Here is a 72,089-nt window from a genome sequence, read left to right on the forward strand (position 1 = left end):
GTCTATTTATTACTTCAGTAGTGCTAGAAATTTCCTGACTTGGCTTGGGGTATGAGAGAACGGAATTCCAACCTCTTACATCAATTGTCTATATATATGCAAGTAAAGATTCTAAAGAAAAGTTAATGACACATTATGTTGGTTCGTTCTGAAACCAAATGATACTGGCAGTGCAGCGTGATATATTTTATACAGCTGAAAAACAAGTATACAATTTTTTTCCCAAGGAAACATGTTCAGGCTACAAATGTTTGTGACTACTTACACTTAATTAAAAAATACGAAATTTTGTTGAAATATTGATTTTGAAGTGTAATTGTGAGTCAGTACCGATGTATTTGGCCTTAAAGTCCTTTGTATACCGGTATTGTATTTTTGTTTCATAAGAATGTCGAATGCTTTACTGTAAGTGGGAATTTTTTCCATTATGCAGTTTTATTCTCCTTTGCTAGAGAACTGTTTAACTATGATTAATGTAAAAACAAAGATGGTTGGTTGGTTGTTGGGGTTTAACGTCCGAGCAGCAATATTTCAGCTATATTCAGACAATGAACATGAAATGGATGATAAAATGAACATGAAATGAAGAAAAAAAAGGATGGGTCACAAGGATATAAGGGGCGACAATTTTGATTGCCACTGGAAAAAGGGGGAAGGGTAAGGTCGGGCAATTTAGCCTCCTGTGGCGGAGCGCAAAGGTTCCTACTCCTATCGAATACCACAGCAGGGTTCTTTAACGTGCGAGGAACGTGGCATCTTTCCCAACACGGTGCACCACTATGGTTTGCGGTCAGGTTTTCCGTATTATAGCCTGACAACCCCAGCATGCAGCACGCCAGGGGTACCCCATTCCACCACCTGGGGCACACATCCCAGTTGCTCTGAAAAACATTATCGATGTAAATTCTTAGCAAATCATACACTACTAATTTGGTCCTAAGGAAGAGTAATTGGCGGCATCCGTGTCGTCGACGTCCATATTCACTTGATTTTCTTGCGATGACTTTATGGTTATGGTTGATCAGTTATGAAATTTTGATGTGATTTTACTAACTACTAATTAATGATTGCTCCTATTTAATTTTTAGTTTATGGCCCCTACCATTTTAAAATTGGGGCAATCCATGTAACTGACAGATACCACACTGTTGGTTTCTGTTAATCTAAAAAAAAAAATAACTGACAGCCCAAAATTTTACCAAGCTAACCTACATATAGTGAAATGCCCAATTCTTATTAACATAACAACACATTTATTGATGTTAATATATATTTATAAACGTGTGCATAATTCAATTATTAATTTCAGTAAATGGAGGAGTTTTCTGGACGATGCAAACACGTTCACCCTACCAGCGCACCTGGGCCATGTTCCCAGTTTTAAGTGGAGTCCGAGTTTCTCATTTACTTTTGTTACTTTGTATGTATTATTTTAGTTACTTATTTCATTGTTGTGTTTGTCTGTTTTCCATGTCTGGTCTTTGTCCCTGGATTAGATTCCTTTGATTTCCGCTAGAATATTGGTTCCATTACTTGGTTACTCTTTCAAGACAAAACGTATGTATGTTCAAATTTGCTCTTTTGGCAATACCAGTCTGCGTTCATACTTGCCCCTCGGGCAATACCAGTCTGTGTCTACAATTGTAAATGGAGAAAAAAAACATCATGAGGTCAAGACGTTTAAGAGTACGCATAACACTAGAGAATATCCGCTTTAATAGTAATTTGAATTGCAATCAACTAACTTCATTAAGTCGGAAATTACGTGCCATGCCTTACGATCAAATGGTATCGCAACTTAGATGTAGACCAAATGCGTCTTGTATGTATCTCTTATTAGATTCCTTCAATTCAAGAGCTTAGTACAAACATTGGAACAGATTGCTAAAAAAAATCGTGTTAAATTGGGTTTTGTTTGCCTTAAAACTTTACCATTACACACCGGAAATCAAACATAACTTGCGTTTTGTTTTCGATTGTTTTATTATCTGACGTCTTTTACTTTCCATTAATATGAAACCTTCAGTGTTTTACGACCTTAACAGTTTATCTTCAAAATATAGCTAAGCAGCTTATATAAGTTACATTATGAATATACCTGATACCGATTTGTATCTGCTCACTTCAAGAAAAATATAAACAATGTATAAATATCAAATGTTTATGATCAAGAAATATAACGCGGTTTGTACACTAAAGGACAGTTAATCAAATTTGATTATTTGAGATTACAGAATGACGCAGTCCTTCAAGCAATAAAAAGTAAAGCACAATGGACGGAGATTATAATTTTGATCAAGAATACAATATCCAAATAATCAATTAATATGTTTGCCCCCTTTATAATTAAAAAAATCTATTTAAGGGCTTATTTAATTTCAGCCATATTGTACATATAAAGTGTGTACCATTCAGAAAAGTACCTTTAGTTATACTATGTTATCCTATACATTGCAACGGTAATGATTTTTGTTTTATACTCCCGTTCAGTTCATGATAAACGCTATTTTATCATTTTCTATGACATTTTTGATAATATTATATCAAGTAATTTTCAACTTAAACAAAAGGTAGTAGTGCTAATGACATCTGTACTTTAATTATTTTCACGCGCACATGAAATTTATAGACTTTCCAGTTATAATAACGTATAGATGCCACGTTCCCCGCACGTTAAAGAACCCTACTGTGGTATTCTCCCGGAGTAGGAACCATAGGGCTCTGCCACAGGAGGCTAAATTGCCCGACCCTATCCACCTCTCCCTATTTCCAATGGCAATCAAAATTTGTCGACCCCAATGTCCTTGTTTCCCATCCCTTTTTCATTTCATCAGCATTTCATGTTTATTTTATCATCAATTTCATGTTCATCGTATCGTCTAAATATAGCTGAAATATTTCTGCTCGGACGTTAAACCCCAACAAACAAAAAAAAGTTCTACATATTAAAAAAATCGCAGTGTTAATGTTAACAACAAAATAAGCAATCAATTTTCTGGCAAACCTAGCCGGGGGCTAGGCGCTCTGCCCACAGGGCAACTGGGATGCGTGCCCCAGGTGGTGGAATGGGGTACCCCTGGCGTGTTACATGCTGGGGTTGTCAGGCTATAATACGGACAACCTGACCGCAAACCATAGTGGTGCACCGTGTTGGGAAAGATGCCACGTTCCTCACACGCTAGAGAACCCTGATGTGATATTCGATAGGAGTAGGAACCTTTGCGCTCCGCCACAGCAGGCTAAATTGCCCGACCTTACCGAGCCCCCTTTTTCAAGTGGCAATTTGTCGACTCTATTATCCTTGTGTCCCATTCCTTGTTTCATTTCATCATTCATGTTCATTGTATCATCCATTTCATGTTCATCGTCTGAATATAGCTGGAATATTGCTGCTCGGGCGTTAAAACCCCAACAATCAATCAATCAATCAATCAATTTTCTGGCTATATCTTCCATTCATAAACTATACTTCACCGAGAATTTAGTACCATTAGTCTTCAGGGGATCAAAGGAAGATCACCCTATTCTAAAAGAAATGAGGAAAGTTAATATATTTAAGATGTCAATGATACCTGCTTTTTCTTTCTAGTTAACATTACAGCCAATACCAATACTTGTCTTCAAATTCTGCTTAACCGGAAATCAAGTCAGACAGGCCAATATGAAATCAATTTCTTGCCAAAGACCAAGTGAGCTTATGCAATCACTTGGCGTCCGACGTCGTCGTCGTCGTCATGGACAAATTTTAAAAAATCATTTCCTCTGAAACTACTGGACTGACAGGTTTTAAACTTGGCATGATTGTTCCTTAGGATGTTTTGCACAAAATGACCGTTGGGATTTTTGATCCATGAAAAAAAAAACATGGCCGCCATTACTAAAAATAGAACATAGGGGTTAGATGGCAGTATTTTGCTAATAACTCAAAAACCGTTGTCTTTAGCAAGTTTCTGGCATGGGTAGAATTGTTAAGAATCATGAGAAGAACCTATGCCGAAATTTTCAAAACCATTCGTTGACTAATGTAGGGTTACGACCCCTGAAAATAAGCATAATAGTTCTTTAGTATATTGTGCTGAAAATGACTGTTGTGATTTTTAATCCGTAGATATGGCTGCCTATACTAAAAATGGAACTTAGGGGTCATAAGACACGTTTTTAAAAACAAAAATGTTTACCTTTCGCAAAATTCTGGTTCAGGTCATGAAAATGCTATGAATATCATTTCTTGCATTTGACAATTTAGTTGATTTTAACTTAGCCTGTCTCATCCCTCAAGTTTTTCAAATAAGCAAATGGTTAAGCAGGTGAGCGATTCAGGCTCTCTTGAGCCTCTAGTTCTTTGTTTTTATCATTCAAAGTAGTCTGGAGGTTTGTAATTACTTTGCCCATACTTGAGCACAACTTTTCTCTTGTATCACATTTTCAGCTCTTGAAAAATAGAATTATTACTAGTACTTGCACTGATCAAGTTTTTAAGGGCAAGTTGAATTTTCCTTTTATGACCCGAAGGAAGAGTTATCTACAAACATCAAATCTAAGTGTGAACTTATATCCATGGCCCTCAAAGAACTACTGTCTTTATACTCATTTTTAATAAACACATTTTTATACCTCATGAATTCTGGACCAAGTTGTCCTAAAAATTCAGTGATAGATAAATCCATTTTTAATCCTAAACCAGTGAATTAAAAATTAAAACTGAGAAGCATGGCTAAGACATTCTATGTCCTTGATTTAGGACTAAACTATTCTTTTTCTAGATTTTTAGATATTCATTTTAATATTTTCATATTTTGTTGCCATACTGACTTCAATATATCTATATTAAATTTTTTAATGTCAATTAAAAATGTCATTTTTATGACCAGTTTGGTTCATTTGGAAAACAATTACTCTCACAGAGATGATTTTCCCTTGCTTAAGAAAAATAGAATAATCTTAGAGCTGTTTGAAATTTAAATGCCCTAAAGAGCTACATGAAAAAAATCATGGACCCATGAACTCGTACACCATAACGATCCACGAGTTCATGATAACGACCATAAAACTTCTGTAGTGATGACTTCAATCTTGTAGCAACATAACCCTGTTTCAGAAGCCTATTTGTAAGAGTTCTAGCGCGATACAAAAAGTCAGCGTAGTTTTGGCAAGCTCTGGCATAACGTATGATATGAACACTCCATATGCAGGTACTGAAGGAATGTTGCCACAGATAATGAAAAGTCATCACGTATTTCGTAAAGTTTGGTCAATAGTTTTCCTTCACCATCGATTTCTAAGTGTAGGTCAAGATATGAAGCTGACTTCAAAGTGTCTGTAGTATCCTTTATCTCAAATTCTTTTCGGTCGATGCGATGTATCAAATCCCCGAAATTAGGATTGTTTAAAGATAATACATCATCTATATAGCGGAAACTGAGATTAAAGGGTCTAGCTAAACGATATTCTTTCTTTCGGATCAGATCAGCTATAAAGTCAGCCTCATACGAGTGAAGGAAAAGGTCAGCAAGTAAAGGAGCACAATTTGTTCCCATTGGAATGCCGACCGTTTGTTGACAAACACGTCCACCACACTGGACAAATATGTTCCAGCATTTTGTAAACATCTTCCTCTGTATATTTGGAAGATGATTTGGAATTATTTCTTACAAAGTATGAGGAATCTCTACCAAGAACTATATATTTGTATCTAGGTATACCATCTTTTTTTGGAAGAACAACGATCTATAATGTTTTTAAGTCGGGATTTTAAATGAGTATGGGGAATAGAAGTATACAGTGTTGAAAAATCATAGGTTTTAATGCTATTTTATGCAGATAATAGTTAATAGTCTTGGACTGATTGTATCCAAAAGATATTTCAAATTTTTCAGGATCCACATAATTAATACCACTACGGGAGTAACAAGTATTGTGGTAGGACTGTAGACCTTCTTTGACAGTTGTGAGTATAGAAGTTGAAAGTTTTGAAAAAGGTTTGGTGGTACATTCTGCAGAATCAGCTATGAAACGTTGTTTGTATGGATTGTTGTGGAGTTTAGGAATCCGGTACATAGACGGTAAATCACCATCATCGTCATTTGTAGAGAGACCAAAAAGAGGATAGCACAGATTTATGGTTTTCCACAATCTCTTCTTTGGAAAGTGTGGTAGCAGAATAGGTCTTATCACTGCTATTATTTTCTACGTCTACCTCTGACAATAATCATTGGATGTAAAACGTTTTAGATCAATTCTTTTGTATATTGTTATTACTCTTTAAAAAGTTCTTTTTTAAACGATTGAGAAAATTCATAATTGTAAAATGTTCCAATCAACTTCAGGTCATTTCTTTGAAAATGGGAAAAAAATAACCACAATGAACAATTCAGAATAACGCATTTAAAGGAAAATGGTGCAACAATAACATATATTGTGCAACAAACTGGATTTAGTATGAATTGTATAAAAAAAATACTTTTATGATATAAAACCAAAGCCAAAACTATGTGATAGACCTATCATGACTAATGAACTTATTGAATGCATCTAATTTTTGATAAAAAGACAACCAACAATTCATCTTCATGAGATACAAAAAGACTTATTAATTTAGGAATATGTACTGTTAATAGCTGTCCAAAACAGTTATCAATTTGCAAGGCTTTAAAAAGTGACTTATTCCTTACTCGCAAACGGATTAAAGCTATAGCTAAAGAGTCTCAAACAATTGCAGTTGAAACAAGTTTTGATAACTTTATAAACACCATTTCCACAATCAACTCTTTTAATTTGCATTTCTTTGATGAAAGTTCTTTCATAAAAACTGCAGGAAACAGGAGATATGGTTATTCATTATGTGGAACTCCAGCAATGGAAATGCAACGTTGTGCATCTGATGCAACATTTACACTCAACTTGCTGCATAGTAGAACAGGGCTTAATAGTTAACTCCTTTTGAATTTTTTTACAAATGTTTTTGATGAGTGTTTGCGTGACAACCCAATTCTTAGATGAAGAGATACAGCTATTATGGATAACTGCAGGTTCCATCATTCAAGAATAATAAAAAACTAACCTCCAATATTTATTTACTTTGAATGGTGTTAGTTTGGCTTACCAACCACCATACCACCCTGAATCGAATTCATGTGACTATTGCTTTAAAATAATCAAAGATGGAATTAAGCAAGAGAACAACTATTATGAACACCACATGGAAGTAGCAATATCAGAGTCAGTTTTAAAAAATATAAACTCTACTACTTCCAAAAAAATATTTCATCACTGTGGGTATATTCGTTGACATTGAAAATGCATTCATTGAACAATTCATTGCTGTATATTGTTTTTTTAATAAAGTAACCCTTGAAATGATTAGGCTTTTTTTTAATTCACTGACTGAACTTAAATATAAATATAATTTTCACTTTGATAAATATTTCATTAGTAAAGTTTTATTGAATGAAAGACAAAACCCAGAAAGTTTGAGGAAACTTATAAATGTTCTTTTAAAACTTGATCTAAAACACTCATAAAATTATCCACCTTTTAAGTTTGGATAAATGATGAAATTTTTCATAAAAGTCGAATTAATGCAGTGAAACTTGTAAAAACAACTAGCCTGTGATTTTTCTGTTACATTGCTATGGTAAAGTTTTCACAGGTGAGTAACCACCTATTGATTAGCTGTTACAATACCAACTGGTCAGTTTAAATGTCCTAATAGCTTTGTCAATCCATTGAATTGTTAACCAGAGTATTAACAAAAGACTGTCAGGGTTGTAGGAAAGTCACTAAGTAAATTGTTATAGTTACTTTTTAATTATGTAAACAAAGGTCGTAGATTTTGCATACTAAATCATCTCACACCCAACCACCGACAAACTGGTTATAAGCTTCTAATCTTATATAGGACATTAACTGATCTAGGGTATATGCATTTGTTGTACATGCAACATAAAGTTTACAGTGTCTGGATATGAAATGGCCGCTCACTTCCCCATATGGTGTGACCATTCTTTTTTTTTTGTCAAAGGAGTACGAGTCTTATGTAGAAATGTATTACACTATTGTGCATTCTCGTTACACAAAGCTATATGCAATTCTCTATGATTCAAATATTTTTCTTTGAAAATTTCAAATGGGATTAAACTTCACTATGACAGGACAAAAGATAAGTTTGAGACATTTTATAAAGTTGTATAACTGATAGTATATGGTTAATGGCGTACATTTTTACTTGCAGTAAAAAAACACTGTTTCAAACTTATTACGGCTCCATAACCCACGGCAAAAACACAATGAAAAAATAAATTGATCTTCACCAAAACAAATCTAGAGTTGTTGATGGTAAACTTTTCCACTGCTGACGCTAAGAAGCACGTGAACGAATACTCATATCCGATTGGCTGCTACTAGTAATGAGGGGACTTGTCAAATTTTAGAAATGTTCACAATAAGCCTAACTGTACCACCAAAAATATTTCACTCAGTTGAAAATCAACGTGCAAACTAAACAATATTCATAGCCGACATAAATTAATTTAGGACCCTAAATTTGGGTTATAGGTACACATAAGCAGAACGTTCAAAAACAGAGGGCAGTACTATTTGACACTGTTTTGAAAAGATTTGAGGTTTCCCAGCTGGTTACGCGATTTCGCGACTTACAATTCGGTTGGTCAGTTAACTTCAAAACCGTAAGTAGTGCAGACTTGGGACTTTCATTGTTGATCAAAGATGATATGTTATGTGTTTAAAAATGTCAAGGTCAAAGGTCACTTGGAAATTTGACCTTGGCCTTGTTATGGGATTGATTTGAAAACGGTAACAGATAGCAGAAAATGATGGACACATTAAAAATGTATCCAAATAAGGTCTTCATTTGTAATGTAGAACACTAAGCATTTTGATGTTATAGCCCAAAAACGGGTATTTTTAGTGATTTTTGTAGATTTTCTGCTTATAAGTTACAAACCATTGCAGATAGAGGTGTACTGTAATGACAGATATGTTCAGAATAACAAGCTCTACAAGAAAAGTATAGGTATTCATTCAACATTATCATAATTGTAAGAGATATGAACAAAAAAACTGATTTTTAATGTTATTTCAATGGGATCGGTTTTTTTTCCCTTCAAAGAAAAGTACCAAAGAACCATATATTTTCTTGATCAGGAGCATAAATGCTACCAAGAAATACCAAGGTCAAAGGTCAAGGTTTTCATCATTTCAAGGTCAACATTTCCCGACCCAGTTTTTGGCCATTAAAACAAATTTTTAATGGCCAAAAACTGGGTCGGGAAATGTTTTTTGCCATTTTCAGAAATGGTTCAAAATAGGCAACTCAAACTAATTCCAATCAATTGGTACCAATTCAATGACATGTCATGACATATACTTCCGGTCAAATTTAATGATTTTCTGAAATCGATGAAAATACACCGATTCGCCACATTTTCAAAAAGTGTAGTTTCTTTGTCGTATTGACTCCAGGATACCACAACATAATTCAAATGACCATTATGACCAATTTTATGCAGGTCTTTCCCATTTCAATTGGAAGACCTTCTTGTATTTCTTCTGATTATTATTATTCTTGTTTCTGCCGCCCAATTTCCCTGTTTCCGATTAAATCTTACGCAACAAGATTTTGACAATCTTTTGCAATTTGACTTTGGAATTCACCCTGTGAGACGTGTTCATTTGTCGTTCCAATTATCTGCCACGTAGCGGAAAAAAATAATTTTGTAAAATATAACGGTTTAAGATACACACAAACCGAAAGCTCCATATTGTTCAAAAATAGAGGACAGTACTATTTGACAAGGTTTTGGAATAATTTGAGGTTTCACTGGTTACGCGATTTCGCAACCTAAAATGAAATGATTCGGTTTGTCTCTTAACCTTAAAATCGTAAGGCATATAATAATAATGAAAAGTCACATTTTTTCAACATTATTGTGCCAACTGGCACAATGGAGCAATTCACTCATACGTATACACAGCATTCGTACACGTTTGTAGTGAATGAAATGCAAACTTTACATGTTTACAACCTGAGTTGTTTTATTTTGACCACTTTTGAACAATACACATAAAAGCCATCTACTTATAATGCATAAATTACGACACAGTGTGTTGTTTGGTATGTCATAGAGGGGTGTTCATTTGACCTGGAAGTGGTAATTATAAGACGTATGCTTTGGGATACTTTATAATTACCTCCCTTTGATATTTTTCTATGTTCATGAAAACCAACATTTTTTATTGTTATCAATGACAGTTTTTATGAAATATTTAAATTCTAATGTAACTACTAAAATACTGTTTCTTACTACTTTAATAATCTTTTTGTATGTTTAATAATTGTTAGAAACCTTACCATTTAGAATATATGCATGAAATAAATCATCTTCTCTCCTTGCCCATTAAGGAGTTATCCTTCTACAGCAATCTGGACAAAGTGTTATTTGATATGAGGTCAATAGAATTTTAACAAGTTCGCTTGGGCGGAGTAGATTGGATAAGAAATAGATTGGAAAGACCTTACAATAGTTCTTGAAAAGTTGACCTTTTATTTAAGTTGTTGTGTATTTTATTATGATCACCTGTATAGAATCTTGTGTATTTAAGTTAACCACTAATTACATTTTTGATGAATTAATAAAAACATATGTGAAAACAAGACCTTATATAGATTACCAGACCTGCTAAATGTCGATGCCAACTACGAAGAACTTAGTAGGGTGGTCCTTATGAAAATTTAGAGTATCAATTTTCCAATGGTTGTACTATGATCGTTCTGTCTTATGACATTACGCTTTGCAATGAGCCCTCACAATCTCATTGGAACTGTCATCAATGTTGGTGTAGATTTTGGAAATTATTTTGTAGTAAGACGGTGAACGGAACCGTTTTGAGTCTGTAATTTTATTTTTTTCAAATGTAAATCAACATGGTAGTATTTTATGTCGAATTTTTGAAAAGAGGAATCCGAGTGCAAACGTAAGTTTCAATCGAATAAATTTTCTTGGTAATACTTTCAGGTACTTTTATATTATAGCTTAGTAAATAAATGGTTCATATTAAAGAACACCCGTGCAGGTCCGGGTGTTAAAAGAATAGGCCTGCAGCAGCGCTAAGCTTGTCGTAAAAGGCGACTAAATAGTGCTCAGAACCTTAGCCGGGGGCTAGGGCGCTCTGCCCACAGAGTAACTGGGATGTGTGCCCCAGGTGGTGGAATTGGGTACCCCTGGCTTGTTACATGCTGGGGTTGTCAGGCTATAATACGGAAAACCTGACCGCAAACCATAGTGGTACACCGTGTTGGGAAAGATGCCATGTTCCTCGAACGTTAAAGAACCCTACTGGTGTATTCTCCCGTAGTAGGAACCATAGGGCTCCGCCACAGGAGGCTAAATTGCCCGACCCTACCCACCTCTCCCTATTTCCAGTGGCAATCAAAATTTGTCGACCCCATTGTCCTTGTGTCCCATCCCTTTTTCATTTCATCATATTTTCATGTTCATTTTATCATCAATTTCATGTTCATCGTCTGAATATAGCTGAAATATTGCTGCTCGGACGTTAAACCCCAACAAACAAACAAACATATTAAAGAAATATTACTTCTCTATATACTTATATTTATTTTATAAGTATTAACACCTTTGCTTGACAATTCATCAAGCACAACGCACGACAAACGAAACCACTATCCATTATTATAATACAGCCAAACATTTGCTAGTTTTCGTTAGAAATATCCAACATTTTCATAAATGCAAAAGACTTATGACATTGAATTTGCGTAATTCTGCATGATTCAAATGATAGTCATTACTTTCCTCTTACATAAAAGGCACCTTACTATGTTAAAAATGTAATAATACTATGTGTATGACAGATGAAATTAACCAATTTACACATTGAAGTGTACATAAAACTAAATATAAAGTAAAAACTATGGGTAATTTGTTTTGTGTGTGTTCGTATTGTTTTTTTTATTAGTATTTATTTATTTATTTATTTTGTGTTTGAACTATTCAGTGATTCGTTCTGTTAGGTGTGTTATTTTAGTAATGTATGCATAAAGAAAACCTATGTGACTTTATTCTAAACTGTTTGTTTAATATTTCGTTAATTGTGCGAAAAAAGCTATTCATTCATTTGTATATAGTTTCCAAAAAAAGCAGACTTAATGCTTACCATATTCACCAATACAGTTTCATTTTCTTTTTTCTTTGTGCTGACGTACTGTCATATCAGGTTTTATCCACAGTTCCTACAGAATGGTCCTTGTTATGGTGTCTAGTGAGTCTGTTTGTCCACTAGTGAGTCAAATCATAGTCGGTCTAACGCAATAAAAGAACATAGCCTTCTTTGGCACTTTTTGTAACTTTTTTTTCATCACACCATTCGTCGTAGAAGAAAAGGCCTGTATTGATCAGAAATATAATTTTCGTCCAAGAAATTGGCATACACGGTTTCGTAATATAAATGATCATTATTATGTCAGGGCTAATCAAAATAGTAATTACTGGTTGCATTTAGTCAAATAAGTAGATCTGCTTATAGAATAAGAATTAAAAAAATGTGCTTTTATCTTTTTGGATACGATGTACACGAACTCTTGTTGTTGTTAAACAGCAACGTTCCTCTTAAAACTATGTTGATGTTCTCTTCTGTAATGATCATTACATATTTCACAAGATGCTCCTGTACACCTCCCTATAAGGAATAGCAAAACATCCTCTTTTTCTTCGTTGAATACATAATCATATCTTTTTTTTAAATGTGCTCTCATGCTCCTAGTTCTTAGTGAAGTACGGGTTGTTCATTTGCTTGTATGTAATATTTTAATTGTTATATGTTCGGTGTTGAGTGTTTCTTTTTTCCGTGTCTTGTCTCTGTCCCTGGATTGCTTTTTTCTGTGATTTCCGCTAGAGTCTTGGTTCCCTTGATTACTCTTTAATCACCATTCCCATCATCTCCTTTAGTTTGATGGAGTCGTCCGAATCTTGTTTTGCTGTACATCCCTGAATGCATACTGTTTGAATTATCTTATCTGCCAGAAATGTCATAGCCCAATTCTTCCTTGCGCTTGGTTTATCTTTTGAATGGTGTCTTGGCTTTTGAAATGTTAGCCTACATTGTCCGAACATATACTTTAACCTGTGAAATAGACGCAGGGTAATCTTGCATTTGTTGTATATGATATGTTTTTTTCTTCTTATTAAGAATGTTGAATTGTCAGTCGAAAAGAATAAACAGTAAATAAAATCCGTATACTCATTTAAAAAAATAAACAAATTTCAGCATGCAATATTTACTTAACTAAATGAACATGGAAGCTTTGGTGGTGGTCGACATGACTTTAAAAACCACTGATGTTTTTCTATCACTTTTTTAATGCATTTGGCGAACTGTTTCTCTACAACTTCGTCTACTGCAGCATCAGGATTTATAAATACATATAATTGGACCTCTACTGTACGAAATTATATAAAAAAGAAATGTATATGTTCATTTTTTGCATAGAAAGTTGCATGTCATTCAAAGATCCGAGCATGTATATTTGTCATTTTGTTTGTTTTTTTTTTTTTGTGGTTAGATACACCTAACGAATTGATTTGGTCATACATGTAGTGCTGGCAAATCTATGTATCTTTTCACTTATCATGTGATAGTGGTACGATAGAATCACAGGGCACAACACTGTCATCCTCTCTCAAATCGATATGCTCTTCAATTCCATCCATATATGGAAGGTCTCCACAGATTCATTCATATGTTTTGAAATGTGCCTTTGAAATGAAAAGTTTATTCGTTTAAGTGAACAAACAATGACCTCAGAACATAAGAAAAAGATAAAGTTTTAACTGAAATTATGACAATAAATCTTTCAAATTATAAAATGTTTAGAACAACTAAATATACTGACAGCACCATGTTTTTACGTGTAATTGCATTGTTTTATTTGAACTTTTACGACGTATGTTAAGCCAATTAGATTATAAAAAATAATTGCACAACAAGACGAAACGTTCAAGATATGTATTAACCTCTAGGTCTCTTCCAATGCTTTGTTATGGTATACTTATAGCTCAGACACAAGCCAAGGTATTTCAGCAACTATAAAAATTAAATATGCCTTTAAATGAAGAAATTAAATTGCATCAACAAAAAACTGTAGCAATGTATATGATCAACTATAATGGTCCTTATGTAATCGTATAACTGTAGTAAAGGACTTATTATAATTCTTCAGATGTGCACTCTTTTTTTTTGTGTGACTTGAACAGGAATAGTGATTCCGTTTCATATATCATCAAAATAGATCGATTCAAATATAACCAACAGCTTGGGAAAAAAACAGGCTGTAGAGCATGGTATCATTAGTGTGTTGAATTCACAGTCTCGGGGTTCTACCCTCATCATCAGTCCATACACTGGATAAATATTTCTAAGGAAAACGGGAGTTTATTTGATAATGCATATCCCTTTCATCTAAATATAAACTAGAGGAATGATTAAATTCTGTTTCTGTTTCTGGTTGAAACCAACATAATTTCAAATATTGTGCTTTGTTTACAAAGGGACTTTTCAAGAGTCTATATATACTACTTGGCTTACAAAGAGAAAGTGGCATGTAACAGTCGCTGTCATTGGTTGTGCCCGTTTCATCACGGGACTTCACAACCTCCGTTGCAGTGCCCCCTACAAGTTTTAAAAGCGGCATGATTGATTGATTGATTGTTGCGGTTTAACGCCCGAGAAGCAATATTTTAGCTATATTCAGGCGATGAACATGAAAAGGATAAAATGAACATGAAATGATGATGATGATGATGATGATGATGATGAAATGAAAGGATAATAGGGTCGAAATATTTTGATTGCCACAAGATAAAAGGGAGGGATGGGTAGGGTCGGGCAATTTAGCCTCATGTGGCGGAGCGCAAAGGTTCCTACTCCTATCGAATACCACAGAACGTGGCATCTTTCTCAACAGGTTTTCCGTATTATATATAGCATGACAACCCCAGCATGTAACACGCCAGGGGTACCCTATTCCGTCCCTGGGGCATACATCCTAGTTGCTCTGTGGACAGGTTTCTGAGCACCTTTTAGTCGCCTTTTACGACAAGCTTAGCGCTGCTGTAGGCCTATTCGTTTGACATCCGGACCTGCACGGGGCTTTAGAAGCGGCAAAGTTTGAATGTAAAACTGAACAATTTACTATAAAAGATGTCAGAAAATTTAAGCCAAGCAGGAAAAGTTTTTGATCATGTATTATTATTTTGAGAGGTTTTGACGAAGTCCGGTGACGTTTATAACACATATGTTTGCCGTTTTATCATTTTCAGTCCCGGTGACGGTGACCATTGATAATCAAACATATTTGAACAAGTAGGACTATTGAATAATCTTGGTGACAGTGACAGATCTCGCTCAATTTCACCATAGGATAAGTTTCATTGTTGAGGAAGGCGTAAATTATTTTTAATACCATGGGGATGAGTTAAAGACCACTAGATAAAACACCGATTCCCCAGTGACAGTCCTGGATAAAGCCATTTCCGTGATTAAATTATAAATGAAGTATGCGAACGTTTTATGTTCCGCCCTTTTATTGAGGCAAGGACCAACGATAAAATGTATACATTAAATAATATGACACTTTTCTCCAATATAATGGGTTTAGATAGGCGGTATCAACGTGTCGCCCATTACGACCTTTTATAAACCCATCTTTTGATTTGACATTGATTACTTTGTGCGCCAACTCTACGCACAAAGAGGCAGTGTTACAATATATTGCAAATATAGTATAAATATCTATACTATACATAAGCTGCTGAGCAATATACACGAATTAAAATATGTAGGTAGAAGTATGTCAGAAGATACCAAGTACAAAAATAATGGTAATTTTTGGAAAAAAAGTCATTGTATGAATCTACATAAAACATAAACTTACTGTGGTGTTTTAAGAACATTTTTAGGCAATTGTCACTCAAAACAAGTTGTTAAACGATACATAATCTTAAAATCTCTTGTGTTTCTATTATCAAACCCCCAAAATCTTCTCATAGAATTGACCGTTTAATTGAATAAATATTAACTGTTAAATTCACATAATTTACTACTTGCAAAGGCGTATTATTCTTTCTTACTTAATATGAAGTATTGTCCTTTTTTTCTTGATCTTCCATTACAAAAATTCTTTTGTTAGATGAAATGTATAATCCGAACTAATTAAGGCAAGAAATATTTAAACAACGCACTTCCTCCTCAAGATCATTGAATTAATTTGATCTAACTTCATTTGATGAAATGTTTTTTGTTTATTTTAGATACCTCAAGACATTACTATTTATCTTCTTGAATTCGTACACGTAGTAGCTCTATAAAGGCGAATTTTGCAATACACTTTCATTAATAAAGGCTAATATCCTCTAGTATTTCGTTGTCGTTACTGTAATGAAGTAGAATTCTCGGTAATTTACTAAGGCGATAAATATATGATTCCCGATAAGAGATAGAAATAATATGTCTCTGTCGCAATTCACATCAATAATCCTGTATCTAGAGATAATTTAAAAAAAAAAAACGCCTACACCTGTAAAAAAATTATTCTAGAAAATTAATGTTTTTTGTTCTCGAATAATTTTCAATATTTTTAAAATTTACTCCGATGTACTAAGTATTATTATATTGTTTAATATAATCATGGTTTACTCTAATTGGGTTATTTAAATATGTTTTAATTGGCATGCAACTTTCAACAGTTCAGTATGTATACAGACAAAAGTGGCGCACATGCGAATTATGGTTTTTCTTCACATTATTATCACATGAAGCGAGCTTAATATGATAAACATATGTGTTATTTTACATATGATTTTAGTATGGTTATAATATGATAATCAAATGTTTTTCGCAAACATATGAAAATAACATGAAAATTATCATATAAATCGAGCACCATATGCTTATCATACAGGGCAGCTTTTGGCTGTGTATACCATGTCTAAGATTCTCGGCTCGATTTTGCATCATCTCACTGTTGCTTGCTTTTTGTGTATAATAATTTTGGCAATGTGCATTATATATCTTTTGTAAAATGGTCTTTGACATTGTTCGAATGAAAGGAACATTAATGTCCGATAGACATATTCCCTATCCAGTAAAAATTGAATATTCTAATATTTAAATTCCCCTGAATTCTTATTTTTGTGGCACTTCATTTGTGAAAGGGCACAGTATTCATGCTTTGGTGATTTGTTAGTTCCATTTAGCTGTTTTAAGTGTTCTGCTAGACCACAGATATTGTTCTTTAAAACAAAAAGGAACTATGCCATGGAAAGTGTATTTGTTCTTTGTAAACAAGCAGGAATAATTAAACCCTGTGCAAGAAAGTTATATGTTAAAAGTTACTTTAAAAAAACATGTAACTAAATTGTGTCCAGGTCGTATTTGTACGATGTGACTATGATACATGGACACGCTCTTTTATAATGTAGCTCCATATATTATTGTAAATGTTTCGAAGATAAAAAAAGCCCTGTGCAGGTCCGGGTGTCAAAAGAATAGGCCTGCAGCAGCGCTAAGCTTGTCGTAAAGGGCGACTAAATAGTGCTCAGAAACCTAACCGGGGCTAGGCGCTCTGCCTACAGAGTAACTGGGATGTGTGCCCCACGAGGTGGAATGGGGTACCCTTAGCGTGTTACATGCTGGGGTTGTCAGGCTATAATACGGAAAACCTGACCACAAACCAGAGTGGTGTACCGTGTTGGGAAAGATGCCACGTTCCTCGCAATTTAAAAAACCCTGCTGTGGTATTCGATAAAAGTAGGAACCTTTCTGCTCCACACAGGAGGCTAAATTGGCCGATCCTACACATCCCTCCCTTTTTCTAGTGGCAATCAAAATTTGTCGGCCCTATTATCCTTGTGTCCCATCCTTTTTTCATTTCATGTTCATTTTATCATCCCTTTCGTGTTCATCACCGGAATATAGCTGAAATATGGCTGCTCGGGCATTACACCCCAACAATCAAAATAATTTGAAAACATTGTTATTAAACATATCCCAGGAAGGCTCCATGAAGCCGCTATAAATGACAGAATTGTCTGTCCTACCCGTGTTGTCATTTTACTGATTTCTGGAAATCATTATTACGGATCCGGAATTGAGGTATCGATTCTTTATTTCCAATCCCATCCCCATTCATTTTCTGCTTCAAAATATTTTTTATTTCCATCTTGATTGTGGAATATTTGCGGCTGGACATTAAACACACGAGCTGTAATACCGTGATGATCCACTAATTCGAATTTATTGCTGCCTACTCTTTTAATTTGTGAAGGAAAAAAAATACACATAAGAGGCGTAATTTTTTTTGCATTAATATCACCTTATTTTCGCCCCCTTTGATACTTTTATTGTCGACAATTTTAAGTAATAGGTTTGTGCTTCCTTATTAAGTTCATCTCCTGTCTGTTATAAGTTAGGTTCTCAATATGATTAGAGAGATATTGTCTCCTGCTGTTTGACTCTTCCGTTATCTGTTTACTTAAGCTGTCACCATTGTGCGATTTTGACGTGGGTGTGAGTACAATATAAATGCACTGTAGAATATTTTAGAAGTTGAATTAAATCAAATAGGTCAATGTAAACACTAATATTTTCAACAGATTCTCTAGGTGGATGAAGTGAAGTATTTTAGCATTCCATGCCGTTTTAAGGTAAACCATATCTGAAATCAATAGTATATTGAATTTCTGCATTTTACAATAAAAACGCCCCGTGCAGGTCCGAGTGTCAAAAGAATAGGCCCGCAGCAGCGCTAAGCTTGTCGTAAAAGGCGACTAAATAGTGCTCAGAACCCTAGTCGGGGGATAGGGCGCTTTGCCCATAGAGCAACTAGGATGTGTGCCCCAGGTGGTGGAATGGGGTAACCCTGGCGTGTTACATGCTGGGGTTGTCAGACTATAATACGGAAAACCTGACCGCAAACCATAGTGGTGCACCGTGTTGGGAAATATGCCACGCACGTTAAAGAACCCTACTGTGGTATTATTCGATAGGAGTAGGAACCACTGCGCTCCGCCACAGGAGGCTAAATTGCCCGACCCTACCCACCTCTCCCTATTTCCAGTGGCAATCAAAATTTGTCGACCCCCCCAATGTCCTTGTGTCCCATCCCTTTTTCATTTCATCATCATTTCATGTTCATTTTATCATCAATTTCATGTTCATCGTCTGAATATAGCTGAAATGTTGCTGCTCGGACGTTAAACCCCAACAAACAAACAAACAAAATGTATTCGAATTTAGTATTAGGTATATATATGATTTGATCAGCTACGAACGGTCAACAGTGGCCTTCGTAATTGGGTGTTCCCTTATGTAAACCTGTAAACAAAGAAGCACTTGTAAAAATGGGTGACGTCTTTCTGTCCTCAACTATGGCTGAATTAACTTATCAATAAATCTTTAGTCATTTGTACGTTCCCTCATTTTTGTTGGGTAAATGAAATTTACTTGTGGTTAGTGTTCCTATCTTAAGTATCCCGCTGTGGCCCATTTATGTCTAGTCTTATATGAAATACTTAGGATTTTCCACTTAAGAGTAGTAATCAAGCTGTTATAATGAGCTAATCTTGTAGAAACTTCTTTATTCTGAAGAAATTAATTTTGGCTGTCAAATATAGAGGTTTTAGCTTAAGTAATACTCTATCAGCAGTCAGACTAATATAAACACTTAATGCGCATTTTATGACAATTTTCACAAATTGCGTTTAGAAGACCTTGCACAGTTTTTAAATCTGTAGATGAAAATATGTTTGTCCAGCTTAATAATAGGCCTAGAATTGACAAAGTGCATCGAACCTGTAGCCTATGAGAATGATTAGGTTGCATTATAAACAATGCTTAAAGTGGCAGTCTGTGTAAGAATCAGGCGATGGGTGGCACATCATAATTATCAATTTGGTTTTTTTTTTTTTTTTGGCTCAAAAATTTCAATACATCTAGAAAACAGCTGAAACCTACTTAAATTTGTTCTGAAGCATTTTGACGTAGATATTTATTGACTGCTAATACAATTAAAATGTGCGCGAAAATTGTCCAGAAATTTTTTCTCAATGTGTATTTCAACTAAGTTCGAAATACATGTATCAATATCTTTAAAAAATAAAAAAAGGCAAATTTTACAAACACTTTGATAGTAATTTGTGTTTTTTCCTTCATGTACCACACCTTATACACATTTTGCCCAATTATTAAACGGAGAAGTAAATACCTAGAGCGACCTGATCGTTAATTGTTTTCAACTGTAACGGTGACACGGTGTATACTATACGACAGGATTAGTTGTCATATTACTGAATAAAGAATAATCGGACAGAACAATTTATTGAGATTTTTTTTTTGTATTTAACTTATATATATATCATTAACCTTTTTTTTTAAATTCAGTAACATGAAACTTCCTATCTCGTGTTACTTTCCTTCAAGCCCAATATCTGTTTATAAACTTGAACATCAAACAACAGTGATTAACAGTGGTCAGTCAGTATTTAATCGCACAAAATATTACAAAACATTTGGATTTTTTTTTGTGTCGCAAATTTAAGGTTTTTGTTTATATACCCTTTTTTATATTTTTAATTTTACCAAAGTCAGATTGTTATAATTTCCATATAAATGATATATTTTCGAACAGACATTTAATGGTTATGAGAATCGCCATCTCTAATGTGAACCATTTATGATTACAGAAACATTTGTAATCTGAACAGAAAATGCCTACGCTGTATAATTCCGATGAACAGTAATTTTATTTGAGTATATAAATTGAGTTTTTTTTTGTTTTTTTTATCGTGTTCTCAATTCTGTCACGAAGATACAAAAGTGATTAACGCACTTATACAGAACAGCACACATTTGTAATAGAACGCAGAATGACGTCCCGCAATTGCATCATCTAATCCTCTTTACTTGTCTAGAAATTTAATTGTGTCAGTTTTCCCAATTGTTGCATATAGTTTACACTTGAAGTATTTAGACATAATGCCACATCTAATATCGAGCCTTCTATGAGGCTGAAATATTTGTTTTTGTCAATGTATTGATAGAAATAAAGTTATATTGTAGAACTCAGCAGGGTTCTGATAGTACAATCAGATTATCAATACGTGACTTTTCCTTCATTTAAAACCACATAATACATCATCTACTATAGTGCATAATGTCTTACAGCCCATGATTTTTTCTAGCTCACCTAGCCGAAGGCCATGTGAGCTATTGCCATCACTTGGAGTCCGTTGTCGTCATTAACATTTTTTTCAAAACTCTACTCCTCCGAAACTACTTGACCAATCAAAACCTGGGGTATCCTGCATAAAATTGATGTGGGAATTCTTTATCCGTCGAAAAACATGGTCGCCTTTACTAAAAATAGAACATAGGGGTCAGACAGTAGTTTTTCGCATATATCTCTAAAACGGTTAGGTTTAGCCGAATTCTGATTCAAGTAAAGTGTTCAGCATGATAAGATCTATCTACGGTCAAATTTTCAATTTGAATCTATTAAGCCATGTTTGAGTTATTGCCCTTTTTCAAATTTTTTTTCTATTTTTAATGTTATTTCTTTCAAAAATCTTCTCCTCTGACACTATTTAACCAATTGAAACAAAACTCGGTATAAGTTTTTCTTGGGGTATCCTGCATAGAATTGAAATGTTTTTTTTTATCCGTCCAAAAACATGGCCACTGTTACTAAAATAGAACATAGGGGTCAGACATTAGTTTTTCGCGTATATCTCCAAAACCGTTAGGTTTAGCCAAATTCTTTCAATAGCTGAAATGATCCTTATTTTTAGAACTACAAAAGTCTTCAGGCATACAATTTGTCAGACGCCTTCTTATAAGAGTTATTGCCCTTGACAGGGGAAAATGACAGGTTTTTTGTTGTTGTTGTTTTTTTTACAGTTTTCAGCCAATGCCTTGACAATTATGATAGATATAGACTTTCACTTACTGAAATGATCCTTATGACAAGTCCTATGAAAGTTTTCTTGAGTCAAACTTGTTGGACGACTTCTTGTTTAATTTATTGCCTTTGAAAGGCAAAATTCAACCAGGTGAGCCATGCAGGCTCCTGGGAGCCTCTTGTTATAATTTATAATATATGAGGTTGAGGAACGTGGATTGCGCTAAGGATTGAATCGCTTTTATATTTATATTTCTTAGTAGCTTTTGTGTTTTATATCATTTTGTATATATAATATCATTTAATAAAAAATATTATCGATAATATGTTATACACTAATATATATAAAAAGATATTATTTCAACTAACAATGTGATAAAAGAAAATGACATTGAGATACATTAGTACAGTCGGGATCGGAATGGGGTATGCAATTCAAAGGCTGTGGAAATTTCACCACTTATAGTAGGGATGCTAAACTGATCGATCAATTTTCATTCCAGTCCAATTAAAAAAATGCCACTAGAGACAACATTACCATTACTTAATATTCATTTTTAAGAACATATCAAAGCCAATATTTTAAATCGATCATAACAGCAGTGACATCTATATCTACCAGTTATGGACTGCCTTTAAGATTTAACTGTTAAAAGTTAGAAATTAAATCACATTTCAACATTACTACATTCATGTTTCTTGCAAATTTAATTTTACAAAATAATGAAGTGATGGAATTCTGTATAGAAACTAAAAACAAATTATTCACAGATGGTGTCGAAAATCCCAAAGCAATTCGAAATTTAACAAAACCCTGAAGAAAACAATGTTGAGTTTTATAAGTTTACATTTATTTGTTTGTTGGGGTTTAACGTCCGAGCAGCAATATTTCAGCTATATTCAGACGATGAACATGAATTGATGATGAAATGAAAAAGGGATGGGACACAAGGACAATGCGGTCGACAAATTTTGATTGCCATTGGAAATATGGAGAGGTGGGTAGGGTCGGGCAATTTAGCCTCCTGTGGCGGAGCCCTATAGTTCCTACTCCGGGAGAATACCACAGTAGAGTTCTTTAACGTGCGAGGGACGTGGCATCTTTCCCAACACGGTGCACCACTATGGTTTGCGGTCAGGTTTTCCGTATTATAGCCTGACAACCCCAGCATGTAACACGCCAGGGTTACCCCATTCTACCACCTGGGGCACACATCCCAGTTGCTCTATGGGCACAGCGCCCTAGGCCCCAGCTATGGTTCTGAGCACTATTTAGTCGCCTTTTACGACAAGCTTAGCGCTGCTGCAGGCCTATTCTTTGAACACCCGGACCTGCACGGGGCTGCAGTTGGTAATATAGTACAGTGACCTTTCTCACTAAATGAATGACTACCACTAACCATTTAATCAAAAGTAGCTCTAACCATCTCTATAGCTTTGATGTATGATATTTTGGAAACAACTGAGGCCATTAAACTACTGTAAATGTCCATTGAAAGTTAAACTTCTTCTATTTCGTCTAAGATGTACGAGAACATTTGCAAACCTCTAATGTCGTGAGTAATAAAGATGTTTTATTACACTATCATATTAAATAAAAAGGATCGGTCTCGTATGTTGTATTGACTTGTTAATATAAGTTTGCTTTTTTGTAGTATCGTCATACATATATATCTTTTAGATATTATATAGACATACTGAGAATATAATTGATTGCAGAGTTCAGTTTCAACGTTGACGAAAGTTCTCAGAAGGGTAGTAATTTTAGTAGAATATCACGTATTGTGAGTTTTAAATCTGACGAATAAGTACTTTGATCAGACGGTGTACAACCCTGAGTACCAGGGAACACAATGCAACTTATCAAGACTTAACGTTGTGTTATATAAGAATAAGTTTTCGATTATGTTGTTCTTTTTAATAAGTTGGCTGTATATTGTTGTAAAATTAAATAAGATGACATGGCAATTTTCCAGTGTTTTCTTTCAAGACATGTGTTTATAAGATCAAATAAGATTTTTTTAATAAAAAATTGTGCTTTCAAATATGTTCACCTTCATTAAAATAATGTTTCCTTTTAGTCTTACTTCTGAAATCTTTCATTTCACATGCCCACTTAATATAAACAACAGTTTGTTTTAATGAAATGTTTAATCATGAGCTTATGATAGCTTTTTAATGTTCCACGATTTTCAAAAATCGTGCCGTGATTAAGCCCTTGTCACAGAAACGGCAAAAAAAATAAAACCCCATAAATTATTAAATATGAAACTAAATGTGGCATTTGGTCATTCAAAATTATATTCCTTTGCGTTTGTCGAAATCCCGTTAATCATAAATTGTCAAAGATGTGCATATCGGAATGCAAAGTGTTTCTATTGAGTAGTAAAATATCGATTTCAGCTGAACTTATTTTTGTGTCTGTCTTTCCAGTTTCGGACGCTTTAGGAAACCGTAAGTCTTTTAATATTTTGGTCGTAAATAATCCTATCTTCGAAAACTATGTTCAAGATATTAACCCGAAGAACTAAACTGACAAAGCCTAACAATAATACTACACCTTTTTACACTAGAAAATGGAAACCTTCAACTGAAATTTATGACAAAGAGAAGGTTGATTCTGATTTTCCTATCGTTAATCTCCCATATCTAGATGGTGATATTTCTGAAACACCCTCTTATGGTTTATATTTCACAACTTGCCCATTGTGCTCGTATTTGTAATAAAGTGTCACATTTTAATGAACGTAATAAATTCCTTACTGCAAAACCTTTGCACCAGGGGCATCAATATCACAAACTTAAGAAAACATTTTTTTACCTTTACAAAACTTTGATACAAAATAAAATAGCACTTGCAGGTTTTTAATTAAAAGTGGTATTGTCCACTCAGTTTTGTACGGAAATATATAGTCTGTTAAGCACATTCTTTCAAATAAAATCCTTTGGGTTTATCGACTGCCTTTAATAGATTTATTGGTAAAGGATACAAATTATCGTCTTTTTTTTTAACGTTTTCACAAATAAATATATTCGAGCCTTCACTGCATCCCTGCGTAAGAACTCAGTCATTTATGAGTATTGCATTACATCGAATTTTTCCTATTTAGTTCTTGACGTTATTATTCCATATCCAACGCACCGAATCAATAGTGACCGATTATATCTAATGCTTGTAGTTTTGATGGTGTTGTCATTCTTTAATATGCTCTTAGCTAGGTTTAAAAAACTCCGAGCGTTCTTTTAGTGAATACCTCATTTGTCTGTGTGGATTATATTGAGGTTAATTGGAGAATTATTTAATGTATTTTTTGGTGTATTGTTTGTTGTTTCAGTTCATTTATGACCTTGCATTAAACGGGGATGGTAATGACTTATAAAACTAGTTTATCCCACCCTTCCCGCAATCTGATACACCTGTCCACATTCAGGGGATGTTGGTTACACCTGTCCACATTCAGGGGATGATGTTGGATACACCTGTCCACATTCAGGGGATGTTGGTTACACCTGTCCACATTCAGGGGATGTTGGTTACACCTGTCCACAGTCAGGGGATGTTGGTTACACCTGTCCACAGTCAGGGGATGTTGGTTACACCTGTCCACATTCAGGGGATGTTGGTTATACCTGTCCACATTCAGGGGATGTTGGTTACACCTGTCCACAGTCAGGGGATGTTGGTTACACCTGTCCACATTCAGGGGATGTTGGTTATACCTGTCCACATTCAGGGGATGTTGGTTACACCTGTCCACAGTCAGGGGATGTTGGTTACACCTGTCCACATTCAGGGGATGTTGGTTATACCTGTCCACATTCAGGGGATGTTGGTTACACCTGTCCACATTCAGGAGAAGTTGGTTATTTATGTGTCTGTTTTGTTATATACCTATTAAGTTTGATTTTGATGAATTGTCATCTTTCAGACACCGTGGATTTAATTACATTTTTTCGGGCCTTCCAGAGTTCATTTAAAGGTGTGTTTACACTTACTGAAGACCTTTTGTTGATATCTGAAAGTATTTACTATTTCGTATTTAGATTATACGCTGGTGCATTTGTTACGTTTCACAGTTTCCGTTCTTTTTCTATTGGAAATGTTAATACTTGTATAATTGCCGAAATATCGGAATAAGTAGTTGACTTCATAAACAACAGCCATCGATTTCATTTCTTTACATTTCGTTATACGGAAATTGTTTCTTTATTGATTATTTCAAACTAGTTAACACTATATTGACATTAAAAAGTAACAATAATATTAAAACGGTATTGTTAGTAAATTGGCATTCTATATCTATCCAAAAGTATTTATTGCGTGTATTAAATTATTAAATTAAAGTATTTTGTGATCTAAATTTGTACTGACAACAAAGCGACGAGTTTAAACGGCAAAAGCTTTACACGCTTCTTTTAGATGTATATATAGTCAAATAAAGGTTGATCAAAATTGGTTAAGGAATTATTTGATTTAAAACATTTGATAATATTATAGATGTAAATTCAATCGCATGTATTATTTCCGTGGTTTTCTATGGTGGTTCAGTGTCCAGATGGTGTCTGATACCATAGACGAAATGTGAGTAGCATTATTCTAAACTCTCTAAAGAAATGAAAAAGAAGCAATCAAAGAAGAATAATGGTTTGTTCATAATACTTCCACTTTTCAACAAAACATACTAGATTGATATTCGACTTTTCAAATATCTTTGTTCATTCTATAGATTGATATTCGACCTTTTAAATATTTTTGTTCATTCCATTGATCTATATCCTACAGGGATATATTTCGTCGATTTGGTTATTATATAATAACCGTCAGCTTCCGTTTTCCTGAAGAAGGTAAGTACAGAATGAGCCGTAGCTTCCGGCTTTTTGTTGTTTTATTACGATATAATTTCCCCTTTAGTTAATAATTTGGTTGCGACAATTTCTATGAATAGACCAGGGATTGAAAGAACGATTATTATAACCAATTCTGGAGGGGACATTTTTTAACAATAACGTCTATGTAATTTCCTCTGCCCGATTTATGAACAAAAGCGGATGATTACAATCGTGACCTTACGGATAAGATCATATACATTCAAAACCCATTCTTATGGGAACGTTAAGATATACTGTTGTCAAGCTCTACGTTTGTCTTTCAAAACTTTCGCGAAGTAACCGAATGGATTAAATGGTGAGGTGAAAACTGCATTTTTTTGGCATGTTGTAGAACGTTTTGTTGTCGTGTAAAATGCGATTTACTAGCATTAAAACAGGTAGTGCACAAATTTAAAGATTTCTATATCATAAAATGTATTTATTTTGTTTCAAATCTAACATTTTGTTTTATTTAATAAGTTACATTTTACAGGTTTCACTAAGTTATTGAACATAATCATACTTGTTAAGTTTTCATTTTCCACAAGTAGATGAACTATTTACAAAATGATATGTATTCATTCCTTTATTTTGACAAAGATAACCAAACCTTTAAGGAGATAAGGGTAAGGGACACAACTCTTACAAATCACTGTAACGTTTGTATTCAGCATTTTACATCAATATCATGTAAGCATCAAAGTAACTTGGATTAATTTCATACTGTTTCAATTGAAAGCTTGAAAGGCTTTGGTGTCATTGAATATGACATAAACATATCAACGATTGTGTCCCTTACCCTAGGTCTACCACCTTAAATGGAATAGGTGTTTCAGGAGGTAAAAAAAATCATACCTCTTATTATTTGATTGTCCAAGCATACAATGTACGAATCGTATATTATATCAAGAAAATGAGTTGATTGTTTTAACAGTTCGATTAATTGGTGACCCATTGGAAACAATCGCACCCTTTTTAATTGACATTGGTAAACAGTTGTCATCCACCGGGGAACATGTGCTCATATAAGCAGAATCAGCATCTGGAATGTCAATGTGGTTCGGTTTAAATCTGACATGACATTGCTTTGGCGTCATTGAGATGTTATTATCGCCATTGCATTGCATCGAAAGGCAAGTTTCTTTCGAAGTGCCAACCGCGTTTTTGGTCAAGTGACTATTTGATCGACAGCTTGAATTTCCATCGCTACTACTACTCCGAGAAGGCGTAGCTTTCACTTGAAGTTTATAGTGAGGATAATCAGCACGCAGTGGTTCTGCTTCCGGGTCGGTACACGTATCATCATGGGAGGTCAATGCTGTTGACCGTCTGTGCGAAACACTTCCTCTATACAAAAGTCTCTGACGGCAGTAATAGTTGCAAAATACTTTACCGAGAGTGCGTCGGAAACTCTTCCTAAACTTTTCACTCATTGCAGTATAAATGAATGGGTTGACGCAGCTGTTAATAAAACCAAATAAGTGCGTCATCAGCATTGTGAATACGAACTGCTTTTCCCATAAGAAGCTTTCTTTTTGGAGTTGACTAATGATGTTAACCAGGTACAATGGAGACCAAGCCACAATAAACGCAACAGCTATAACAATCACCATCCTGGCCACCTGAAATACAATCAGATTAAAACTGTAAAAAAAAATATATGTATCTGTAGTAAGCCATTATGGAATAAGATACGGTAATTCATTTCTTTTAACGTTTCGGTGTTTTTAAACTTTATTGCTGGATGTGCATATTCGTGTTCACTTATTCTTGAGGTAATTACTGCTTGTGTAAGAAATACATTGCAAAAGAACGCACAATTTCAGTTACATACTCAGTACTTCATTAATAACATTTTTTCTATTCAATTAACCCAAATCTTAACTATGACAATGGCTGTAGTATATTATATCTAGAGCAAATCTGCTCGATTTCCCCAGATATATAACCCCAAAATATTGCCCTTTTTTAACAAAAGGTGATGATAGATGCCTTATGAATGATGATGAATATGGTACAAGAATATTGTCAAGGAAGACAAAAACACTTAAAAGACCATTGAAAATTTATGATTGATTGATTGATTGATTGATTGTTGGGGTTTAACGTCCGAGCAGCAATATTTCAGCTATATTCAGACGATGAACATGAAATGGATGATAAAATGAACATGAAATGATGATGAAATAACAAAGGGATGGGATACAAGGACAACAGGGTCGAAAAATTTATATTGCCACTAGACAAAAGGAGGGATGGGTAGGATCGGGCAATTTAGTCTCCTGCGGCGGAGCGAAAAAGTTCCTACTCCTATCGAATACCACAGCAGGGTTCTTTAACGTGCGAGGAACGTGGCATCTTTCCCAACACGGTGTACCACTATGGTTTGCGGTCAGGTTTTCCGTATTATAGCCTGACAACCCCAGCATGTAACACACCAGGGTTACCCCATTCCATCTCCTGGGGCACACATCCCAATTACTCTGAAAGCAGAGCGCCTAGCCCCCTGCTAGGTTTCTGATTACTATTTAGTCGCCTTATACGACAAGCTTAGCGCTGCTGCAAGCCTATTCTTTTAACACCCGGACCTGCACGGGACTTGAAAATTTATGAACCTCTTTGATTATTTAATTTTAGTAGCACCCTTTTGATTGGATAAAAAATGTTGTATTTCATATCACGGACAATATTATGTGACTGTGAAGTCATTAACCACGCTTTTGGTTGGATAAAAATGGTTGTATTTCATATCACGGACAATATTATGTGACTGTGAATTTATTAACCACGCTTTTGGTTGGATAAAAGTTGTTGTATTTCATATCACGGACAATATTATGTGACTGTGAATTCATTAACCTTTTGTATGATCTACTCCTTATAATTTGACACCAGTGTTAAATCATAAGAAATAACTCGTAATGTACACAGGAAAGTAACCTGTGTTGCATATTAGTGTGCAACACATGATAGTAATTTATTAAGAAGCATTTACTACGTGTACATTTGTTGTGACGATTCCGACGTTAGAAATCCTGTTATTAGATAAACAATTTTATCTTTCTATTTTAGCTTTTGTTACTATCATAGAACTTTATTTATTACTTTTGATCTTTATTTACAATCTTTATTTCTATACGTAGAAAATCCTAATTACTTTGATACATTTACGTTAAAAATCGTTTGTTTGTTTTGTTTGTTTGTTGGGGTTTAACGTCCGAGCAGCAATATTTCAACTATATTCAGACGATGAACATGAAATTGATGATAAAATGAACATGAAATGATGATGAAAAGAAAAAGGGATGGGACAAAAGGACAATGGGGTTGACAAATTTTGATTGCCACTGGAAATAGGGAGAAGTGGGTAGGGTCGGGCAATTTAGCCTCCTGTGGCGGAGCCCTATGGTTCCTACTCCGGGAGAATACCACAGTAGGGTTCTTAAACGTGCGAGGAACGTGGCATCTTTCCCAACACGATGCACCACTATGGTTTGCGGTCAGGTTTTCCGTATTATAGCCTGACAACCCCAGCATGTAACACGCCAGGGGTACCCCATTCCACCACCAGGGGCACACATCCCAGTTGCTCTGTGGGCAGAGCGCCCTAGCCATCGGCTAAAGTTTCTGAGCACTATTTAGTCGCCTTTTATGACAAGCAAAGCGCTGCTGCAGGCCTATTCTTTTAGCACCCGGACCTGCACGGGGCTAAAAATCGTTACAAATTGTATCAGCATTTTCGTTTTTGCAAAGATTTGACAATTTTTTGCTCAAAGGAACAAAATATATTATTGAAATTAAGTATACCAACGATAAATATATGTTAATATTTCCTCGGTTCTTCAAATCTTAACACCTAACCAGTATTCTGTGTAGCAGCATTGTATTATTCATGTCTTATTTTGGATCAAATCAAATATTCGCCTTAAAGGAAATTACAATGTGAGTTTTTTGTTATAGTAGCCACGTATTACTGCTTTTATGACTGGACTTTTCAGAGGTTAACCGTAAAAGGCTCCAGGGGTTGTCTATAGACAGACATTGATCTAGACGTATGCTTAATAGAAACAGAATAAACCAGAGAGCATGCTGATATTACGTAAGTCAATGATTCAAGTTAATATCTTGCTAAAATCTAATAATACAAACAAAGGATGCAAGATTTGATTGACAATAACACAACTGTCGTTCACTTTTTGACCTTCCAATTTTGTACATCCCATCTATTCCAATGGAAGAGACAGAACTTGAAAAAAAAATACAACATACACTATATGAAGTCAGTCTCACATCTTGCCAATCTTGATATCATACATTAAGAGATGGTGGAAAGGGAAAACAAATGACCACACTATATCAAACGCAGAGACTTCTCATTCCGTATTGTCAATTTTCCCTTCATCTATGTCAACACTCCTTCAGCATCTGCGTATGGAGTTTTCACCTCACAATCACAACTTTTACGTTATGCTCTAACTTGCCGAAAGTTAAGGCTTCTTATTATTATGCTTCAAGAACATGGTACAATGAATGGTATTACAAGATTAAAGTCATCGCTTCAGATGTGTAATGATCATTGTCATGGAGTTGTGAATTGATGTGGTGTATTTATCTGTACCATGAGAAGCAATTTGTTTATAATGTCGTAGTTTTCCTTATCTCTTTTGTCCAGGACGTGACAGTTTCTGAGGAACTTTTGTTCATGTATATATATTGGGTTTATTTTGTGCTTTTCTTAATGGTGTGTGTCCATTTTCCTCGTCTTTGAATGAATTCTTTTAGTTTTCGCTCGAAAACTGGTTCCCTTTGATAACTTGCCTAATATGTCATGCAATAAGCAAACCTCATGAGAAAATAATGTTCAGCCTTCTAATCGTCATAAAAGTAACTGATCACTACATTAGTATTATTTGTGGATACTCTACAACCCATTAGCTGACCGAACATTTACACTGAATTTGTTCCATAAAAAGTGTTACAAATATAGATTCAATACTTTCGGCGCTATTTTGTGTAAAACTGGAAAACTATTGGATTAAGTGATTTTTTTATAAAGGGGATAGCTTTTAGATTCAAAAGCAACAAAATATGTAATACGATAAAATCTGTTAACTTTAATGAAAAACATTAGACATTGGAGGTATCGAAATGTTTTGCTCCAAGATTATGTATGGTCTATGAGTAATGTGAGTGCTAGTGCCACTAAGAAATCAGTGGTTTGCCGTTTTTGTTTTTGTTTTATTACATATAAACGATTGACCGGATAGGACATCTGGTTTCGGTCATTGGTTTGTGGACAACAATGCATTTTTTATAGAATGTAGGCTGGATATCATCCCGTGCACCCCTACTCTCAACCAAATATGATTTTCAACTACCCATATACTTCCCATTTATTAATCATTTTGTCGCCGAAAAACGAACTGAAGCATTTTTTTTCTTTTTTTACTTTTCAAACTTCTTCTTTCTGCAAAACGAAGTGAACTGACATATATATCAACATGTAGCAAGTATCTCATCTTAACAATGGTATCAAGAAAATTGCAGTAACACTTAGGGTTTTGGGTTAAAATGAAAAAAAAATGTACCCCTACCCTACCGAAAAATCGCTTAAAATGAAATATTTTTTAATGTCAAGACCCCTAGAGTACTTGTGCTTCACTAAATATGTCTTATTTGGTATTTTCTGTATAGTATTATCACAATTAATACCTCTGGGGTTCTTTTGATGACTTTTGGCGATTATCGTAGTCAGAATTGATAAAACAAAATGCGAAAAAATGGATTTTTGATTTACTCGTACAAAGTCACAAATTCGACTCCACAAGTTATTGCTCGACTAAAACGTCTTAAATTTGGTATCGTCCGATAGATAATTTCATTTCAAAATAAATAAACTATGCAAGAAAAAACAATTTTAAAGAAAGAATGTTAAATATTACCCCTACCCCTAGAAAATTAGGGAAAAGAACATAATTCTCATTCACAGCATACCGACACCATAAAATATTTTAGGCATTCATAATCAAATTAACGATGTACCGAACATATCTAATCAATTCAGGCGCTTAGATTTTCCTTTTAAGGTGACAATTACTATAAAATAGAATAAAGGGGAATTGCCACCCTTACCCTTGAAAACAAAATACGTCAACAGAAACCGAAACCGTTACATTTAAGCATGTATTCGATGTAAAAAGACATTTTGGGTACCATTGTTCTAATTATCGAAGTATCCAACATATCTGCTCATTTCAGGCACTTATTTTTTCATTTTTTTTCACTGGCAATTTGCATTTTTTTTTTATCGTAAATGAGCTTGTGTTTATTCAAGCACATAGAGTAGTAGCTTTCTAATGAGCCCAAGTTATCAATATTTGAACTTTTCGAAGTCGAATTTGGTGAAAAATTGCCACCCTTACCCGTGAAAAAAAATACCTCAACATGAACCCAAATATTAATTAACTTATAATGGATGTAAAAAGGCTTGTTGGATACTTGTTTTTTTTTAACTATCGATATATTCAACATATCTGCTCATTTCAGGCGCGTATTTTTCAGTTTCAAGGTGACATAAGAGAGTTTTTCATAAAGTGGGAAATTTTCGGAATATCATATTTTCCTTCATTTCACCTATGATGTTTGCAATTTTTTTTCAAGTACCCTACTTAACTACTCTAAAAAAGTTTCTGTATATTCAAACACGTCTACGTGTATGTATCATCTTAGCTTTGTAATAAGCCATGGCAATGCAATGCACAATTAAACGTATTCCATGTCATTTAGGCGAAAGAATTTTACCGTTTCGTTCACTTCTTTGGTTACAAAAGCAAACTCATATTTGTCAAAAGTGAAATGAATTTTACAAAAACAAAAAAAACCAAAAAACATTTTAACAGGTGAGCAGACTATAATACCGAAAGTTTTCAAGCGACATCTTAAGAATATGAACGAAAAGGCGTATTTCTTAAATAAAAGTACTACCCTGTTTACCTCATTATTATGTTTTTAGCACTTATAACCTGTCAGTTTAGTAAACTACTTCAAATAACAACTAAAAATGACAATGTAATACTTTCCTTTCTCTCGAAAGTCATTACCTTTCTCTTGTTGACTTCATTTCGCCTTTTTGAGTCTCTCCTTCTCAGATGTGTATTTTCTATAACAATTGGACGAAGAAGACATATGGCTATTGTTGTGCATGTACCAATAATGATGACCATTGGAAGGAAGTACATAATGAAGAACAAAAAGATAAAAAATACCCTCCGGAATGTTCCTGTATCGTTATCAAGTTCATCGAAACGATCCCTGCATATTTGGCGCGATATAACACCATAGTCACTCTTTATTGTAAACAGCTGGGTGCTGCAATATAAATAAGGTGTAGCCACTATCATAGGAATTATCCATGTGACTGCTATAATTTTCTTCGTTCTAGATTTGCTGTTAACCTTCATGGCAGACAATGGATGTACTATAGCATAGTATCTGTAAGAAATGAAATATAATAGTATAATAGTCATGAAAATACGATAATTCAAGTTGTGTAATAAAAGTGTAAAGGAAGAACGGTAAGGTAGAACGATGGACATTCCGATCGTTATACATGTCCATCTTTAATATCATTCTATGTAAGAATAAGCCAATGGGTGGCACATTATTATTCCCTATTTGATCTAGAAAATAGCCGAAAGGCTACTTATATTCAGCCTGAAGCATCTACGACATTAATATTCTTTTACTGATCATGTAAGAACGAAGTGTGAACAATTTCCCCACCATTTTTCCATAGTGCATTTCATCTAAATTTGACATATCAATATCTTAAAAACGCGAACGTAAGACTTTGATAGTTATTTCTGGAGAGTTTGAGTTTTAAATACTTGGATTATAGAATGAAATCTATTCGGTTTTTTACATGTGCGAAACTTATCACATGTTTTGCTTGATTCTTAGAAAAGAACTTAAAATTGATTTAAAAAGTTAAGGTTCTAATGGTTTCCATTTAACAAAGTAAGTATGTATTATTATATTCACGTTTTCCGCTTTGCTTTTTAATGACTTTTATGTCAAGAGGCTTACAAGTTTAGAAAACATGAGTTGAAATCACTCAACGTCCAAAACAGGACTACAACTGTCTAACAAATATGTTAGAACATGATACTGTCGATGTCATTTCCATTTTCAATAATATATTGGTTATTTTGCTCTTAAGAGTATCACACATTTGACGCTTTTTTCAATTAACTTATGTCTCAGAATTCATAAATTGAATGAAATACGATGACATCCAAGCACTACATATAGCAGATTTACTTAAGATAAAAAAAAATACTCTTGTACGGGCAAGACCTAATTTAACATCAGTTGATGGTCTGATACTTGAGTTTACTCCATCGAGAAAAAAATGTCCTTTGTAATGGAAAGTATGAACTCAATTTGTTATTTTTAGTATCATTATCGATGTTGGTCATCCTAAAATTTTGTAAACAGCTGTTGGGCCTAAAACTGATTAAATTACTTAAGTAGCACTCCAGATAAGAGTCATGCAAAATGCCATGGTTGGAAAGCCTATATATTTTTTTATTTTTGATATTTTGTTTAAACTGTTATATAGTGGACAGAAATTAACATGTGGATTTTGATATCATCTTTGTTCTTACGAGATTTATAATAATAATAAAAATAGTAATAATAATAATAATAATAATAAAAAGACTTTATTCGTAAACAATAGTATCCTACTTAGGAGATAACAGTTATATAGAATGTACTGTAATGTAATGTACTTCAAAATTAAGGCAGATAACTCTGTAAATGGCACTAAAATACAATAGAAACTGCTGGATTTTCATTGTGGATTATCTCCTTAGAGCAGACAGATTGGAATGAATAGTTATTCATTTCATCGTATAGACCTATACAGCAACTTTTATTAAAATAATGAAAAAAAATGTGAAGCCTTTTTTTAGGTGTATAACATATAACAGAATTTGCGTCATTCTTACAAAGACTAATACTTAATTATTGCGACTTTGACATCATGGCTATGGTGATAGGTATCACTGTCGATTTCTCTTAATAAAGATTTCTGAGATTTGTAAGATTCAATTATTGAAATGCAAATACCCTCTTGTTTCAATTATCCTCTAAACTTGTTTGTAAACATTGAATTGATTTATATAGTTCTTTTTTTTAATATGAAAACAATGACGGTTCTTTTTATAGTCAATTTCCATCATTTAACCTTTCTACACTTTCTTGAAGGCGATGACGCTCATAGGAAATATTTTACACGCAATTGTTGAAAGCAGCTTGCGTGTTAAATTAAGTTTTTAAGTGTTTTTCAAGAAATTCAAAACAATAATATAACACGCAACTTACTCAAGACACGTAAATGTTTGTTTTGTTTGTTTGTTGGGGTTTAACGTCCGAGCAGCAATATTTCAGCTATATTCAGACGATGAACAATGAAATGGATGATAAAATGAACATGAAATGATGATGAGACGAAAAAAAGGACGGGACACAAGGATAATAGGGTCGAAAAATTTTGATTGCCACCAGAAAAAGGGGGATGGATAAGGTCGGGCAATTTATAATTGATAAGTATCAAACCGTTCTATTGATCCTGATAGGTAACTTTTTTCTAATGAACCTCCGTGGTACAATTTGGCTCATACGGCAGTGTGTCCGAAGGTCAGAAAAGTACGCTACTACTGGTATGTTGAAGAATCTCCATGAGATATCGCAAACGTGTTAATGTTATTGTTCAACGAGATGCGAAGTCATTCGTGGTACAGCTCTTATGGAATTTCTCACTCTATCTACACCCAACCCAATACAACCCTTTGCTTAATTCGCCTACTCCCTCTTCGTATTCATATTTAGCATAGCCCAATTTATACGTTATAAACATGGACTGTACATGTTACGGAATCAGTTGAATATTTTTTTTGGTTATTTTACACTATATTCTAAATTACAAATTGAAGTATACTGATCCCCCACCAACTGGGCTCATTGCCCGGTACACCACTATATGAAAAAGTACGGTGGTGTACAAATGACGAACACAAAAATGTAATCCAGTGACAAAGACCAGACATTGTAAACAACTGAAGAAAACAGAAAATAAAATAACCAAAATAATATACACAAAGTAACAAAAGAAAATGAGCAACACGGACCACTGAAAAAAAAACGGGGAGTATGGACCAGGTGCAACGGTAGGGCAAGCGCACCATATCGATTTAAACTTTCAACAGATTTGACTTGGTTCTATCAATATATGTATACAACAAACCATTAAATCATGAATCAAGAGCAGCAATGAATTATCGAATCAGGCATTATTTTATCATCTTTCAAATGCAATACTATGTATGACAAAACATAGGAATAGAGAACATTGCATTCTCCAAAAACAGAGTCACTACGAACAGGATAATATTTTTACGGACTGTATGCAGTACGGGGTCGATTTTCAAACTATTTCTGCATAAAAGAATTCTACCGTTGTGTTGTATTCCCGAAATTTTAACTCAGTAATGACATACATCATATTTAAAGAAGTCAAACATACATATAGGAAACCAAAAGCTAACCACAAAAATCAAATTAAAGCACTTTTAATCTGTGGATTCCCAAGTGAACCGAGCATTTCTACTGTTGTGTCATTCTTTTAAATGATAGATATACGTCTAACACAGCTTGTTGTAGTCTGTTTTTAAACATTGGAGGATAGTTAAATTGTTCTTAGCTAAATGTTTTAATGCAGTCGAATTAACGATTTAATTCGACGAACGAGAATAGAAATAAAAGCTGGTTTAAACAGTTTTGTTTACATTATCAAGATATGCTAGATAGATGGTTTATTCTGTTTGAAAAGATTATCTTAAGTTTGCAGTTTACAATTTCAAAATTACTAGCATTACTTCCATTTAAGTACTTCTCCGTCTAAGAATCGGGCAAAATGTATATAAGGTGTGGCACATGAAGGAAACAAATATAGAGATTTTATTGCATTATCCAATTATTTATACCTCATAACCTCAAGAAATTACTGTCAAGGTGTTTGTAAAGTTTGCCTTTTTAAGATATTAAAAAAATAGTTGAAATGCACTATAGAAAACTTGCCTGAACTTTTCCTTATATTAGCAGTCAAAAAATTAATACGTCACCAATGCTTGAGGATAAATTTAAATTACAGCTTCAGTTGTTTTCTAGATGTATTTGAATATATTTCAGGCAAAAAAGACTAAATTGAGAATTATGATGTGCCACACATTGCCTGATTCGTACACAAAATCGTACTTAAAACACACGGTTGATGCAAGATTTTTTTTTCATGATTCGCAGGTATATGTATAAGTTTCATTGTTAATCTTGATAATGCATCGTTATGTTCTAATATCGCTGATGTCTCGACAAACGTCGAGATTTCCTTATCTTACCCACGGGTTGAGGCATAACACTTTCGCTTTCCGGAAAAAAAATGACAAAATTGAATTCAGAATTAATGAACGATCACCAACATCGAATAGGTGTTTGAGAAATAGTTTTATCGAGAATAACTGGTCATTGATTATTTCTTGCAGTTTGTTTAATTTATACTATTTAAATTTTACACCTGGTCGTGATGTATCACTAACCTGATACGTCACAATTAGTTGCATATTAAATGCAAGTCATTTTAATTCAAACATTTTATCGGAAAACTATCTCGAACTGAGAAAAGAATCAAACCCCCGCTTTTCTCTTGCAGGATTGTAAAATCTCAGACACCATTTGCTTATATTTAATAGTCCTGTAACTCGGCAGAGCATCGTTAGAGAACGGTAAAATTTAACCCTCGGATGTCCCAGATTTCCCTCTCTTGCACTCATATAGTTGTTAGATTCTTAACAACTCACGCTATGCGACTTGTAAAAAACTCAAATGATCTTTTCTTTACTGCATATGTCATTTCAGAAATAAGTCACTTCCGACAGAACGATATTGCGCCATACATGTGTCTACAAATGTATAAAAATCTCTGACGACGCTCTTTCCCTACTAGTATTTTAACGAAATATAATTTCAAAGTTAGACTGTTTGTAGCACGATTTTGCACTGGCAGGCTTAACCATATGCATATACTTCCTTAATATATTACGCCCTGAATTAATACATAGCAGCTAAATATCAATCATAGACCACTGATAAGAGTTATTCATGACAGTGATCATTTCTATAGCAGTAATCGGTCAGGAATCTCAATTTTATTTCTTATAGGGCATGATTGATTATTCTAATTCTGCCAATAGAAAAAAGGGAAACTGATGGCTAGAAAGTGAACGATAAAACTCGCCTTCAATATTATTAAATTTTCCTACGATATTACATGATGTACGCTGACAAATTATCTAATTTGATTTAAATATAATTAAACAGGTTGAATGAACATACACCAACAATTGCAGAATCAAAAATACTCATGAGTATAAATTAGTTTTACTGACTGAATCGACACTGAATATAAATCAAAGAAATCGGTAACCAATTTAACAAAACAAGACGTTTTTATTTCTCGCATTTAAAATTTATCCATGCTGAAATATATGATTTGACATTTATATACTTCATTTCAATTAGAAAGGAATGTTTGATCTCGTTTTATTACTAACCAGTCAACATTCAATACTCTAAGGATCAAATCTATCATGTAGACATAATTAAATTATATTAAGGAAGTTGTAGTTATTACGACAGTCAACAACTTTTAATTTTGTAAAAGAAAATTACTCTAAAACCAATTTAGAACTCACTAGAAACAAGTATATTTATATCGTTTTTTTACCATTATGAAACCATGAGTGTAAAAGGACCTGAGAACGATTTAAAAAAACAAACAAGTGAACAAAACTGTGTGTAAGTTCGTTAGATAACAAAGGAAAAAAATATTCATTAAACAATCATTTAAGAATGTCTTTCATGGAAATGCGCGAAACGGCAACAATTGTATCTTGTTGGAGCAATATATTCCTTTTTTCATTGGGTCTAATATTCAGGTATGGAATTTAGTAATATCCATAAAGGCGATCATTTTGTGCCTCAATCATGTATTTGTTTTTATACTATGTACCTTCTTGTGATAATGAATATTTCTTGCATAAAAGGGAAACCAAAAGAACAAGGATTTGCACGGTAATGGAAAAAATAATCCAGGGATATCAAAGCGAAAACAGACACTAACCACAAAGAAATAAATAACACGCATGTAGAATTTAATATAAATGAGACTATACTGAAACGAAAAAGCAATATTGAGTATACCAACAAAAGGAAGTCAAATCACTGACAAAATTGCAAAAAGTACACTTTCAAGAAGTGAGCAATCATTTCATCGTGCTTGTTAATATTTTAATGATACAGTCATATTATATTTGTAGGTACGTTTACGATGTGCGAAAGCGACAAAATCATCATAAATGCATTTCCTCAGTGAAGTCAACTAATCCAGTATTTTATATTCAAGTTAAATCATGGTAAGATTTTAACAAAAACACACACAACAACAAAAACAAAACACGTTTTAGATATATGTGATCTTCTCGGCACAGCAGTACGTTAAAATTGTTTCAACCACATTTAAGCGCGTTACCGCCTTTAAAAGACTTTTTAAAGACACGTTTAAATAATATGTTTTCATACATTTCATACATTTATCCCATTAAATTAGGAACTGTAATAGTTTACCCCTTCATTCGCTTTATCAAAGAGTAACCAAGGTTATAGCGGTAATCAAAAGAATGTAATCCAAGGACAAAGACCAGACATGGAAAACAGACATACACAGCAAAGAACATAAAGTAACTAAAATCATACATACAAAGTAACCAACGCAAATGAGCAACTCGGACTGCACTAAAAACTGGGAGCATGGACCAGGTGCACCGGTAGGGTAAGCGTCCTCAAAAAGACTGCTTTATTGAAACCGGCAATCCTGTAACATTCTAATCTACGCCTCGATCACAGATGTTAACTTCACATGTTTAACTTATATCACTCTCAAATTCCGAATTGTAAGGAAAGTTCAGGTTATACCACAATGCACATTGTAATAACAAGAAAAGTAACAAGGATCCCTTTCTTTAGCTCAAAGTGTTTTAGGTAGGTTTCTGTCAAGTTGACTTTGGAAAGCAAATCTTATGATTGATTGATTGATTATATGTTGGGGTTTAACGTCCGAGTAGCAATATTGCAGCTATATTCAGACAATGAACATGAATGATGGTGAAATGAAAAAACGGGATGGGACACAAGGATAATAGGGTCGACAAATTTAGATTGCCACTAGGGAGGGATGGGTAAGGTCGGGCAATTTAGCCTCCTGTGGCGGAGCGCAAAGGTTCCTACTCCTATCGGATACCAAAGCAGGGTTCTTTAATGTGCAAGGAACGTGGCATCGGAAGGCAAATCTTAAGCGAATCCGGGATCATAATTTTGTATATGTTTTGCTGGAGTAAGATGCTTTCCTATGGAAGATAAAACATATTTGTAAAATAAAACATATAATTTGGATTAGGTTGGATATGATTTCGATTATGTCGAAGTTACAACCGTGACTTGTGACAAATTGTGTTTTTTTTTCGACGCAGTCGGTATAGTTTCGCTGTTTACCCTTTAACATTAAGAACGCTCTTCCAAGGAAACACGTCACCTGATCGCAGTTCTATTTCCCGATTGGCTAAATACTGATAACTTAGTTGCGTTCGAAAAACTGTACCGAAAATTAAAATTGCGTGCCATGTGTCATTTTTTTTAATGAAATGTAGAAAATTATAAGTAAAAAAGAACAAATTTTACTGCGTCGGCTATCTTTAGTTTTAAAGGAAGTACTTGTTTTAAAATAAAATAATATTGAATTTTCTATTAATGAAATTATCCACATTATCATCAACCTCACAGAAGTATTACAAGGATACATTTAACGTATTTAGTCACTAGCCAGTATTTTACTGTTATTGTTGTGTTTTATTACAAAGCCTTCGCATTATGTCATTAGTCCAATTAAAGACTTTTATATGAGTAGTAGAGATGGAATATCATTGCCGTACTGTATTTGACGGTGATCTGAAACATAAACTGCTCAAAATCGTTCTGTCGGAAATAACATGTATTTTTCGGTAGTAATTTTTTTGCGGATGTGGATGTAGTTCTCGCATATTTCCATTGGTCGTGAGACATCGTCAGTAAGAAATAAATGGCAACATAAAGTTGTAAACTGAGTATAAAAAGCGCCGTTTCTGGTATAGGAAAATCATATAAAGCCAACCCTTAGTTTAAAAATATAAAACATCACGTTTGCACGTGAATTAATTATATACCAAATAACAAATTCACGTCCAGAAAAAACATTTAACTAGCCGTCTGACTTTGTGTTGATCTGTTCCAAATAGAAGAAAACCTTCAAAGAAGGGCATGGATGTGGCATACCCTACAAATACATATGCACTATTTTCTGCGCAGAATGTAGTGGTTATCATTCAACTACTCTTCACATCATTTGAGTTACTTTTGTATTTAAATATGTAAGTCTATTTAGGTAAATCACACACTCATGGAAACAAACGGACTATGCTAATAACATGAACCAGATGCACCGGTATGGTAGAAAAATGACAATGGCTATCGCAATTGCTGTTGATTGTAAGACCACTGTGAAACATCAACAAAAGATTCAGACCGTTGCAAATACTTTTTGCATTAATTTTTACTAAAATCTTAATAAACAACAAACAGTAATGATTTTAAGTTTAATAGCCTATAAATTCTGGCAATGAATAAAGTTTTATAATGCAAATGCTCCTGTGAAAAAAGATAATGTTCAATTTACTTTCCAATATTCAATTTTCTAATGATCGCGTCGTTTGATAAATATTACTGAAACGAAAATTGTCTCAATTAAATGCTGGTTAAGGAAATATCCTGGAAAGGAAATGTAAATCATTATACTTGTAGATCAATCCCTTAAACTCATTAGGAATTTCATATTAAGTATAAAAGGGTGGTAATAAGCATGTCGAAATCGTATTTACTTTCCATTAGATTATGGCCGATTCAATAAATAAACTAATACGTCCACTGCAACAATAGCAAACCTCTTGTAACGACTGAAAATACACACAAGCATGCAATTATCTTCCTCTGGATTCAAATCACGCAAGCTTACATTGAGTGTGAGATATGTTACATTTGCGTCATTTTTTTAATGAATTCAACAGGCATTTTCAGTGTTTTCAGTAAGCGGTTCCACTTTAGTAATGCATTAATGCATTTTCAGTATTGAAGCCCAATATCTGTCGAGGGATTTTGACATTAAATGTTTCCCTTTGCGTGACTGATGAATCGAATGGACCTTTTGTTTTGTCTGCCAAAAAATTCAAGAAATGTTTTAATTATTTTACTCCATAAGCTATTGAAAAAATAGCTTATGGAGTAATGGGTTTTTCATGCGGTGTGTCAAAAATGAAACCACCACATGAAAAACTATTCCTAAATTTAAAATACAAATGTTAATTTGGTGGCTTTTGATGTGAATGAATCACCACCGGTCTGATATCTATAAAGACTGCTATTTAAATATCACAATGTTTTAGGTTCCAAACATTTCAACATTTAAACATTTTCAAAATGGTTCCAAATATTTCATTTAACTTTTATAAAGAAAGGTTCAAGGTTAACATAAGCAGTGTGTCTATCGTGATTTACAAAGAAAGTGAGCTTTTGTCAATTTTTGCGACAGTCATACATGTACATGTGTAACCAATAATCATGACCTGTTCACTTAATGGTTATATTTGTAGATGTTTCTTTCGGAAAACCAGAAACACTGAAAATGAATGAAAATTACGTTCAGCAAATAAGAAAATGGAAACGACCAAATCTGAAAACTTTTGCAGTTTGGGAAACCACCAATCGCCAGCTCGCCGAATACGAGTAGATGCGTAATTTTGCGAGTTCTCATTTATTTAGCTTACACTCGTCAATTTGGCGACCGTCATTTGATTGGCAAGTTCCAAGGAAAGTTAACCAGCCAACAGGTCATAATATAAAGTAAAACATCCCTTAACATCATACATTCAAAATATGTTCCCTACATTTTAAGAAGTTTAGCTTGAATATGTACAATTTTATTGACAGTCACTTGTAAAGCATTGTTTACGATCTGTCATTTCAATTCCCAGTAAACAGGATGTGCCAAAACCTATGCGACGGTTCCGATCTCGTATTAGTATTCAAACGAAACTAACTTGGTAATTTAAGATATGTTACCTTGCAAATTAGTTGTTTATTGTCAAAATAAAAATGAGCAAGAAGCAAATGATAAACATTTTCTTGTTTCATAATGATGAATCTGTTGAAATATAATTTTATATTTAAAATATGAGTTAAAAAGTGGAGTTTTTATTTTGTTCCTGTAAAGTACATGACAAACTTCAATGGGAGGGAATATTCAAAAATGGAAAAGTTTTTGATAAATTTAAAAACAAACGGAAAGATAGTTGAAGAAAGAAAAAAAAAGGTAGAAAGGAGTCAAATCCAGGAGAAAACATATGATAATACAGGGAAAACATTTAAAAAGAATTGGCTAGTTCAATTTTCATTTGGCTAGCAAGATCAATATTCCACTAGCCAGAATGGCAATTTGGGGAAAAATGTTTTCCCACACTGTTTTTTTAAGGAGGATTTAATGACTTTATCGAAGATAAGGAAGAAAAGGAAGACATCAGGTCCATTTGTTAAGATGCATGCTTGAATCTTGAGTAAAGTGCCATGTATTAAACGAAAACACTTAAATACACCATAAGTTGCGATAAAATAAGCCGCAATACAACCTGAAATACGGAAATGGTTAAATGGCTTTTTATATGAGTTTAAGCTCAGAAACTTTGCTATTAGATTTGCTTTTCAATGTTTCATAGTTTTTACTTTGGATTTCATTCGAAAAAAATGCATTTCATTTTGTAAATACCAATGAGTACAAAAGACGACTAATATAATCGATTAGGCTGCCATAACTTTGAATATTATAAATAATATAGCAGCTTTTCTTTTTCAAATGCTTGCTATGGTACATTGAAAAGTAATTTTAACAAAATCATTTTTTTAGGGAACAGATGTATGCATGGTTACAAAATAGTTACTTTCTTGAACAAAATTACACCACCATGAGGTCAGAGAAACTTAATCGATATGGAAGTAACTTTTAATTAGGATTGGATTTGTTCAACTAACATTAGTTATATTATATTTTATTAGTAAAATGTCGATTTTAAATACCTTAAATATAATTCGTTGAAATAAAAATAATTCCGTCATTACTAATGTCTGAAGATATTTTTTGGAAGGTCAAAATCTAAATCTGGAGAAAGAAGACTTTTACGTTGTTATTGAATAATTGTACTTCACTGAGAGTTTTCTACGGAAGCAATACGTCATATAGCGCCGTTTTAATTAACATTGATCATCTTGTTGTGTTGAATGGTGTCAGTTGTTCCTATATTTATTTTGCTTTCAGTTTGCGTAGTAAAGCAGTTATATTCAAGTGCAAGTGTTTATAAAAATCAGGCAAAATGGGAAAAATTTGAAACATGTTTGTAAAAAACCCACCGACCTGACAATATAATATCACTCAATGCTGCTTTCTCTATTTGAAAAGACCATTATTTGATCATTGCAACACTGGATTTGCTTAGAAATTTGTCAATAGAATATTACTAAAAGGAGTTTTTTTACAGAGTTACCTGCCCTTGAAATGTTCACTATCAGTGCATTTCAATGAAATTAGGATTCAATGCACCAACATGATATGGCAAATGTTGTCTTTTTTCCTTGATTCTGATGGTACAAATAATCAAATTTCACAATTAAAATGATGGTTTTTTTTGCATACCATGATTTACCCACTGCCTGATTCTTATAAAGACTGACACTTAAAGGTATATAATTGGCATTTATATTTAGGAATAGCTTGATTATAATATTTGTATATAACTTGCGTTCAGTATAAACTATTGAAAACGGAAATATTTTCTTTTACTGTAACACTTTTCTGTAATTTGAAAAAGAAGAAAATTACATACCTTTCTAAAGATATGGCAACTAGGGTTAACACGCTCACAAATACGAATATGGGAAGTACATAGGACATAAATGCACACAAGCTATCTGTACTGAATATATGCCACTTGCAGGGAGAAGTAAATTCCAAAAGTTTCAGAGGCATCACGATTAAAGACACAAGAAAGTCAGAAATAGCGAGATTAACGATGTAATAGTTTGTCACGGTATGCATATGAACATTTCTCCAAACTGTCCAAATAACTAACATATTTCCGAAAATTGCCATCAAGATAACCAGAACGTATGCCAGTATTAAGGTACCGTGTACTGCTGAAATTTGAGTATAATCAACATGATGATGTTGTTGTAACGGGCATCCGTCCTCTCCTAATCCAACAAAAAAGTAAGTGTCAGTTACATTTGAACTTCTTTCACTTGGATCAGTTATACTCCCGTTCATGTTCGTTGTTCCTGTAGTATTGTTACTTTTGAAATAATCCTCGATCTGTCCTATTATAATTCTTTGCGACATTGAATCCTAGGGATCAGTGAGTACGTAGGAAATGTATCGGAACGAATGTCAAAATACAATATGAGAAAAACGAATGTCCTCGATAACACTGCTGAGAAGTAAAACCTTTAAGAAAAAGACGATACGGCAATATAACTTAATTAAACAAAAGAAAATTGTTAAATAGTTAAATCTGGTAGGCTTGCATAGAAAAGTAGTATTGATTTAAACCGATATCTCCTATGATTTTTTCTGCCTATGAAAAAAGTCACTTGGCAAATCAAACTGTCGCTCTTTCTGTTATTGACAAATAGACAAAACGTGCATAAATCCATTACTTTATGTTAACGGATATCTACGAAATAGTTTCTTGATAATATAAGACCTATTTAATCCAAAAAAGATTGCCGTCAATTTATTTGATAAATTGTCCATTTGATATATCTTTTACAAGTTTTACAAGTCATTTGCTTTTAAGAGAAATTATCCATAATGAATACTATTTTGAATTCAACATTGTAAGTTCATTCCGTTTTAATACCTTAATTATATATGAAACATTAATCATGTTGGTTAGTTAAAGCAAACCGAACTATGTGATTCTTAAAACCACAAAATACGACATTCACGAAGCTCAGGTAATAACTATTCCGACTGCAATTCAAAATGACTGTCTTATAAAAATTAAAAGTTGCAATTTGTATTATTATATAGTAATATTCTTTCCCTATTTAGTCCATTGTGAAAAATCGTGCAGTAAATTTCCATATTTTACTGCGTGCCTTAGCCTTTAAAGATAAATTCCAGGAAAAGTACAGGTGCGTTTCGAAAGTCGATTTTCGTATTGCACGCTTGTCTGTTGAAAAGGGGAAAATTGTCAGAAACCCCCGAATCTGAAACAAATGAACATAATAGTTCTATCGATAAAAATATTGCGAAATATTTCATTGATCAACAGAAGAAACAGTCGACCGTTAATTGCACAAAAAGGGACTTGCACATTTTCAACAAGTGGATCGTTGCAAAGAATGAATTGATATGGATTGAAAATATACCAGTAAAAAACGAATAACAGAAACAAACAAAAAAATGTTTACTCTAAATATTAAAAAAAAAAAAAAGAATATATTGCACTAGTTCAAATACGAAAATTGGACCTAGTGCAATATTAGAAGAACATATGAAAAATCCCTTTCAAAAAGGAAATATTGTATCATGAACACAGAAAAATATTACTATACAATAAAAGGGTTATTGCATGGATTGTGGGAATATTTGATCGAGCAGTATATTATATTGCGCTCGTAAACTCGTGCCATATAATATGCTTCTCAGTCCAATATTCTCCAATATTCATGTATATATTGTTTCTATAAAATAATATAGGGTTGATTAACCCTATATTATTTTATAGAAACAATATATACAAAAACGATAATGCATCGTTTGTGTTGCATGTACCAAACACAATTATAAAAAAAAATACCGAATGAACTGGTATCATTCAGGCTTGAGTTCAGTTAACTTAGTTAACTGTAAATGTAGAAAGCTAAATCGACATTTGAACAGATAAAGTGTATTATAATCTCTCATTAATAGCAGTCGAGAATCAAACATATTTTTCGTGTGCATGTTTATGTATATGTGGAAATTTAAAGCTATTTGTGATTTTTTTTGCTGTATCAAATTAGCTAGATAGTTGTTTATTATCTACGCTATAGTATAAATTGTGGTGTCAAAAGATTAAAAGCCGGAAACAATAATACTATCGATGAACATTTCTCTGTCCAACAAAAAAAAAATGAAATGAAATAAAAAATGAAAACTGATTCATGTGTAACAGTTTCGATGTTTTATTTTAATTTTCTAGAAGTGAAACAGTGGTTGCTTTAAGGACAGTGGTGTTCCAACAGAATACAGCATGGGTGATTAATATAACGGGTTTCTCTTTTTAATGCTGTTTAAGTAATCACTTTCTACGTACTCTGTTCTAATGTATAGATTAACGGTTAATTGATAATTTGTTTCAGACAGTCCTTGATATACGATTCACTAAGTATAAATGACGTGTTACAACATCGAGATATAATTACAATATAAGAGGAATTTGGACTACCTCTTTATCCTTGAATGTTCCTGCGTTTTGTTTGATTAGGGATTTTGATCCTTAGGATGTAGATAATGAAGTTATAATGATGTCAAAACGACGTTGTTAGTCTAGTCAGCAGCGAAAAAACGTTATTTTCTTACTACGAGTCAGGGGTTTATCCTTGATGAACAACGGGATTGGTTACAGGATACGTATAATGTTAATTTGAAGACAAGTATTATCATGCTGCATGATTTGTCAATTAAAGACTAACGATACAACATGAAAAGGCGTTGATGTATACAACCGGGCTTCATCATTTTTTTTAAAGATAATCATATGTTTCATCACACAAATATTATTAAATAATCCATTAATAGTGGTAAATCCTGTGAAAAGATGCGCTCCACTATTCGCCATTAATAGCAGATATTTTGTTCAAGATTTTTATGGGGTTTGCAATTTTTTTGCCCGAGTTGGGGCTTGCCTTTGTCGTAATTACTATCTGATGTACTGTGATTGCCTTATGTTATATAAGCTGTCTTTCTTTTGACTATTGGCTGAAGGTGTTTCGGTTTTTCTCTGACAATTCGATAAATTTGTAATAACCCTTCAAATAAAACATCCCCTTTTATACTTTTAACCGAGCATTTAGAAACTGAAACTCCTTGTAAATGGTTTATACATTATTGACGCAAATTCTGAAAACAATATGTTCGTTGATAAAAGCTCCGTGAAACTTGCAATAAACCATTTTTTTTAATTTTACCATTTCAGCAAATTAGTTCATTAGGAGAATTCGTTACACAAGAAAGAAAAAGTTCAAATGATCCTAATTTGCTCTATTAAAACTTTCTCCACTCGAGAATTTAATTTTGAATTTCATTTGTTGTACTTTAACGTCATTACAACAATTCAAAATAGAATTATTGAAATTGTATCCCGTTGGATATTTTACGCTCCTGACGCTATAATTGTTTTTGATTTTATGAAAAAAATGATACAGAGAAATCGGGAGGACAAATCCTGTTTAAACCAGACATTTTTTATGTCCCTTTACAACAATTAAGTAGCAATCCAGCTAAGAATCATGCAAAATGTAATAAATGATTGGAACGCCTACACGTTTTTATTTTTAACATTTTGTTTAAAATGCTGAAAATAAATGGCGATAACTCTGTAAATAACACTAAAATACAGAAGAAACAATTGAATTTTCAATATGAATTTTCTCCTAAATGCAGACAGATTGAAGTGAATGATTATACATTTTATCATATTGACCTGTAAAGCAACTTCATAACAAAAATAAATATAAAAATGTGTTGCCTTTTTTTTTAGGTACATGTATATCACAAATTAAAGAATTTGCACGAGTCTTAGCTGGAGTACTACATAAACTGTTTTCAACCGTAGTTAACCGAAACCACTATAGACTTTTGGTTTTGACAGATGTAATTATATCCTAATGAGAATAAACCAAAGTGTTTAAAAGCTTAATTAGTTAGTTTTATTAACATTTCGAAATTGGTATACCTTACTGCTTTTTAGGAGGGTACATGTTAAATAGCGGAAGATAATTTTAATTTTGAACTAGTCATCCTTGTTCATTTAATGTGATTTGTTTAGATAAGTAAAGCAAAGTTTCAAAGTAGAATGTGTTTTGAAGAAAATTTAACATAGCATAGTAGCCGTGTTCGGAGTGTAAGTTAAACAAAATCTTGATATATTGATAGAAACAAAATACAAAAATACTTACTTCATTGTTAATATATTCATTCCTGAGGATTTAACTTGATGTTATAAGTATTGATTCTCCGTTATGGCCATTTTATTCATATACCATATGACGAAAGGCTCTGATTTGATACTTAGCTTTCTCACTTTTAATAACTTTTGCGGTTGCTTTAATGCACTTTCATAGTTAAGCGATGTTCAAGAGCACTGGACAAGCTCTCAAGTAGATATACATAACATGGATTTAACCCTTTAATGAAATTATCATAGCTAATAAATTGTCGATGAAATATAAAACCGTCTTAAACGTCTGTGTTGGAACAATTATCACCCATAGTCTGATAGGCAATAACAGATCATAAATCTGCAATTGAATTTTTAAGAGGCTGTTGTTCACATCACAATAAGCTGGCTGAATGGATTTATTGTTTTTGATGTACTGTGTTCCATCCATATACTTACAAATACAATATTGACAAATATTGAAAAATGAAATCAACAAAGCAATTTAGGTTTATTGTTTTAGGGAGCGAGAAAGCAATTTAAGATATTGTAAACAATTCGTAATGTACTTATTATACACGCAACATTTAAAGTAAGAGTACAATACATTCATTTTGCGCATATAGAAAGGTTAAAAAATGCCTGCGAATGTCGGTGAGACCATGACCATAACATACCAATGTCATATAAACTAAAACGGGTCCGTAGAAATTCTTTAACTTAAGCTTTAGTAAGCGATTTTAAAAAAATGTACAAGTAAAATTAGTCGTTTTTCTCCTGAAACGTTCAACATACCCATTTTAGCGCGTTTCGTGTGCTTATTGCGCGCGTATCTTTGGATAATGTAACGTACTGCGTGGGATTCGTTTTCGTGTGCCTATCATATGCGTGTTTCGTAGGTTAAATATTTTTTCCCGGAATACCTTGTACCAGAATTAGTGTTTGTTCAATAATGGACTTGGGAACGTTACACGTTTCAGAAGGTTATGACGCCAAAATATTATTTTGTAAAATTACGTAATTTCTTACGAATAATTTCACACTTACGACCTTTCGTCCACATTCATGTATTCATCTAACTGACGAAAAAGAACACGCGTAGAAGGAATAAGTAACAGGAACCACCCTTGATTTTCTCTATACCAAGCAGTGTTAAGTTCCCAAAGATTAGTTTAAAATAATAAAAAAAAACATTTTTATCGCAATTTTCGATATGGTTTAGTTTCAAAGAACAAACTTGTACTCCTCTGCCTCTACTTAAAGAGGCAGCGAAACATCCAGTCTAGCTTGTGCAATTTTCCCTTTCTAAATTGTTTAGTACCTGTTATTTGAAAGAATCTGTCTGATGTATGAACTATTTCCCTTTATACATTCTTAGAACTTAAAACTGGATATTGAGTATCGTTAAAAAAATTCAATATATACCCAAAAACATCACATATATAAATCTTTTTTAAATATCCAAATAAAAATACAGGAATGTTTTACAAATGTTGAACATGGGCTGGTTATATACATATATGCATGTATTATTTTTTTACGATATGAATCAAAACATGGTTTATTTTCACTGTACATAAAATGAACTTGATGAGGGGACGTTTTTTTCAAGACCTGATAATTGAATGTTTCGATAGTATCTGACACCGATAGGATGAATGATATAGAACCGCTTACCTGAAAACACTTTAAGAGACAGCAATACTTGATAAAAATTTCGTGTGACTGACATTCGGACGGCCAGACATATGTCAATTAAAAAAAGAAGGTATCACATAATGACATGTCATTTCGTTTAGCAGAGTAAACCACCTCTGATATCTGTTTATGCCATCTACTTTTACATCTGCACATTCGATAACGAGTTTGGTAGTAAAGAATGCATCTGGTCTGACTGGGTTGAAGTTGTTTAGAAAAGTAGTGTTTTTAAAACAAAGTTTTCAATGTTAAGAACGATAAGAGATGACAACGGGTAAAATCGACCACCGATCTTGTTGTGCTATTATTCTTATTTATACACAAATTATCTACATAAAACGTCTTTCGTTTGTTTTGAGAATTAGGAGCAGAAATATCTTCGCGAGTATAATTTTCCTTTCTGTTTTGTGTAGGCAACTAGAGTATTATAACTGCCTAGTCTCACTAATTCTTGTCAGGTTTATTTTGCCTATTATATATCAACTCTGGAAGAGAAACATGTATATTTCTGGCATTTTAAAAAGAATTGAAGACCTGAGAGTTGAGAGATGTAACCCCCGTATGTAAAGGAATGAAGAAGTACAGCCGGACGAACACCCCTATCACTATATATCCCAAATTTAAATTTGCAATTTGGGGAATAAAACGATCTCCAAACGCCGGAGTATTTACTAATATGGTTTAACGTCCCTTGACAGAAAGAACGAGAAAGACTTTACCAATCGAACAGAACCTAGTCGTACAGCAAAATAAAGGAATTTGATATTCTCGCTTGCACCGAAAACAATGTGCCTGGCTAGTATTTTTGTTACAATACAATGTATGTAACATGTACAAGCATTACGGGATACGTATTCAGAATAGATAGCGGATGTTCCACGTTTGATGTTTAGATATAAAACTGTGCTATGCAAAAAATTGTTGTTTCACTAAGGTAGTGATCACTTGATCGTTATTTCTTTTGTATACATAAAGGTCTTAAACAATACAGCTGCAGGTGAAAGACTATAAACATCATTGCCAGTTATGTAATTCAGATCTTTCAGCTTTTAATTGCTGTTCATTTAGCTTTATTAACTTTATGTTATATCCACAGGGATAGTCGAAAAAAAACTTTCTTTCGATTGAAAACTCTAATAATTGCACAGCACATCAAAACAGAAATCAACGTTATTGTTCTTCCGAACGAACCTCTATACCAATGTCTTCAAAATTGCCCCCTCCCCCTTTTTTTTTATCAAAATGATGTAACAGATTAATTAAAACGTGTGTAATTTAGATAAATAACAGGCCCTTTTCAATTTAAAATATATATTTAGTGATGTGAAAATAAAACAATCGGTTGAAGAATTTTCAATATAAAGCACATTGCTATTAAATTATATATTCTAAAAATCACAAAACTAATTTTTCTTTTTTAAGTGACCAATGCATGTCGATAATTGTTTGTAGAATTCTACCTTTTGATTACCTATTCCATTAATATTTATTAGGTTTATATAAACTTGTTGTTTATTTTCAAAACAATGAAATGACATTTAAAAGATAAACAGTAAAATATTTTTACAGTCAATTTACAGTACTAATCCTAGTTTCCAATTCAAATGCAAAATTAAATGCTAGTGGCTATCCATAGTGCATTAGTGTTATCGATGAAATATTGCATGAGGTGTACCAACGTGGGATTAGAGAAAACTAAAAACAGGAGAGTTTTCAACATAATACTAATATTTTGTTGCCTAAAAATAGATTGAGCAACTTTTGTCTCCAGACAAGTAAATATGTTTGCAATTTAATGCATAATATTAAAACCGTTCGTTTATTTTGTAGATTCTCATTATTACATGAATTTCATAATCCACCCTTAAGTACTATTCACATTGGGCCTATTACATACAATTGAATAAGTAATTTTATACGTATTTCTTTCGATAGACGTTTATTTACATACTCAATCCACTCAAGATTACAATGCATTCCAAATGTTTTGATATTGTATACAATATTAAAAATGTCATGTACCGAAATAGATTTCACTTTCCGAATTTAAGCTCTATTTTACCATTGTTCGTTACCTAGACATGGTAACTTAATGCCCCCCCACCCCCCCAAAAAAAAGGGAAAAATGCGGATCGTCCTTGTTTATCATTATCTGGTTTTCTTGTTAAATTGATAAACTACAGTAACTGTTGTTTAAATTTGCGATGCACTTTTATTACGATTTTATTAGAGATTTCACATTTAAGAAGAGGAAAGGCGTAATAACAAATGCAATAAAAGATTATAATAAACTTTCGATGTGTCAATGTTATAAACACATATTGTGTGGTATATTTGTAGGTTGTATTATAAAACTGATGTCAAGAATGAAATTTAATATAAAGAGTGTAAACTCGGTGGGATTACTTCTTTTTTAACAATCATTTTTAACCATTATAGCGCCACAAAATCATATTTAACATTACCATCAAGAACTTAAAACTTAACAAAATAAATACCGGGTATCTGAAAACAATAAGAAAAAAGTGAAAGAATCTTGAAATGGCTGTATTTCTATATGTATTGTAGACTTTTTCCTCGTTTTTATGCCCCCGCGACAAACAGTCGGGGGCATATTAAGTCACTCCTGTCCGCCCGTCTGTCCGGATTACACATGATCATGGCTTGTTCGGCTATCCCCTCGTACAGTTTTTGAACTATGTCTAAAATATTTTACAGGATATTTCTACATATGATGAAGGTGTGCAGGGTCAGAGGATTTTGATTTTCATGAAATATTACAGAAACAGGGCTATATGGCTTGTCCTGCTATCGCCTCCTGTAGTTTTTGAACTACATGTACATCTAAAATATATTTTACAGGATGTTTTTAAACATTATGTTGGTTTGCAAAGTCAAAGGATCTTCATTTTTGTGGAATATTACGGAACTGGGTGATAGTTGGACTTTTTAATTTTTGTCAGAAATATACCCTAAGCAACAAAGTTCAGGATTTGTTATTGGGGGTATTAACATTTTTATGTGTCCGTCAGTCCGTCCATCAATCCTCTTCGCAAATATTTTTGCAGTGCTTAGCCTAACAAACCAAATATTTACTGCGTCAACCAACTGTACATACATGTAACCTCTCTAAATCTGCAAACCATGTTTTCATACAAAAACGAACATGTTCTTTATTTGGCAAATCTAGCGAGCAGGGACATTATTAGTGTCTTACAGACAGATTTAATTTACCCCAAAAAAATCATTTACAAACAAATGACTCGGGGGCTCTGTGACAAACATGGCTTGTAGTTTTTTTTTTTAAATATGTTTTTTTTTTCTTTTAAATAAACTATCAAAACCGTTCGGAATGATTCAAGTTGCTTATACAGTTTAGCAGCGATAACTCTGACAAACCCAGCATGCAACACACCAGGGGTACCCCATTCCACCACCTGGGGCACACATCCCAGTTGCTCTGTGGGCAGAGCGCCCTAGCCCCCCGCTAAGGTTCTGAGCACTATTTAGTCACCTTTTACGACAAGCTTAGCGCTGTTGCAGGCCTATTCTTTTAACACCCGGACCTGCACGGGGCTGATTTTGATTGAATCCTTATGAAACATACATATTACAATTGATCAATCAATGATGAGTCCGTGATCTTTACATGTACATTCTTTATGGAGCACGAAAACATTACACGTCTTCCGGATTGTCACTAAACCAAACTAATTTGTTTGTTTGTTTGTTTGTTGGAGTTTAACGTCCGAGCAGCAATATTTCAGCTATATTCAGATGATGAACATGAAATTGAGGATAAAACGAACATGAAAATATGATGAAATGAAAAAGGGATGGGACAAAAGGACAATGGGGTCGACAAATTTTGATTGCCACTGTAAATAGGGAGAGGTGGGTAGGGTCGGGCATTTTAGCCTCCTGTGGCGGAGCCCTATGGTTCCTACTCCTGGAAAATACCACAGTAGGGTTCTTTAACGTGCGAGGAGCATGGCATCTTTTCCAACACGGTGCACCACTATGGTTTGCGGTCAAGTTTTCCGTAGTATAGCCTGACAACCCCAGCATGTAACAAGCCAGGGGTACCCCATTCAACCACCTGGGGCACACATCCCAGTTACTCTGTGGGCAGAGCGCCCTAGCCCCCGGCTGAGGTTCTGAGCACTATCTAGTCGCCTTTTACGACAAGCTTAGCGCTGCTGCAGGCCTATTCTTTTAACACCCGTACCTGCACGGCTGCTAAACCAAACTGAACACTAAAAGTTATTGATATTGAATTATTTATTTATTTTTTTGCATGGTTTATCAAAATATGGCTATCAAATTCAAGATCAACCATACAGTTATCGAAGATTTTGTTGTTATATATTATTAAAATGAATTTTATCTTTTTCAGTTAATTTGTCTAATTTGTATGATTTCCCATATCATTATACCCCCATACTTGCAATATATAGTGTTCTATCGCCCTTCCTGACTTCCTTTCGTTAAGCACAGTGACCTTTATATTATTCGTTACTCCTAAACCGCTGTCAAATTCAATGAAACTTGACAGAATATTATTATATATTCCCATTGTGCACCTCCCTTTTATATTTCGAATTAATTTGGGTGTTTTACATACTGGTTGCAAAACATGGACTTAGTCATTTATGAGTATGGGAAGATGGGAAACCCATCTCTTATCCGTTTAACACTGCTGATTGGTATTTCATGATTTTTTTCAGATTTCTTTTGTCTTCATGTTTCCATAGTACACCTCCTGAATATTTTATCAGTATGATAAATACAGTAAATTTGTCTGCAAGTGTTTGTAATGCTTACCAAGTAACCCGACTTAACTTACATCAATGCAGTTTATTTTGCTTTGCATAGGTAAAGCTGTAGCACGATTTGGTTTTCCTTACAATGAATGTTTTGCTATTGTCTACTGTTATTGTACTTCACATAATTTGGCACTATAGTATGTGCGTCCTTAGATTAGCTGAACCGCCATTGTTTTCCTTAAATTCTTATTTTATTCACTGTCGAATAATGCTTCGGATAATGACTTTTATCACACTGTAGTATTGTAATATTATATACAAGTACACATTAACCAACACGTCCGTTAACCGATGAAACATGAGAACACTTTTACATTTTTTTAATGACGTCAACGAGAGGTCGGTGGCGTGAAAGAGCTAATGCCCAAGCTAAATCTTTAATTAGACATTTTTACAATGTATAGTAGTACGGGACAGCTCATCTATATAATATAGGTGATGTTGTGTATGAGTCCCGTACTACCGTACATCATATACTAAGTTACAACCCTAGATTAATCCTACGAGGAGGAATTCATTATATTTTAGACAAGCTGGCAGAGTGGTATAAGGCGTTGGACTTAGTGCAGGCGGTGTTGCCATAGATGTCAGCGGTACGAGTTCGAGTCCTGCGTAGGGAACGACCTGAAATTTGCTTCACAGTTCTAACATCGTTGTGAATTTTTCAGACCCGTCTATGCTTACATACATGTAACATGTATCTTCCCTGTATCAATTTGATCCGATGGAGCACATTCTGAGACGTGTATGTTATAAAACATTGTGTAAAAAACATTTCCTTTCAAAATTTAACTTTAAGTTTTTTTTTACAATCAATTAAGGGTTCATGTTGTTTTCAGTTCCTTCTGATGTTTTTGTTTTTGTTTTCTTTTTTTAGTAATTAGTTATTTGATTTTGTTACAAAAGAGTTCTTCAGGAAATAATGTATATTTTACATGCAAATAGAAACGCAGTCATGCTTAAAACAACCCTTTCAGCATATATATCCTAACAACAATTCTACTTAAATCTAAGGTATGAAAACAATTAACACAATAAAGAAAACATTTCTTAATTTGGGTCGGTGGCATTTTTACGCGGCCCGTTTATGTTGTTGTATACCGGGAATAATTAATCGTTATGTAAGCGGAAATTTGAGCGCGCAATTAAAACTCGTTTTTTGTAAATAATACTTTTTAACATTGAACATTCTTTTCTGTCATCTTACGAAATCATACAGAAATACATATTTTCAATGAACTAATTGTGATGCAAAAAAATTATGTTTAAATTATTTTAGAAGAATTTTTTACCTTAATAAATGTATGGTATAATTACAAACATTAATATTATAAACTCATTTTAGGTCGAGATAATTGGCGGGAAAACGTTCTTTAGAAATGTAATGGGAATTGTTAGGTTTTTTTAATATCACAAGAATAACAGTTTGGTGACCCCCAATTTTCTTTTTGAAATATAAAGAAACATCAGTTCAGTGGTTTTGATGTAAATGTAGAAGAAGTTCTATCTACCACAGTTTTGATAATTTGCGAAATAGTGAAATTTCCCTCAGAATCCATATAAAAAATTGCCTTTATTAAGGTCCAATTATCTCCAAATCAAGTTCGGTGACCTGTTTTTTTTTCACATTAAAATCTTAAGTATTTTCATTCAAGGTCATCTTCCAGGAAAACTAGAAAAAAATATCTACTAGAAATGTTAGGTATAAACTACCTGAATTCATCATTCAAAAATGCCGAAATCATGCCAGGACCTTTAAAGTGGTTTCTAATTTTTCAATTTTTTCCTTTAATTTTGTAAGTAATTGTTGTACGAACTTTTTTTTACTCCTCAGTCCTCAATATTTCTTTCAGCCGTGGCACATTCCTTCAGCACCCGCGTATGAAGTTTCATATAACGACCCGTGCAGGTCCGGATGTCGAAAGAATAGGCCTGCAGCAGCACTAAGCTTGTAAAAGACGACTAAATAGTGCTCAAAAACCTAGCCGGGGGCTAGGCGCTCTGCCCACAGAGCAACTGGGATGTGTGTCCCAGATGGTGGAATGGGGTATCCCTGGCGTGTAACATGCTGGGGTTGTCAGGCTATAATACGGAAAACCTGACCGCAAACCAGTGTTGTACCGTGTTGCGAAAGGTGTCACGTTCCTCGCACGTTAAAAAACCCTGCTGTGGTATTCGATAGGAGTAGGAACCTTTTCGCTCCGCCAGAGGAGGCTTAATTGCCCGACCTTACCCATCCCTCCCTTTTTCTAATGGCAATCAAAATTTGTCGACCCTATTATCCCAGTGTCCCATCCTTTTTTTCTTTTCATTTCATCATCATTTCATGTTCATTTTATCACCCATTTCATGTTGATCGTCTGAATAAAGCTGAAATAATGATGCTGGGACGTTAAACCCAAACAATTAATCAATCAATCATATATGTTATGACAGAACTTGTGATAACTACGCAGACTATTTGTACCACGCAAGACGTCTTAAAATTAGGCTTCTGAAACAGTTATGTTGCTACAAATTTGAAGTCATCACTACAGACGTTTTATGGGCGTCATCATAAACTCGTGGATCATTACGGAGTATCCATCTGCACCATGAGAACCAATTTGTTCAACATATTATAGTTTTCCTTCCTCTTTCGTCTACCCCGGATCTGAATTTTTATGAGCAACTCGGCGGGCATTTGTAGAAAAAAGAGAACGCCTATCCTACCGGTTAACCTGGTCCATGCTTGTAGTTTTTATTAAGAGTCTGATTTGCTCATTTACTTTCGTTGCTATGTACGTATTATTTTGATTATTTTATGTTCGTTGTTGTCTTTGTTTGTTTTACATGTCTGGTCTTTACCCATGGATTACATTCTTTTGACTTTCGCTAGAATCTTGGTTCTTTGATTATTGTTACACTACTTAATATCACAATTGAACCCCGGGTGTTCACAGACAGACCGAAAGTTACTTCGTCAAAGAAAATGTTTTAACAGTAAAGTTTTGATTAGTTTGAATTATGTAGCAGTCTTTGTAAGAATCATGCAAATTCTGTATATGTGATACACCTAAGAAAACTCTACACATTTTTATTTTGTTTTATAAAGTTGTTTTGCGGGTCTATATGATGAAATGTATTACCATTCATTCCAATCTGTCTGCTCATAGGAGATAATCCACATTTAAAGTCAAATAGTTTTTATTGTAATTTTGTGTCATTTACAGAGACATCTCCCTTAATTTTGCATTCTACAGTACATTCTATTTCTATCTCCTAAGAGCATGGGTTATATGAAAAGCCATATATTAATCTCTGTTCACTATAACATTCTAAACAAAATATGAAAAATGAAAATATGTAGGTTTTCCAACCATAAATCGCAATTTGCATGATTCCTAGATGGAGTAATACTTGACATTGAAAAAAACTAAGGAAAAGGCAAGGAGTACAATTATTCTTTCTGCACCCTTTTTTCTTAATCATTTGTCCGATCTTAAGATTCTCGACGATGAACAACTGGAGTATGTAAGATGCTTCTCTATGTTCATAATTGCATTTGCATTTTTATTAGATGTAACGTCTTGGCTATCCATTTCGATAATTAAACCGAATGCGATATCCTGAGTCTCACTACCGATTCTGTTAAAAGCTTTCTCAAATTCAATCACATGTACAACAATTTATACGTTCATAACTGCAATTAACTCTTTTCTCGGTTTTCTGAACAATCAAATCACATTTGTTCAAGCTGTAGACTTATAATTTTCAATACAATACGTTGTAAAAATAACCTTCATTATGTTTCAAGTGTCAAATTGAAAAGGATGGTGCAATAAACCCTTTTGTACCAATGGTTCTACAGAAGCTAAAAATCGGTGAACATTTAACACAATGTTAATGAATATTGGATTAAAAACATCTGCACAATTAACGGAATATTTCTCTAGATTTTGATAGCACATTCATTTTGTACAAGTAATTGTTTCGCCACTTCGGGGCTTAAAACGCAAACACAATTATAATCACTGTTATGAAGTGATTTAAATCATACATATAATTCAGTTTTACATTGTATTTTAATATGGATCTTTACCGAAAGCATACATATAGGTTTTTTTTTCTAAAAATCGATTTTCTAATTATTAATATCAAATATCAAGTGAATGATCATTTTGACCAGACGTTAACATGTTACTCTTTCATGGATTTGTTTATCGTACATTTCTTCAAATACATTAATTTGTATTGACAAAATTTCCTTAAAAAACGTAAGACAAGTGTGACATGTTTTTTTTTTCACCATTGTAGAGAATAATCAAGGAAACCAATATTCTAGCGGAAATAAAAAAAAAAAACGTAATCCAGGGACAAAGACCAGACATGGAAAACAAACACAACAAAGAACATTTAGTCACTAAAATACATACAAAATAACAAAAGTAAATGAGGAACTCGGACTCCACTAAAAAATAAAATAGTTTGACTGCAAATGTCATGTACCAATGTCATTGTCATTGTGCGTTTATCATCAAACAGTCGCAAAACACTGACTGAACTGAATTAGCTATACCTGTTACCACATAACTTTATTGTCTCTCCTCTCCCGTTATCATATGATTTTATTTTCTCTCCTCTCGTGTTAATGCGATTCAGCGACAAGTGTGCATGAATCCGAATGTATTCTGTAAATCAAGAAAAAATGGACATCAGTTCAGTCATTTTGGATGTAAAACCACAAAAAGAAAAAGAAAAACGTGACCTCGTTATACAGTAGTATAGCTTCATTCGGCTTTTATTGATCTGTTTGGCTGTTTGCCACTCTTTCTGTCGTTCAGTGTAATCTATAATGATTGATTGATTGATTGTTGGGGTTTAACGCCCGAGCAGCAATATTTCAGCTATATTCAGACGATGAACATGAAACGGATCATAAAATGAACATGAAATGATGATGAAATGAAAAACGGGATGGGACACAAGGACAGTAGGGTCGACAAATTTTGATTGCCACTAGCAAAAGGGAGGGATGGGTAAGGTCGGGCAATTTAGCCTCCTGTGGCGGAGCGCAAAGGTTCCTACTCCTATCGAATACCACAGCAGGGTTCTTTAACGTGCGAGGAACGTGGCATCTTTCCCGACACGGTGCACCACTGTGGTTTGCGGTCAGGTTTTCCGTATTATAGCCTGACAACCCCAGCATATAACATGCCAGGGGTACCCCATTCCACCACCTGGGGCACACATTCCAGTTGCTCTGTGGGCAGAGCGCCTAGCCCCCGGCTAGGTTTATGGGCACTATTTAGTCGCCTTTTACGACAAGCTTAGTGCTGCTGCAGGCCTATTCTTTTGACACCCGGATCTGCACGGGGCTAATAATCTATAATGTGATGACCGGTTGTTTAATTTCATTAATTGTGCTGTCGAAAAATTAGCCTATTTTATGTGTCTTCTAGATGGTCATGGTCAAGGTAAAAAACGGACACGTGAGTAAAAGTAATTCGCCCCAGCCAAAAATCGTGGTTTAACCGAACGAATAAATGTACAATTCGTTTACAGAATAATAAATGAAATAAATCAATTAAACGTGAATATTTTCCTGCATTTTGTTTCATTTTCTGTCTAATTGGTCTCATGGCTTTCTATACCGGTATCTTTTTTTTTACCTCCGTCCCCAAAGGCGAAAGCAGATCTAGGAGTTGGGTCACTCTGTCCGTCCGTAGGGAAAGATGCCACTTTCCTCGCACGTTAAAGAACCCTGCTGTAGAATTCGATTCGCGTAGAAACCCTTGCGCTCCACCACATAACGCCAAATTGCCCGACACTACCCATACCTCTCTTTTATCTTGTGGCAATCAAAATTTGTCGACCCTGTTATCCTTGTGTCCCATCCCTTTTTTTATTTCATCATCATTCCATGTTCATTTTATCACCCATTTCATGTTCATCGCCTAAATATAGCTGAAAAATTGCTGCTCGGGCGTTAAACCCTAACAATCAATCAATCATTGCAAAATTCTCCGATGATGTACAGCGTTTACATCACTAGCTCTATATGGAAAGTGACCATACAGAATAAAAAACAACGCTCACTGCCATTGTTTTTAACATATGAGAAATTTGCGGAATTTCGCGTCGCTTCCTGCGAAATTAGGGAATGAATATTGCATTTCGGTTTTTGTTAAAACACTATATATATTCTGTATGCAATATTTAGGCTACGCGTCTACAGTAATGTTTAACAATTTTGGTGACAATTTCATGTCAGAATCCGATTTAAGTCTCATAATGTGCCGTTCACAAACCTTAGAAAATAAGATACCATTCATTATTCAAGTAAACTTCTCCCAATTGTGTCGAAAGAATAATTTCAATAATAATTGTTATTTGCTTTGGATAAAGTATTTGATTGTTTTCATATAATACGGGAATTAATTTCACTTGTTTTAAATATATTTTCATTTTCAAAGTCCCTGACAACAAATAACTTTGTCGCGAACAAGCATATGAAATGAAATAGAAAGTTTTGAAATAATTTTCTTGTTTAAAACGCCAACAAAAGAAAATTTAAACCAGAAGCAAACATAAGCGTGTGGATGATTAGAAATAAATATCAGGTGCTGACATCATTTTTCGTTTGGTGTGTCTGGGTATTAAAAGAATAGGCCTGCAGCAGCGCTAAGCTTGTCGTAAAAAGCGACTAAATAGTGCTAAGAACCTTAGTCAGGGGGTTAGGGCGTCCTGTCCACAGAGCAACTGGGTTGTGTGCCGCAGGTGGTGGAATGTGGTACCCCTGGTGTGTTACATGCTGGGGTTGTCAGGCTATAATACGGAAAACCTGACCGCAAACCATAGTGGTGTACCATGTTGGGAAAGATGCCACGTTCCTCGCACGTTAAAGAACCCTACTGTGGTATTCTCCCGGAGTAGGAACCATAGGGCTCCGCCACAGGAGGCTAAATTTCCCGAACCTACCCACCTCCTCCTATTTCCAGTGGCAATCAAAATTTGTCGACCCCATTGTCCTTGAGTCCCATCCCTTTTTCATTTTATCATCATTTCATGTTCATTTTATCATCAATTTCATGTTCATCGTCTGAATATAGCTGAAATATTTCTGCTCGGAGGTTAAACCCCAACAAACAAACAAATAGGACGCCATTACCGGCTGATGATGAGGCAGAGAAGATACTGCTGTAGTTTTAGTTGAATGCATCTTCGTTTATAAAGTAAATTATTATGCATTCTTTTAATACGTTTCTAATATATCATATATTCCTAATCTTCCATAAACAAAATTTCCAAAATTTGACGGAGTCACGAATTTACCTGTACTTGTCACACAAGCTTTCAGAACTAAGTAAACTTGTACTGAAATACAGATGATGGCCATGCATGATAAAGTCATTTAAAGTAAATAGTCTTATAAATGTTCATTGTGTGTTAGCATATATCTGGCCCCGTGCAGGTTCGGGTGTTAAAAGAATAGGCCTGCAGCAGCGCTAAGCTTGTATCAGGCGACTAAATAGTGCTCAGAAACCTAGCCGGGGGCTAGGCGCTCTGCCCACAGAGCAACATGGGATGTGTGCCCCAGGTGGTGGAATGGGGTACCCCTGGCGTGTTACATGCTGGGGTTGTCAGGCTATAATACGGAAAACCTGACCGCAAACCATAGTGGTGCACCGTGTTTGGAAAGATGCCACGTTCCTCGCACGTTAAAGAACCCTGCTGTGGTATTCGATAGGAGTAGGAACCTTTGCACTCCGCCACAGGAGGCTAAATTGCCCGACCTTACCCATCCCCCCTTTTTCCAGTGGCAATCAAAATTTGTCGACCCTATTATCCTTGTGACCCATCCTTTCTTTTTTTTATTTCATGTTCATTTTATCATCCATTTCATGTTCATCGTCTGAATATAGCTGAAATATTGCTGCTCGGACGTTAAACCCCAACAAACAAAGAAACAAGCATATATCTGTATAGGTCTGGGGGATCCAAGGAAAGGCGTGCCAAGCGTATGCTAGCTTCCCTCCAAAAATAATAAATTTTGGGACTTGTTTTTGTTTTGTGCGAGTGTTTTTTTTTTCACAAATTTTAAACTCGAAAAATTCCTTCCCTCATTATGCTGGGGCTTAGTTTAGTTTAAATATATTTAGCAAAAATACACGTCATTTAATACAAAACAATGTTATGCTGGGGCTTAAGTTCAATTCCCCGAACTTGAAATTCTGGATTGAAACCTATGCACGAGGTCACGAGTCCACCAACAACGTAAATTGAACTCACCCCACACAAAACATGATAAAGTTTGTTTTTTTTGTTGTTGTGAAAAATATATAAATTAGGTAGTGTACTTATATATACAAACTAGCCCCTTGATGAATTAAGAATAATAAATAAAAAGATCAAAGCAGGTGGAAGCACAATTTTGATTTCCACACACACACACACATACACACACAAATATAAACCAGTCTCATTCCTCTGCTGCCCCGTGCAGGTCCGGGTGTTAAAAGAATAGGCCTGCAGCAGCGCTAAGCTTGTCGTAAAAGGCGACTAAATAGTGCTCAGAAACCTAGCCGGGGGCTAGGCGCTCTGCCCACAGAGCAACTGGGATGTGTGCCCCAGGTGGTGGAATGGGGTACCCCTGGCGTGTTACATGCTGGGGTTGTCAGGCTATAATACGGAAAACCTGACCGCAAACCATAGTGGTGCACCGTGTTGGGAAAGATGCCACGTTCCTCGCACGTTAAAGAACCCTGCTGTGGTATTCGATAGGAGTAGGAACCTTTGCGCTCCGCCACAGGAGGCTAAATTGCCCGACCTTACCCATCCCCCCCTTTTTCCAGTGGCAATCAAAATTTGTCGACCCTATTGTCCTTGTGTCCCATCCTTTTTTTTTTTTTATTTCATGTTCATTTTATCATCCATTTCATGTTCATCGTCTGAATATAGCTGAAATATTGCTGCTCGGACGTTAAACCCCAACAAACAAAAACAAACAACAACATTCCTCTGCTAAAATATCACAAAAAAAAAGAAACGTATTTTCGGATAAAATATAACAGGTAATGGATGGATTTTCCTACTTGATTATTGTTTTTTCTCTTTTGTTTATGATAAATATGGAGAAATCATACAAGCAGTAAAATGCTCCTATTGCATTTCTGCTATGGTTAATTAACTTATTTTTTGACCTTTTTGAAAAGGTGTAAATTAAAGGGAAATACCATCTCTGCGTTAAGTTAGGCTCTGATGATAAATCATACCCATGTAAACAAAAATAAATAACCTTTAATGCAAATTGCCCTTTTCTAAAATGCTCAAGGCTATGCAAAGTTCGAAATCCTTGAAATATAAGTGTATAGCCATCTTGCAGAACTCTCCTATCTGAGGGAAGATCATAGCCAGATTTTATTGTTTTTTACCGATAGCTTCCGATTGGCTCGTGTCGTCACTAAGTTTGGTACTGATACAAGTACTGCAAGCAATATGAAAACAAAGAATATTCCGTAAATATTTCTTCGATCCTGTTTATCTAATCACCAAAACACGATGACTTGTCAAGCTTACGAATGATAATTATAAAAGTTTTTTACCAGCAACACGAACATTCTTCGGAAGTAGCAATGAGATTTTCCTTACAAATACCACTCATCTGGCTGTAAATCCCGTTGTTCGTCAACGATGACTGTCTGACATTTGCTTACATCTTGTACCTCAATTAAATTTCTTCTTCTATTTATTTTGGGTTGAAATTATAGGGGAAAAGTCCCAATGTCGTAATTTCTTCGGTCACCGTAATCAATTACCAATTTACTTTCACTTTACAAACTGCCTTCGTGACGTCACAGTTCAACCGGTCATGGTGGCACCAATAGGAGCGGGAAATTCAAATTTCCTAATTATAAATCTCAATTTAATAATTAAGAAAAGAAAATTATTTTGTTTCAATTTAATTTTCATGAATATTTAACAGATTAGTTACATTTTTATGACTTGCACGATAGCATGGTCTTCTCCTTTAATGAATTAAAAAAAAAAGGTCTATTTCGAGCATCATAATTACAAAAAAAAATATTAATTTCTCCGTAAATAGCTGTTTTTAGAAGGACTTCTCTAGAATTAATTTTTTTCATTCGATAAGACTGAAACGTTCCGAACGTATCTAAGTTATGACGTCTTCTAACAAGCCACTGACGTGAAGGTAGGTCATCAGAAAAGCCTAACAAAATGACATTCAATAGATTTGTATCTCTTCTCATGTGTATATTGAATGTTGTTATGAAGTTATCATCACCTTAAACACATAAATGCCCACTCGATTTGTGAACAAGTTGCATTGTTAAATCGACGCGTAACACCTCCCAATTATCCACGTGACGTTTGATTTCTTCAAAATAATTTAAGAAATAAGTTTTCTTTCGTAATGTATAAAGAGTAAGTAAAAATATGATTTATTTCGGAAGCTACAGATAAGATACGATTGATACCATGACGTCAATTTAGGACTTGAAATCATGTAACTTTTGGCTTTAGAAAGAACTTTCCTGAGTCACTGTCTTCCCAGCTGCCTTAAATATACATATTAACTTAAAGACAACAAACAGAACCTAAGGAACGAATCAACATTCTTGCCTCTACTAAAACTATATTGACAAGGTCCGGTCTAAACCGAAAGCGGCATTAAAATTGTTTGTATTGAAAGTCTTAGAAGTATATATGCATGCAATTCAAAGTCAGTTGGAGGTTAAGAATTTTCACAAAAGGTGTGTGTGTTTGTTTGTTGGGGTTTAACGTGAAAACTCAATATCTTCTCTAGTTATTTCATTCGAAAAAAGAAAAAGATTAAAAAAAGAGACGCGATAGATTTTTAAAAGACTTGGTATGTTTTTTTTTCTCAGTCAGTAACATGATTTTAAAAGCGTAGGGATATACGTGAACACTTACTAGATTGCAGGTAAACGGTAGTTACTGATCGATTACTACCTTTAAGAGCTAATAAAGTATAATGTAATTTAGGATTATCTATATCTTTTATAGTTACATATATATGACAATACTTACAAGGTTTTCCTACACATTTTAAATCTACAAGTATATAAAAATAACTCTTAAACTTTGTAAGGATGACATGGTACCAATTTGTATTTCAAAAATAACAATATAAATAAACTTAACTTTTAACACAACCCGAAGACATCCTTATTTCGGTTTAAAAAATCAAGAATTAACTTCAAAATAGAAACTAATTCAACATCACTTTAATAATAAAAATAATATCATACGACAATTTTGTACCATTACCTCCTTGGCGTAATTGTAAGTTAATATTTTATCTAAAAATACCTCTTTATGCAAAGGCGTTAAAATCCACAAAAAAACAATTTTTTTTTTTTTTTAATTTTTTAATGAGGATCTATTTTTTATTAATGTGTTTAGCCCCTACCCCTCCCTGCAGAAAAAAAAAACAAAAAAACAAAAAACAAAACAAAACAAAACAAAAAAAAAAAACAAAAAAAAAAAAGCAAAACCGAATTCATTTAGAATAACACTTAAAAGGACTTTAATACAACTAGCAGACGTCTGTATTAAAATCATGCATGAACCACAATCTCTTTAAGTGCTGAATATCTTGTTTTTTTTTAATATTTATATCCAATCGACTCTGATATAAAAGCGTCCTCTAAAGGAAGGAAATTGGACAGATAATCTTATCAGTATTTTGTAGAACTTAGTCTAAGTAATATTATAGTGGTGGGTTAGAGGCTTTAATAGGGTATAAAGAAAGAACAAAACTGAATACATCTTTATTTAAATCTAACAATGGGGTATAATTTAGGATGGGGATTTAAAAAGTATTACAGTGGTTCGAAGATAAAAAAAAAACTGAACAGAAACTTGAGTTTTCGAAACATGTACGTTATTTTTATGTTTTGTGCATTCTTTTGCTAGGGTATAAGCACAAAAACGCTAATCTCTAGTACACGTGCAAACCTACTATATATAATGACGAAGATTATAAAAATCAAGAAGCAATGCACTGAAAGACCGGCAGCACAGTATTTTGAAATAATGAAAGATTTCTTGAAGCATTTGATGTATTACTTTGGGAGTGTGTTAGAAATAAAAAAGAAAACAAAACAAACTAAGCAAAACATGTAATTTCCAACTATAAAGACACAGTTTAAGTTGTATTGCCAAAGGTGAAACTGTTAATGAAATTATACTATGAAAAAACTACGCATTTTAATTTATCAAACGGAAATTGAAAATTATTTGGTCCGGAGATAAGAAAATAACCATAATGCCTCTGAAGATAGACAAATACCAGTAATAAATCAGTAATTGAAAACTGAATGTCTGGACAAAAATGATTTGGTAATAAAAGACGAGTAATTTTTAGTTTTGCTATAATTTGAGGCAAAAGTGGTTTAAGAGTTATGCAATTGTAACACCGAATTCTCAAGACAAGACAATGCCCATGTAGATAAATGTAGTCTGATGCGCTGAGTAACTTATATCTTCACAAACAATATGATTGCCTGGTAACGCTACCATCAGCGACAAGTGCTGAGAAGAAACATTTGTATGAAAACATTTAAATTTTATTCAATAGATCGATTACTAACAACCATCATAAACACTTTTATAAATCTAACCACATAATGACCGTTAAATGCATTTTTTTTCTTTCATGGGGACCCGTGCAGGTCCGGGTGTCAAAAGAATATGCCTGCAGCAGCGCTAAGCTTGTCGTAAAAGGCGATTAAATAGTGCTCAGAACCCTAGCCGGGGGCTAGGACGCTCTGCTGACAAAGCAACTGGGTTGTCTACCCCAGATGGTGTAATAGGGTAGCCCTGGCGTGTTCCATGTTGGGGCTATAATACGGAAAACCTGACCACAAACCGTAGTGGTGTATCGTGTTGGGAAAGATGCCACGTTCCTTGCACGTTAAAAAACCCTGTTGTGGTATTCTTCCGGAGTAGGAACCATAGGGCTCCGCCACAGGAGGCTAAATTACCTGACCCTACCCAGCTCTCCTTATTTCCAGTGGAAATCAAAATTTGTCGATCCCATTACCCTTGTGTCCCACCCCATTTTTCATTTGATCATCATTGCATGTTCCTTTTGTCACCCACTTCATGTTCATCGCTTTAATATAGCTGAAATATTGCTGCTCGGACGTTAAACCCCAACAAACAACAAACAAACAATCTTTCATGGGAGACTATAATAAACAGATAGCTGGCAGTAGATATTCAATATTTATCTGTTAAAGTAGTATATAGCCTGTAAGTAAAAAGAAACTTAAGCTATAAATTATGTTGTTTTATATTTGTGCATAGCAATCCAAAAATGAACTTTTAACTAAACAAAAAAGAAAACATGTTGTGCAAGAAAGTACATGTCTCTGTTGTGTAGGTGCTTAGTGGGCTTGAGCAAAGTTTACATTTTAGTTCGTCATCCAAATGGCATTGTTTTGTCCAAAATTCACTTTTTTTATAACTTAATTTGTTACATGTAATTAAATACAATGCAGGTTTTTGGTAGTTTGGTAGTTTAAAATTTGAAAGTTCATAATGATGCAATTTTATTGTTTTATTCATATTAGATCAAGAAATAAAAAGGGCTGTACAATATAAATGATAGGTTTTTTTTCAAGTACAGTATAGTTTCTTTTAACCTCGTCTGAATTCAACCTTTAGTTTTAAGAATAAAGTCTAGCGTTACAAGAGTACAGCAGCAAAATTGTCAATTAAACCCCACTTTTACTATAAGAAGAAACTAACATATTCTATTTCAAAGATCTCCTAATTGGTCCAAACATCACGTCTCTAACCTTTTTAAAGCACATCGCATACTTCCTCTAAACGTTAAGACTACAGATATTTAATCCTTTAAAGAAGACCTATGTAAACAGTTTATGGAATCAATTTCTATCTTAAATAGAAATGCTCTTTTCCTTAATACTAATTTACAACCATCTTTTTGATATGCTGATATGCTGAACGCGACCATTTTATATTGGAACACGTGCATCTGAATTCATGCTTTCAAATTGATTTTTTTTTAAATATATCTATAAATATTTGCAAATTATTACGGATACGATATTGACGAAGGCTTTATCCACGAGTTACTTTTTCTATTTCACTTTTCATGCTTATGACTTATACCATCTTTAAAATGGTCAATTTAGGTAATACATTTGCCTCTGGAAAAGATTAGTAAGACAATAAACTTCAGAATCAAATAATCCCATTTCCTTATTTGGAATCAAATAAAATGTAATCTTCCTTTTGCAAATTACTATGTTACTTTATTATAGTCTTAACGACGATGTCAACTGATATTGCTTTTTCTTGATAGTATTGTAGGGCAGATGTCCGCTTTACTTAACCTCAGGGATTTTCTTAGAGATAAATGATAATAAACCTAGAAAAGAAATTTAATCAACATTAACTTTAGACTGAAGGAAAATCAACTTCCTAATGAATTAGGCACCAAGAAGACTTTTTGGAGTTATTTACGTAAATCATGACATCACAGTTTTTTTATCTTAAAATATAATCAATTCGAAGAGAAAATGAATGAAACCAATGGATATAAATATATTAAAAGGAAGTTATGTAAATGTGTATGGATGACCTTTTTAAAACGATTCCTTAAGAGACGAGTTTACACGCAGCGAAATAAGTCGACCCAATAAAGTTCACTTCTTGAGTCTATCGGTGATCCGGATCTCCAAGTATATGCTGTTCAACATTAGAAGCTTTGTTTACTATTTACAAGGAGATAGAATCTTGGTTCTCTTGAATGCACTCTCCTTCATTCTAACGTAGTAAACTATTCTTAACATGATTAATCAGACTCCAAATGGTTTGATTTAATTTTATATTAGATTGACCATTTACTTTTCCTTCTTTGTTTCATGAGCCTTTTGACGACATTTTTTACTTGTCTAAAATTGTTTAATAAACAAACTTCGGTGTGTTTAGTTTTGATGCAACTATCTAACTGTATTGTATGTGTTTTTACTCAATTGAACAATTAACTTCCTAGCATAAGTTTTAGAATTTTTATACACTTTTTTGAACATTATACACTACATCATAGTGTTACAAAAGAAAATCATTTGGTGGTTGTATCTTTAAATCACTCAAATAGTAAAGTTTTTTAAACAACTTAAAAAATAAACATGAAATTTAAAAAAAAAATCAACTTACAAAACGAGGTTTGAAATCATTTCGCCCCGTGCAGAT

General features: G+C 33.9%; 1 protein-coding gene across 1 annotated transcript; it reads right to left on the reverse strand.

The window, feature by feature from the left end:
* Positions 1-27,356: 27,356 nt before the first annotated feature.
* On the reverse strand, positions 27,357-46,731 carry LOC148625609 (QRFP-like peptide receptor). Its single transcript, XM_088569230.1, has 3 exons — positions 45,994-46,731; positions 33,961-34,351; positions 27,357-28,482 (listed from the first exon to the last, which is right to left on the reverse strand). The coding sequence occupies exons 1-3, from the start codon at positions 46,503-46,505 to the stop codon at positions 27,766-27,768; spliced, it is 1,620 nt and encodes a 539-aa protein (XP_088425356.1). The 5' UTR covers positions 46,506-46,731; the 3' UTR covers positions 27,357-27,765.
* Positions 46,732-72,089: the final 25,358 nt, after the last annotated feature.

This window comes from Perna viridis, chromosome 2 (genome assembly GCF_037379345.1).
Source record: "Perna viridis isolate PV_CMFRI_1.1 ecotype Kerala chromosome 2, ASM3737934v1, whole genome shotgun sequence".
NCBI classification, from domain to species: domain Eukaryota; kingdom Metazoa; phylum Mollusca; class Bivalvia; order Mytilida; family Mytilidae; genus Perna; species Perna viridis.

Excerpts from the sequence above, each read along its gene's own strand:
- LOC148625609 (XM_088569230.1), bottom strand. The coding sequence starts at position 46,505 with ATGTCGCAAAGAATTATAATAGGACAGATCGAGGATTATTTCAAAAGT. Across the intron at positions 34,352-45,993 it reads GTTGCCATATCTTTAGAAAG|ATACTATGCTATAGTACATC; the intron begins GTATGTAATTTT and ends CATTTCTTACAG. Across the intron at positions 28,483-33,960 it reads ATGAAGTCAACAAGAGAAAG|GTGGCCAGGATGGTGATTGT; the intron begins GTAATGACTTTC and ends ATTGTATTTCAG.